The following is a 72089-nucleotide window of genomic DNA, read 5'->3' as shown; positions in this document are numbered from 1 at the left end:
CGGACAGCCCGGTCACAGGCCCGGTCTGACCGGACGCACAACCGGATCCGACAGGAATACCCCACCAAACTGCCTTAACTTATCCATTCGCGTACCTGTTCGCCCTTGCTGGCTGTGCCTGCCTATTTAAGTAGCTGGACCCCCTCCTTTACTGTTTAGACTTGTTTAGAACTCAAACCTAACTTTGAGCTTAGTCTCCCTTGGGTATCATCCCTCTGTAATCAAGGCAACCCTTGTGGATGTATGGATTTGGTAGTGTGAGATTCTAGTGTTTTTACACTCTCTCTCCCACTCCTTGATTCGTCCTTGCCACCGGTCTCTCCTCTCGGAATTCTACCTCGAGTCTCTTCCGGGCGGATTCTATTGGCACGGTCCATCGAGCCGTGAGGGTAAGCATCGATTGTATCGGGTTGGTGTGCGTGGATCTTCGTGTGTTCTTCGTGTTCTTAGTGTTCTTCCACCTCTCCCCCTCTTTCCCCCTTGATTCCTTGGGTCATTCGCGAGATCGGGCCACAATCGGGGTCTCAGACCGCATCAGTGGTGATTCTATTGGCGTGGTCCATCGAGCCACGAGGGTAAGTATCGATTGTATCGGGTTGGTGTGCGTTGTGTTCTTCGCGTTCTTCGTGTTCTTCCGCCTCTCCCTCTCTTTCCCCTTTGGATCTTGGGTCATTCGCGAGATCGGGCCACACACGGGGTCTTAGACCTCATCATATGGTATCAGCAGCCTTTGGTTTCCGCGAATTTGACCCCCGACCCACCCAATTTCGTCTCAAAAAAAAAATTCCCCAAAAATCCCCAAAAAATAGCCCTAATTTGCCTTTGGATGGATCTGCGATTTGGTTGCGTTTTGAGTGGTTTTGGTCCATGGATTTGGTGTTGAGGTGCTTGATCCACTATTTTCCCCACTTTCTAGCCCCCAATTCCATCGTTTTCCTTCGATTTGGGTCGATTTGGACGATTTGGCTCAAGAACACGTGCAGCCGGTTGAGAAATCCGGCCAACCGGGCTGCAGACCGGGCCGGCCGGCGCCAGAGCCGGTCAACCGGTCGCCAACCGGACCAGCCGGTCCACAGTCCGGTCCAACCGGATCCCAGACCGGGCGCCACCACTTCCTCCACCACCGCCGACCACCACCGCCCCGCTCATCCGCCGGCAAGCTCCATCACCCCCGCAGACCACCGGTAAACACCACCGCGGCCCCATAAACACCACCGCATCCGCAAGAGCATCGCAACCACCCACCACCGGCATACCACCGCCACCACCGCCGAGCTACTTTGACCCATCTTATCCGCTAACTTGTGTTTGCTTGTTCCGGTTTGAGTGCCTTGTTTGTGAAACTAACCCGCAGCTCCGACACAAGCGGCGACATCCTCGGCACCCCGGACTTGCAACCGTACTCTTGACATGACCGCCATCATCGCAAGTTGTGTGTTCATCACCGCCTAACATCTTAGGTATAACTTGCATTCCCTTGTAACCCCTCTTCTTTTGCGATCTATCCTATCGAGCATTGCTTATCTAGTGTTGCGAGACATTGCACGTGGCCCCGATTGTGAGGTGTGTGTGTAGTGTGGAGTCAAGCTTCTAAGCAAAACTCGTGTGGCAAGATAGCAAAACCGAGCTAACGCTAACATAGTGCGAGAAAAAGCCGCCAAAACACAAAAAGAGTGCAAGTGCACCATAGAGCAAAAGTGTGCAAGGGCCATCATACATACAAATACACAAAGAGTGATGTGGTCTAAGACCCCGATTGTGGCCCGATCTCGCGAATGACCCAAGGAATCAAGGGGGAAAGAGGGGGAGAGGCGAAAGAACACGAAGAACGCGAAGAACACACGAAGAACAACGCACACCAACCCGATATAATCGATGCTTACCCTCACGGCTCGATGGACCGTGCCAATAGTGATGAGGACATCCCTACTTCACCACTACCTCCGTCATTGACAAATGAAGATGAACCTGCTGTGAAGCTCAAGTCCAATGAAGTTCGGATTGGACCAATTACAAGGGCTCGTGCGAAGCTACTTAAACAACAGGTGAACTTGTTTCTAAACGATACTTTGATTGATGAGAACTTTATACTGCCTAAGTCCTATTACTTGTGTATCATCAGGTATCAAGAGGAGACAAGCATCGCACGAGGAGGAGAGGAGCAGCTGGACGTGAAGATGGACGTGAAGCTGGACATGGAGCTGGACATGAAGATATCTCATGGACGCGCGAGGGAGGAGCGGGAGGCATGCGCGAGAGGAGAAGAAGAAGTCCAGGCCGGTCCAGAACCCGGTCAGACCGGCCCCCGGACCGGCCAGCCCGGTCCCTGGCCCGGTCAACCGGCCGCCAACCGGACGCCAACCGGAGGAAGCCCCTCGTACCGGACGGAAACCGGAAACTTCGCAGTTTTCCGGTCCACAGCCCGGTTGACCGGACCACTGACCGGACAGCCCGGTCCACAGCCCGGTTGACCGGACCACCAACCGGACCGGCCGGTCCATAGCCCGGTCGACCGGATCCCAGACCGGACCAGTCCGAGTCTGTCTCGACCAGATCTATTCTGGGTCGGTTATTCTTGTATCTTTTCGACTGAACTCGTCCCGACGCCTATATAAGTGCCTTGGACGACCCCCTAGCTGCTTTAGACCACGTTTAAGATAAACCCTAGTTCATAGTTGTTTGCTAAGCAAAACTATTGTTCCCCAACTCTCCAATTCGTTGCGATCTGGAGTTTTATGCTACTGAAAGTTTGTGTGATCTGCTGTTCCATTGGGGATTAGAAGATTGCAATCTACCGCTTCGTGGTCGGCGGCTACATGCGCAAGTGTGTGGAGTTGCGAATATCTTGCAGGGTTGAGATCTGTTGCATTGGCTACAGGAATCAATCGAGAGACTTCGTCGGCGTCATACAAGTTATCTACACCATATCATCGATTCCATCCGCTGCATACATCATCGTGTTCATCACCACCGTCGCTTACTGAGAAGATCGGGCAACCCCTTATCATCTTGGTATCAGATTTCCAGTTTTCCTCGGTAAGCCATCCACAATCCACCCCATAGTTGAGTTGTGAGTGTTTCCTATACAGAAAAAGCCATAAATATTAGGGTTAGGGTTTGCCATAGCCATAGCTTGCACTAATTTCGAGTTTTAGTTGCTTTTCGTCGTTGTTTTTGCGTATCTTTATCTTTCATCTAGTAGAATTGTTAGGGTTTGTGTTTTCTCTATCATCTAGTTTATCATAGTGTGTCAGTTTTGTTACTCCGAGTCCACATAGCGTACAGTGTGCTTGTTCCCAACCATAGACACAGCCTATCGATATAAAGTGACTAGGAACTTTCCCAGAAGAGACTAGTTTTACCGCTCGACAGGCTGCTCGTTAGGGTTTTGGTGCTTTGCATATTTTGTTGGCCGTGTTATCCAGGAGTTGTGTCATATATCACAAAAAAAAAAAACTTGAAAAGAAGCAAAAAAGAGCTACATAGTTGTGTGTGTTATACAAAAAGAAAAATCCAAAAAGAAAAGTGAAGTGCTAGTTGAATCAAGTGAAGGCCTAAGTTTACTTTACTGCACCCGTAGTTGAGCAATCTTGTGCCTGTCTCGTTGAGCTTTGCTAGCGTCTCTCTAGTGCATTGCAACTTTTCCCACATATAGTTGCATTGCCCCGTTTATCGCCTTGTGTGAGTATCTTGTGGTTGTCTACGGTCAGCGCTAGAGCTTGTTATTGGTGCAAATAGGTAGCCTACCTACAGCCCCACATATATCCTGCTTAGTCGTGTGATTGTTCTTATACCCTTGATATTCGCTTCGCTACATCCGTGCACTAGTCCGTCAATCCAAGTGGTAAGCAATACTAATTCACTTTGGAGCGGTAAGATTCACCTTTCTTATCAGTTTTGAGTGAGTTGTGAGAGTACCACCAAAGATTTTTGTTTAGTGCACTAACCTACTAATCATGTCTTCTTCTGAGTTTGATGTGATGCAGAAAAAGCCCGACGATACACCAGTTACTTGGCGTGAATATGAGGCTCTGCGTGATCACCTCACACGTCAACTTCGTGTTAATACGGAGACATTTGATACTGAAATTCAGGGTGTCAACTTGAAGGTCGATGAGGCTACTACGGCTATTAACACCGTTCAAACATCGATGACGACTCTTCAAGCATCTATGAATACTTTGACTCAAGCTGTCCAGGATATCCGTACTATGGTACAACAACAACCACAACAACCGCTTGATGAAGATGGCAGTGTCAATGGTGACAATGCGGATGCTGCTGCTGCTCAAGGCATGGGACGTGGTGTTGGTCGTGGTCTTCCACGTGGAGTCAATCGCGGTTTTGTTGACATTGGAGCCCGCCGTGTTCCTCAACAACAAGACGATGGTTTGGGTAAGCCCAAGTTCTCAATTCCCAGATTTGAAGGAGGTGCGATGTTGAAGAATATCTTACATGGGAGCTGAAGATTGAGAGATTATGGCGTTTACATCCTAATTATACTGAAGATAGGAAGATCAAACTTGCTTCCTCTGAATTTGATGGCTACGCATTGCGTTGGTGGGATGCTCTTGTTCAGGATCGAGAAGAAGATGGTGAGCTGCCTATTATCACTTGGCGTACTATGAAGGCGGCGATGAGAGCTCGTTTTGTTCCTACCAATTACTTGCGTTCTGTGTTTGATAAGTTGACCCAATTGAAGCAAGGTGTTATGACAGTTGATGCTTATTATATGGAGATGAAGATGCTTATGCAGCGTGCCCGTGTCCGTGAGTCTTTGGAGATGACACTACAGCGTTTTCTCAATGGGCTCAAGTTTAATATCAAAGGCATTGTGCGTCATCACAAATATGCTACAATGAATGAGTTGCTACATCATGCAAGAGAAGCTGAGTCACAGTTGGCTGAAGAAGCGCAACAGAGGGGCCGTGCTACAGGCGCAGGGCGCTACACGCCTAGGCCGCCACCTTCTACGGCGCCATCTACGCGTCCTACGGATGTTCCTTCTTCGTTTAGCAAGCCGGTATCCAATGTGTCCAACACAAAGAGGCCTGTCCCTGCAGCAAGTGGAGCTGGTTCTAGTATTTCTACAGCGCGCAACCGTGATATGCTTTGTCATACATGTGGTGGCAAGGGTCACTTCAAGAAGGATTGTCCTAACCGCAAAGTTATGATCATTAATGAGGACAATGAATATGAAACTGGAGACGATGTTGATCCGGATGCTCCGGAAGATGATGATTATGACAGCGATAGTTTTGATGCTTATCCTTCAGAGGCTCAAACTATAGTTGTCTCACAGCGTGTTCTCAATGTGCAGCCTAGTGCATCTACGCAACGCTGCAATTTGTTCCAAACAAAGGCACTTGTTGGTCCTGATAAAGCTTGCAAGGTTATTATTGATGGCGGAAGTTGTCGCAATTTAGCAAGCAAAGAGTTATGTGCCAAGCTGAAACTGAAGTATCTACCGCACCCGCATCCATATTATATTCAGTGGTTGAGCAATAATGGTGAGATGAAGGTGAGCCACATGGTGCGTGTTGATTTTGAGATTGGGCCGTATAAGGATTCCATTGACTTTGATGTGGTTCCTATGACGGTTTGTCATCTACTGTTGGCCGGCCATGGCTCTATGACCGTTACGTGCAACACAATGGCCGCGCCAATACATATCACTTGGAGTTCAAGGGCAAGAAAATTAACTTACAGCCTATGTCACCACGGCAAATTGTCAATGAGTCTCGTCGAAGATTGAAGTAAACTTGGAGGATGCATCCATAGATAGGCGAGAGAATTGTAATGCCGTGAGTGATATAACGAAAAGTGAGAGAGTGAATTCCTTAGTCTCATTAGCCACCAAACAAGACATGAGAGAATTTTGTGAGGATCCTACAGCCATGCCTATTGTGCTCATGTACAAGGGTACGGTTTTGGTTTCTAACGACATGACCCCTCTTCCTCTTGGTGTTTCTAATGTTTTGCAGGGAATTGAGTGACGTGTTTCCGGAAGAGGTACCCGCAGGACTTCCACCATTGCGAGGTATTGAGCATCAAATTGACTTGATCCCCGGAGCATCGCTGCCCAATAGGGCGCCATATAGAACGAATCCCGAAGAGACGAAGGAGATACGAGAAGCAAGTACAAGCGCTACTCGACAAAGGTTATATCCGCATAAGCCTTAGTCCTTGTGCTGTTCTGTTATTCTTGTTCCTAAGAAAGATGGTACATGGCGTATGTGCGTAGATTGTAGAGCGATAAACAACATTACTATTCGATATCGTCATCCTATTCCCCGTTTAGAGGATATGCTAGATGAATTGAGTGGTGCTGCTGTTTTCACTAAAATTGATTTGCGTAGTGGTTATCATCAAATTAGGATGAAATAAGGGGATGAGTGGAAAACCGCCTTTAAAACAAAATTTGGTTTATATGAGTGGTTAGTAATGCCTTTTGGTTTGACTAATGCACCTAGCACTTTCATGAGACTGATGAACCATGTTTTGCGTGATTTTATTGGCAAGTTTGTGGTTGTGTATTTTGATGACATATTAATCTACAGCCGCAATGAATCTGATCATATTATACATATTCGACATGTTTTGCAAGTGTTGCGTGATAGTAAACTCTATGGTAATCTTGAGAAGTGCACATTTTGCAAAGATAAGGTCATATTTCTGGGTTATGTTGTCTCTAAGCATGGAGTCGAAGTAGATGTGTCTAAAATTGAAGCTATTCAAAATTGGCCTACTCCCATGAATGTGAGTCAAGTTAGAAGTTTTCATGGTCTAGCTGGGTTTTATCGCCGTTTTGTGCCCAATTTTTCTACTATTGCTGCACCTTTGAATGAATTGACTAAAAAGGGTGTTGCTTTTGAGTGGGGCGTTGCCCAAGATCATGCTTTTGATGAACTGAAACGATTGTTAACTTCTGCACCGTTGCTTGCACTTCCTGATTTCAATAAGCAATTTGAGATTGAATGTGATGCTAGTGGTATTGGAATTGGTGGTGTGTTGATGCAAGAGGGTCGCCCAATTGCATATTTTTCTCGAGAAATTATCTGGTGCTAAGTTGAACTATCCAATATATGATAAAGAATTGTATGCTTTAATTCGAGTTCTTGAGGTTTGGCAACATTACTTGTGGCCAAAAGAATTTATCATACATTCTGATCATGAAGCTTTGAAATATCTGAAAGCGCAATCTACTTTGCATAGGCGTCTTGCTAAGTGGGTTGAGTTCATTGAGTCTTTTCCGTACATTATTAAGCATAAGAAGGGAAAAGATAATATTGTTGCTGATGCTCTATCTAGGAAAACTATGTTGTTAACTCATCTTGATGTTAAAATTCCTGGATTAGAGGTGTTATGTGATTTATATGCGACTGATCATGATTTTGCTGAACCGTACCGCTTGTGTGTTATTGGTAAAGCAAGGGAAAAATATCACATACACGATGGGTTCTTGTTTAGAGCTAACAAACTATGTGTTCCAGAATCGTCTGTGCGTTTGCTCTTATTGCAGGGAATCTCATGCGGAGGTTTAATGGGTCACTTTGGGCGTGAGAAGACGCTACTCATGCTCGATGATCACTTCTATTGGCCAAAGATGAGGCGGGACGTGGACAGGTATGTGAAGAGGTGCATTACTTGCAACAAGTCCAAGTCCAAGCTGAAGCCTCACGGTTTGTATACTCCTTTACCGGCACCTACTACACCTTGGGAGGATATTAGTATGGATTTTGTGTTGGGTTTGCCGCGTACTAAAAGAGGCCATGATTCTATATTTGTGGTAGTGGACAGATTTTCTAAAATGTCACACTTTATTGCCTGCCACAAAAGCGACGATGCGTCGCATATTGCTAACCTGTTTTTCAGGGAGATTGTTCGACTACATGGAGTCCCGAAGACCATTGTTTCTGATCGTGATGTAAAGTTCATGAGCTACTTCTGGAAGACGCTTTGGAGAAAGCTGGGGACAAAGCTACTATTCAGTACTACTTGTCATCCCCAAACTGATGGTCAAACTGAGGTGGTGAATCGAACCTTGTCACAACTGTTGAGATCCATGATCAAGAAGAACCTGAAGGAGTGGGAAGAGTGTTTGCCGCATGTGGAGTTTGCTTACAACAGGGCGGTACACTCTACCACGGAGCTGTGTCCTTTTGAGGTGGTGTATGGTTTCAAACCCATTACTCCACTTGACTTGTTGCCTTTGCCCATACATGAGAGAGTCAATATGGAGGCATCCAAGAGGGCAGATTTTGTGAAGAAAATCCATGTGAAGACTAAAGAGTTGATCGAGAAGAAAGGCAAGAGCAATGCTGCACGGAAGAACAAGAAGCGCAAGGAAATGTTGTTCAAGCCTGGTGATTTGGTCTGGGTACATTTTCGCAAGGATAGGTTCCCAACGCTGAGGAAGTCTAAGTTGAAGCCACGGGGTGCTGGTCCTTACAAAGTGCTTGCCAAGATCAATGACAATGCATACTCGATAGATCTTCCAGAGGATGAGTTTGGTGTCAGTAATTCCTTCAATGTTGCTGATTTGACACCATATGACGGAGAAGACCTTGGAGCGTCGAGGTCGACGCCTTTTGAGGGGGGGGGAGATGATGAGGACATCCCTACTTCACCACTACCTCCGTCATTGACAAATGAAGATGAACCTGCTGTGAAGCTCAAGTCCAATGAAGTTCGGATTGGACCAATTACAAGGGCTCGTGCGAAGCTACTTAAACAACAGGTGAACTTGTTTCTAAACGATACTTTGATTGATGAGAACTTTATACTGCCTAAGTCCTATTACTTGTGTATCATCAGGTATCAAGAGGAGACAAGCATCGCACGAGGAGGAGAGGAGCAGCTGGACGTGAAGATGGACGTGAAGCTGGACATGGAGCTGGACATGAAGATATCTCATGGACGCGCGAGGGAGGAGCGGGAGGCATGCGCTGTAGGATAACGTAGCATAGAAAACAAAAAATTTCCTACGGCGAACACGCAATCCAAGCCAAGATGCAATCTAGAAGACGGTAGCAACGAGGGGATTGTCGAGACTCACCCTTGAAGAGATTCCAAAGCCTACAAGAGGAGGCTCTTGTTGCTGCGGTAGACGTTCACTTGCCGCTTGCAAAAGCGCGTAGAAGATCTTGATCACGATCGGTTCCGGCGCCACGAACGGGCAGCACCTCCGTACTCGGTCACACGTTCGGTTGTTGATGAAGACGACGTCCACCTCTCCGTTCCAGCGGGCAGCGGAAGTAGTAGCTCCTCTTGAATCCGACAGCACGACGGCGTGGTGTCGGTGGCGGTGTAGAAGTCCGGCGGAGCTTCGCTAAGCTATGCGGGCAATATGAAGTGGAGGAGCAAAGCTAGGGTTTGGGAGGGGGTGGCCGGCCACTCTATGGGGGGCGGCCAGCTTGTGGTCTTGGGGTGGCCGGCCCCCTCCCTTGGCCCCTCATTATATAGGTGGATCCCAAGTGTTGGTGTCCAAGTCTTCGAATAAGACCCGAAACCAAAACCTTCCATATGGTGGGAAACTTTCCCTCCCACTAGAGGTGGGAATTCCACCTTCCATGGGGGGGTTGGCCGGCCCCCTAAGGGGGAGTCCACTTGGGACTCCTCCCCCACTAGGGTTGGCCGGCCATGGAGGTGGAGTCCCATGTGGACTCCACCTTCCTTAGTGGTTTCTTCCGGACTTTTCTAGAACCTTCTAGAACCTTCCATAGAACCTTCCGCATCATTTTATTCACATAAAATGACATCCTATATATGAATCTTATTCTCCGGACCATTCCGGAACTCCTCGTGATGTCCGGGATCCCATCCGGGACTCCGAACAAATATTCCAACTTCATTTCATATTCAAGTACTACCATTTCAACATCCAACTTTAAGTGTGTCACCCTACGGTTCGTGAACTATGCGGACATGGTTGAGTACTCACTCCGACCAATAACCAATAGCGGGATCTGGAGATCCATAATGGATCCCACATATTCAACGATGACTTTAGTGATCGAATGAACCATTCACATACGATACCAATTCCCTTTGTCACGCGATATTTTACTTGTCCGAGGTTTGATCATCGGTATCACACTATACCTTGTTCAACCTCGTCTCCTGACAAGTACTCTTTACTCGTACCGTGGTATGTGGTCTCTTATGAACTTATTCATATGCTTGCAAGACATTAGACGACATTCCACCGAGAGGGCCCAGAGTATATCTATCCGTCATCGGGATGGACAAATCCCACTGTTGATCCATATGCCTCAACTCATACTTTCCGGATACTTAATCCCACCTTTATAACCACCCATTTACGCAGTGGCGTTTGATGTAATCAAAGTACCTTTCCGATATAAGTGATTTACATGATCTCATGGTCATAAGGACTAGGTAACTATGTATCGAAAGCTTATAGCAAATAACTTAATGACGTGATCTTATGCTACGCTTAATTGGGTGTGTCCATTACATCATTCATACAATGATATAACCTTGTTATTAATAACATCCAATGTTCATGATTATGAAACTAATCATCTATTAATCAACAAGCTAGTTAAGAGGCTTACTAGGGACTCTTTGTTGTTTACATATCACACATGTATCAATGTTTCAGTTAATACAATTATAGCATGGTATATAAACATTTATCATAAACATAAAGATATATAATAACCACTTTTATTATTGCCTCTTGGGCATATCTCCAACAGTCTCCCACTTGCACTAGAGTCAATAATCTAGATTACATTGTAATATACCTAACACCCATGGCATTCTGGTGTTGGTCATGCTTTGCCCTAGGGAGAGCTTTAGTCAACGGATCTGCTACATTCAGATCAGTGTGTACTTTGCAAATCTTTACTTCTCCATCTTCGATGTACTCGCGAATCGAGTGGTAACGCAGCTTGATATGCTTCACCTCTTGTGTGACCGTGGCACTTGTGCATGGGCGACGGCACCCAAGTGACCACAGGAGATGACAAATGGGTCCAATGCACTAGGAACCACACCGAGCTCTACAATGAACCTCTTCATCCATACCGCTTCTGATGAAGCCTCTGAAGCCGCTATGTATTCCGATTCTGTTGAGGATTTCGCCACCGTGCACTGCTTCGAGCTTGCCCAGCTTACTGCAAAGACCATTCAATATAAACACGTACCCAGATTGTGACTTAGAGTCATCGGGATCAGTTGTTCCAACTTGCATCGGTGTAACTTGTTACAACGAGCTCTTGGTCACCTCCATAACAAAGAAACATATCCTTAGTTCTTTTCAAGTACTTCAGGATATTCTTGACCGCTGTCCGTTGTTCCATTCTGGATCACTTTGATATCTCGCTAGTCAAACTAACGGCATGTGCTATATCCGGTCTTGTACATAGCATGGCATACATGATAGAGCCTATCGCCGAGGCATAGGGGATCTGACTCATCCTTTCTCTTTCTTCTGCCGTAGCCGGTCCTTGAGTCTTACTCAAGACCTTGCCTGGTAACATAGGTAAGAATCCTTTCTTACTTTCGTCCATTCTAAACTTCTTTAGAATCTTGTCCAGGTATGTACTCTGTGATAGCCCTATTAGACGTCTTGATCTATCTCTATAAATCTTGATGCCTAATATGTATGATGCTTCACCAAGGTCTTTCATTGAAAAACTATTATTCAAATAACCCTTTACATGCTTAATAGTTCTATATCATTCCCAATCAATAATATGTCATCTACATATAATATCAGGAATGCTACAGAGCTCCCACTCACTTTCTTGTAAATACAGGCCTCTCCATGACACTGTATAAACCCGAAGTCTTTGATCACCTTATCAAAACGTCGGTTCCAACTTCTCGATGCTTGCTTCAGTCCATAGATTGAACGCTGAAGTTTGCATACTTTGTCAGCATTTTTAGGATCGACAAAACCTTTGGGTTGTACCATATACAACTCTTCCTCAATGTCTCCATTAAGGAACGCCGTTTTGACATCCATCTGCCAAATCTCATAATCGAAAAATGCAGCTATTGCTAACAAAATCCTCACAGATTTTAGCTTCGCTACAGGTGAGAAAGTCTCATCGTAGTCAACACCTTGAATTTGTCGGAAACCCTTTGCGACAAGTCGAGCTTTATAGACAGTAACATTACCATCGACATCTGTTTTTCTTTTGAAGATCCATTTATTCTCGACAGCCTTGCGGCTATCAGGTAAGTCTACCAAAGTCCATACTTTGTTATCATACATGGATCCCATTTCGGATTTCATGGCTTCTTGCCATTTGTTGGAATCTGGGCTCATCATTGCTTCTTCATACGTCGCAGGGTCTTCATCATTGTTATCCACAATCATGACATTTAGACAAGGATCATACCAATCTGGAGTGGCACGATCCCTTGTTGATCTGCGAGGTTCAGTAGCTGTCTCATTTGAAGTTTCATGATCATTATCATTAGCTTCCTCTGTTGCCGGTGTAGGTGGTACAGAAACATTTTAAGATCGCGCTACTCTGATCAACGAGTAGAGATTCTTCAATCTCATCGAGTTCTACTTTTCTTCCAGTCACTTCTTTAGTGAGAAATTCTTTCTCAAGAAAGGTTCCGTTCTTAGCAACAAATATCTTGCCTTCGGATCTGTGATAGAAAGTGTACCCTATAGTTTCCTTAGGGTATCCTATGAAGACGCATTTCTCCGCTTTGGGTTCTAGCTTGTCCGGTTGTAACTTTTTTACATAGGCTTCGCAACCCCAAACTTTTAGGAACGACAGCTTAGGTTTCTTATTAAACCATAATTCATACGGCGTCGTTTCAACGGATTTTGATGGTGCTCTATTTAAAGTGAATGCGGCTGTCTCTAATGCATAACTCCAAAAAGATAACGGCAAATCAGTAAGAGACATCATAGAACGAACCATATCCAAGAGAGTTCGATTACGACGTTCGGACACACCGTTTCGTTGTGGTGTTCCCGGCGGTGTCAATTGTGAAAGTATTCCGCATTTCTTTAAATGCATGCTAAACTCATAACTCAGATATTCACCTCCGCGATCAGATCGTAGAAATTTAATCTTCTTGTTACGTTGATTTTCTACTTCACTTTGGAATTCCTTAAACTTCTCGAAAGTTTCGGATTTATGTTTCATTAAATAGATATACCCATATCTACTTAAATCATCTGTGAAGGTTAGAACATAACGATAACCACCGCGCGATGCTACACTCATTGGTCCACATACATCTGTGTGTATGATTTCCAATAAGTCAGTAGCTCGCTCCATCATACCCGAGAATGGAGTCTTAGTCATTTTTCCCATCAGACATGCTTCGCATCTATCAAGTGACTCAAAGTCAAGTGATTCAAGTAATCCATCAGTATGGAGTTTCTTCATGCGTTTCACTCCAATATGACCAAGACGACAGTGCCACATATAAGTAGAATTATCATTCAATTTAATTCGCTTAGCATCAATGTTATGTATATGCGTATTACTACTATCGAGATCTAACAGAAATAAGCCATTCTTTTGTGGTGCTCGACCATAAAAGATATTATTCATAAAAATAGAACAACCATTATTCTCAGACTTGAATGAATAACCGTCTTGCATTAAACAAGATCCTGATATAATGTTCATGCTCAACGCGGGTACATAATAACAATTATTTAGGCTTAAAACTAATCCCGAAGGTAGATGTAGAGGAAGTGTCCCGACTGCGATCACATTGACCTTGGATCCGTTTCCAACGCGCATCGTCACTTCATCTTTCAGCAGTTGTCGTTTATTCTTTAGTTCCTGTTTCGAGTTACAAATATGAGCAACCGAACCAGTATCAAATACCCAGGTACTAGAACGAGAACTAGTGAGATAAACATCTATAACATGTATATCGGATATACCTTCTTTCTTCTTCTTGACAAGGCCGCTCTTCAGATCCGTCAAATACTTGGAGCAATTACGCTTCCAGTGTCCCTTCTCCTTGCAGTAATAGCACTCAAGATCGGGCTTAGGGCCAGACTTAGGTTTCACAGGAGGCGTGGCAGCTTTCTTGCCACTCTTCTTGTTCTTGCCTTTAGACTTGCCCTGTTTCTTGAAGCTGGTGGTCTTGTTGACCATCAACACTTGGTGCTCTTTCTTGATCTCAATCTCAGCAGCTTTTAGCATGCCAAAGAGTTCAGGAAACTCCTTGTTCATGTTCTGCATATTGTAGTTCATCACAAAGTTCTTATAACTTGGTGGCAGTGATTGAAGGACACGATTAATCCCCAGTCTGTTAGGAATCACTATTCCCAAGTCACTGAGTTTCTTCGCATGCCCGGTCATAACGAGCATGTGCTCACTGATGGAGCTGCCTTCTTCCATCATACAGCTGAAAAAGTGTTTCGATGCTTCATAGCATTCCACGGCCGCATGAGTCTCAAAAATAGTCTTCAACTCTTTTATCAACTCATGAGGATCGTGGTGCTCAAAACGTTTTTGAAGATCGGATTCCAGACTGCATAAGATGGCACACTGAACTTGAGAGTACCGAGTTTTCCGAGTCATGTAAACATTTTTTACTTCATCGGTTTCAGTTTCTGCAGGAGGATCACCTAGCGGTGCATCAAGCACATATTGCAGATTTCCGCCATTGAGGAAGATCCTCACATGACGGAACCAGTCGGTGAAGTTGCTACCGTTGCTCTTAAGCTTTTCTTTCTCTAGGAACTGGTTAAAATTGATTGAGGACGCCATATCTACAACATATTTGCAATAGTTTAGACTAAGTTTATGACAAATTGAGTTCAAATTTTAATTCTACATAATTAAAAATCTAGGTGAACTCCCACTCAAAACAATATCCCTCGCATTGTCTTAGTGATCACACGAACCAAATCCATCACACCTATGCCCGATCATCACGAGACAAGATGTAATTTCAATGGCGAACACTCAAAGTGTTCATCATATCAATCATATGATTCATGCTCTACCTTTCGGTATCACGTGTTCCGAGACCATGTCTTTACATGCTAGGCTCGTCAAGGCCACCTTAGTATCCGCATGTGCAAAACTGTCTTGCACCCGTTATATGTACTTATCGAATCTATCACACCCGATCATCACGAGATGCTTCGAAACGATAAGACTTGATAACGGTGCTACTAAGGATGAACACTTTATTATCTTGAGATTTTAGTGAGAGGGATCATCTTATAATGCTACCGTCGCGATCTAAGCAAAATAAGATGCATAAAAGGATTAACATCACATGCAGTTCATATGTGATATGATATGGCCCTTTTGTCTTTGCGCCTTTGATCTTCATCTCCAAAGCACGGACATGATCTCCATCATCAACAGGCATGATCTCCATCATCGTCGGCGAAGCACCAAGGTCAATGGCGCCGTCTTCATGATCGTCCTCCATGTAGCAACTATTACAACTACTTTGAAATACTACTCAACATGAAATTTAAAGACAACCATAAGGCTCCTGCCGGTTGCCACAATACAATAATGATCATCTCATACATATTCATCATCACATTATGGCCATATCACATCACCAAACCCTGCAAAAACAAGTTAGACGTTCTCTAATTTGGTTTGCATATTTTACGTGGTTTAGGGTTTTCGAGCAAGATCCAATCTACCTACGAACATGAACCACAACGGTGATACTAGTGTTGTCAATAGAAGAGTAAATTGAATCTTCACTATAGTAGGAGAGACAGACACCCGCAAAGCCACTTATGCAATACAAGTTGCATGTCAAGCGTGGAGCAAATCTCATGAACGCGGTCATGTAAAGTTAGCCCGAGCCGCTTCATCCCACTATGCCACAAAGATGCAAAGTACTCAACTAAAGATAACAAGAGCATCAACGCCCACAAACCATTGTGTTCTACTCGTGCAACCATCTATGCATAGACACGGCTCTGATACCACTGTAGGATAACGTAGCATAGAAAACAAAAATTTTCCTACGGCGAACACGCAATCCAAGCCAAGATGCAATCTAGAAGACGGTAGCAACGAGGGGATTGTCGAGACTCACCCTTGAAGAGATTCCAAAGCCTACAAGAGGAGGCTCTTGTTGCTGCGGTAGACGTTCACTTGCCGCTTGCAAAAGCGCGTAGAAGATCTTGATCACGATCGGTTCCGGCGCCACGAACGGGCAGCACCTCCGTACTCGGTCACACGTTCGGTTGTTGATGAAGACGACGTCCACCTCTCCGTTCCAGCGGGCAGCGGAAGTAGTAGCTCCTCTTGAATCCGACAGCACGACGGCGTGGTGTCGGTGGCGGTGTAGAAGTCCGGCGGAGCTTCGCTAAGCTATGCGGGCAATATGAAGTGGAGGAGCAAAGCTAGGGTTTGGGAGGGGGTGGCCGGCCACTCTATGGGGGGCGGCCAGCTTGTGGTCTTGGGGTGGCCGGCCCCCTCCCTTGGCCCCTCATTATATAGGTGGATCCCAAGTGTTGGTGTCCAAGTCTTCGAATAAGACCCGAAACCAAAACCTTCCATATGGTGGGAAACTTTCCCTCCCACTAGAGGTGGGAATTCCACCTTCCATGGGGGGGTTGGCCGGCCCCCTAAGGGGGAGTCCACTTGGGACTCCTCCCCCACTAGGGTTGGCCGGCCATGGAGGTGGAGTCCCATGTGGACTCCACCTTCCTTAGTGGTTTCTTCCGGACTTTTCTAGAACCTTCTAGAACCTTCCATAGAACCTTCCGCATCATTTTATTCACATAAAATGACATCCTATATATGAATCTTATTCTCCGGACCATTCCGGAACTCCTCGTGATGTCCGGGATCCCATCCGGGACTCCGAACAAATATTCCAACTTCATTTCATATTCAAGTACTACCATTTCAACATCCAACTTTAAGTGTGTCACCCTACGGTTCGTGAACTATGCGGACATGGTTGAGTACTCACTCCGACCAATAACCAATAGCGGGATCTGGAGATCCATAATGGATCCCACATATTCAACGATGACTTTAGTGATCGAATGAACCATTCACATACGATACCAATTCCTTTTGTCACGCGATATTTTACTTGTCCGAGGTTTGATCATCGGTATCACACTATACCTTGTTCAACCTCGTCTCCTGACAAGTACTCTTTACTCGTACCGTGGTATGTGGTCTCTTATGAACTTATTCATATGCTTGCAAGACATTAGACGACATTCCACCGAGAGGGCCCAGAGTATATCTATCCGTCATCGGGATGGACAAATCCCACTGTTGATCCATATGCCTCAACTCATACTTTCCGGATACTTAATCCCACCTTTATAACCACCCATTTACGCAGTGGCGTTTGATGTAATCAAAGTACCTTTCCGATATAAGTGATTTACATGATCTCATGGTCATAAGGACTAGGTAACTATGTATCGAAAGCTTATAGCAAATAACTTAATGACGTGATCTTATGCTACGCTTAATTGGGTGTGTCCATTACATCATTCATACAATGATATAACCTTGTTATTAATAACATCCAATGTTCATGATTATGAAACTAATCATCTATTAATCAACAAGCTAGTTAAGAGGCTTACTAGGGACTCTTTGTTGTTTACATATCACACATGTATCAATGTTTCAGTTAATACAATTATAGCATGGTATATAAACATTTATCATAAACATAAAGATATATAATAACCACTTTTATTATTGCCTCTTGGGCATATCTCCAACATGCGCGGGAGGAGAAGAAGAAGTCCAGGCCGGTCCAGAACCCGGTCAGACCGGCCCCCGGACCGGCCAGCCCGGTCCCTGGCCCGGTCAACCGGCCGCCAACCGGACGCCAACCGGAGGAAGCCCCTCGTACCGGACGGAAACCGGAAACTTCGCAGTTTTCCGGTCCACAGCCCGGTTGACCGGACCACTGACCGGACAGCCCGGTCCACAGCCCGGTTGACCGGACCACCAACCGGACCGGCCGGTCCATAGCCCGGTCGACCGGATCCCAGACCGGACCAGTCCGAGTCTGTCTCGACCAGATCTATTCTGGGTCGGTTATTCTTGTATCTTTTTTACCAGAACTCGTCCCGGACGCCTATATAAGTGCCTTGGACGACCCCCTAGCTGCTTTAGACCACGTTTAAGATAAACCCTAGTTCATAGTTGTTTGCTAAGCAAAACTATTGTTCCCCAACTCTCCAATTCGTTGCGATCTGGAGTTTTATGCTACTGAAAGTTTGTGTGATCTGCTGTTCCATTGGGGATTAGAAGATTGCAATCTACCGCTTCGTGGTCGGCGGCTACGTGCGCAAGTGTGTGGAGTTGCGAATATCTTGCAGGGTTGAGATCTGTTGCATTGGCTACAGGAATCAATCGAGAGACTTCGTCGGCGTCATACAAGTTATCTACACCATATCATCGATTCCATCCGCTGCATACATCATCGTGTTCATCACCACCGTCGCTTACTGAGAAGATCGGGCAACCCCTTATCAAATAGAATCCGCCCGGAAGAGACTCGAGGTAGAGTTCCGAGAGGAGAGACCGGTGGGGAGGACGAATCAAGGAGTGGGAGAGAGAGTGTAAACACTAGAATCTCTCACTACCAAATCCATACATCCACAAGGGTTGCCTTGATTACAGAGGGATGATACCCAAGGGAGACTAAGCTCAAAGTTAGGTTTGAGTTCTAAACAAGTCTAAAGAGCTAAAGGGGTACTTGGGGGACTTGTTGGCCTTGATGTAGTGTCGTTGGTGAGCGGGGCTACATCATCTCCCCCCCCCCTTGGGAGAGAGTCGTCCTCGACTCTTGTTCCTCCTCATCTCCATGATGTGGGGAGAGGTCCGAGATGTTGAAAGTGTTGCTCACCAAGTACTTGGATGTTGGTATGTCGATGACGTAGGCGTTGTTGTTGATGCGCTTGAGTACCTTGAAAGGCCCATCTCCTCTTGGCTTGAGCTTGGAGTTGCGTTCTTGAGGGAACCTTTCTTTCCTTAGGTGAACCCAAACTAGGTCTCCTTCTTCAAACACTCGTTCTTTCTTCTTGGCGTTGAGGCGGTTAGCTTGGCGAAGGACATGGTCTTGTATGGTTGCTCTTGTTTCTTCATGTAGTTTCTTCATGGCGGTGGTGCGTTCGTCGAAGTCCATGTTGGTCCTTTGATGAAGAGGGAGTGGAAGGATATCGAGTGCCGTTGGAGGTTCGAATCCATAGACGACCATGAAGGGACTCCGTAATGTTGTGGAGTGTTTGGCTCGATTGTAGGCGAATTCCGCGTGGGGGAGGCAATCTTCCCATGACTTCAAGTTTTTCTTCACAAGTGTGCGGAGGAGTGTGGAGAGGCTTCGATTGACCACTTCGGTTTGTCCATCGGTTTGAGGGTGCGAGGATGATGAGAATAAGAGCTTGACTCCAAACTTGGCCATGAGCGACTTCCATAGATAACTCATGAACTTGACGTCTCGATCCGACACAATGCTTGCCGGTATTCCGTGTAGGCGAACCACTTCCCTGAAAAACAATGAAGCAATGTGTGAAGCATCATCGCTCTTATGACATGGTATGAAATGAGCCATTTTTGAGAACCTATCCACTACCACAAAGATTGAATCATGCCCATGGTTTGTTCTTGGTAAGCCTAACACAAAGTCCATGCTTATATCCGACCAAGGTGCATATGGAATGGGTAAAGGCATGTAAAGACCATGGGGATTGGATGTTGACTTAGCTTGTAAACAAGTGGTGCAACGGTTGCAAAGGCGCTCCACGTCTCGCTTCATGCGTGGCCAATAATAGTGTGTGGATAGCATCGAGAGAGTCTTGTCGCGTCCAAAATGACCCATGAGGCCACCTCCATGTGACTCTTGCAAAAGCAACTTACGAAGAGAAGACTCGGGTATGCAAACTTTGTTAGCTTTAAACAAGTAGCCATCATGCAAGTAGAAATCATCAAAACCTCGGTCAATGGAACACTTTTCAAAGATTGGTCCAAAGAAAGAATCGGAAGGGTAAAGTTCTTTGATCTCCTCAAGACCCAAAATGTGAAACTCCAAGCGGGTGAGTAGAAGAGTAATCTTGCGGGAAAGTGCATCCGCAACCACATTTTCCTTGCCCTTTTTGTATTTGATTACATAAGGGAAGGACTCTATGAACTCAACCCACTTAGCATGTCTCTTGTTCAAATTGTGTTGACTTTTCAAATACTTCAAGGACTCATGATCCGAATGAATAACAAACTCTTTTGGCCAAAGGTAATGTTGCCAAACTTCAAGAACACGAACCAAAGCATAAAGCTCCTTGTCATATATAGGATAGTTGAGGCGTGCGCCATCCAACTTCTCGCTATAGTATGCCACGGGTTTTCCATTTTGCATGAGAACACCACCGATTCCAAGGCCACTCGCGTCGCATTCTATCTCAAATGTTTTTGCAAAATCGGGAAGAGCAAGTAGTGGTGCCTCGGTGAGTCTCTTTTTCAATTCATCAAAAGCTTTTTGTTGTGCTTTGCCCCAAACAAACGGAACATTCTTTTTTGTAAGCTCGTTTAAAGGGCAAGCAATGGTGCTGAAATCTTTCACAAAGCGGCGGTAAAATCCGGCAAGTCCATGGAAGCTTCGAACTTGACCAACATTTGTGGGAGTGGGCCAATTGTGGATGGCCTCAACCTTGGAAGAATCAACTTCAATCCCGTTGGCGGAAACCACAAAACCAAGAAAAACCAATTTGTTTTGAGCAAAATGGCATTTTGGAAGGTTGGCAAAGAGCTTCTCGTGGCGCAAGATGCATAAGACTTCTCTCACATGTTGAACATGGTCCTCGAGATTTTTGCTATAGATGAGAATATCATCAAAGTAGACAACCACGCTCTTGCCAATGAGAGGTCGCAAAATGTGATTCATAAGACGCATGAAAGTGGAAGGAGCATTGGAAAGACCAAATGGCATGACGAGCCATTCATAGAGACCAAGCTTGGTCTTGAATGCCGTCTTCCATTCATCACCAATTGCCATGCGAATTTGGTGGTAGCCACTACGCAAATCAATCTTAGAGAAAATGGTGGCACCACTCAATTCATCAAGCATGTCATCTAAACGCGGAATGGGATGGCGATAACGGACGGTAATGGCATTGATAGGGCGGCAATCCATACACATCCGTTGCGTCTCATCCGGTTTAGGCACAAGAATGACGGGAATGGCACAAGGGCTAAGGCTTTCTCGGACGTACCCTTTAGCGAGGAGGTCTTGAATTTGGCATTGGATCTCCTTGGTATCTTCGGGGTTGGTGCGGTAAGCGGCGCGGTTTGGTAGTGGAGCGCCGGGTATGAGGTCGATGCGATGCTCGATGCCCCGAAGCGGTGGTAGTCCATGAGGTAGCTCATCGGGGAACACGTCTTGGAACTCCTTCAAAAGAGACAACAAAGACGAAGGAATATTGGTTAAGTCGTTAGTCTCCGACGAGAGGCCCTTGCAAATGAGCATGTAGTGTATGGTGGTGGATGGGTTGTCTTTCACTTCTCTCCACTCGCTTTTGGTGGCTAGGAGGACACTCTTTCTCTCACTCATATGTGGGTGGTGGCGCTCACTCTCTTTTTGGTGGGTAGCTCCCTCTCCTCTCAACTCACTATGGTGGATGTGGTGTTGTGCCCTCGCTAAAGCCTTCGCATTGTCGGCGATAATTTGGCTAGGAGTCATTGGGCGAAGCTCGAACTTCTTGTCCTTGACCTTGAAGGTGTATGCATTGGAGTAACCATCATGTATGGCCTTCTTGTCAAATTGCCATGGGCGGCCAAGCAACATGTGGCACACGGTCATAGGCACCACATCACACTCGACGGTGTCTTCATAGGGTCCTATCTTGAAGTTGACGGTGACGGTGTGTTGAATCTTGACATTGCCCTTGTCACTCAACCATTGAACATGGTACGGATGAGGATGCTTGCGAAGCATGAGGTTGAGCTTCTCACATAGCTCGGTGCTTGCCAAGTTGTGGCAACTCCCACCGTCGATGATGACCTTGATTGACTTGCCACCAATGCCGGCACGCGTTTGGAAGATGTTGCATCTTTGGTCTTCCATTGCTTGGGGTTGAGTGGTGAGCACCCGAGTGACCACAAGAGAAGGGCTTGGATCATGTGTGCATAAGAGAGGGTCTTCTCCACTTTCTTCATCATAGTCTTCCTCATTAGCAACGGCGGCTTGCACTAGGGCTTCATATTCACCTTCACTTAGGGTCTCTATGTCACCATTCTCCATAGTGATCATGACCTTGGTGTTCTTGCATTCAAAGGACTTGTGGCCTTGTGTGCCACACTTGAAGCAAGTGACATTGGAGGGTCCCGTAGAGGCCTTGGAGGAGGCGGTGGAGGATACCGTTTGCTTCATGCGACTTTGGATAGAAGGTTGCTTGGAAGGTGTAGAGGATGCGGTTGGCTTGACACTTGTTGTAGGAGTTGATGTGGCAAGCTTGGAGGCGAAGTATTGCTTGGACTTCGAGTACTTGATTTCCTCATTCGCTTGACGCTCGGCTTTGGAAGCTTGGTGAACCAACTCAACCATGTTGGAGTATTGTTGGAACTCCACAATCCTCTTGATGGGGTAGTTGAGGCCATTGAAGAACCTAGCGATGGTTTGGTTCTCGGACTCTTGGATGTTTGCTCGCATCATAGTCAACTCCATCTCCTTGAAGAATTCCTCAACGGTCTTGGTGCCTTGCTTCAACTTTTGTAGCTTGTTGAAGAGATCGGTCTTGTAGTGTTTAGGGACAAAGCGAGCTTCCATCTCCTCCTTCATGTCTTCCCAAGTATCAATTGGAGGATCACCCTTTTCTTCCCTAAGAGTGACAACTTGTTCCCACCAAGTGTTGGCATAATCTTCAAACTCGAGGGAGGCCATGGCTACTTTCTTGGCACCGGAGTAGTTATGGATGCGGAAGATCTTGTCAACCTTGAGTGCCCAAGAGAGGTAGGCCTCGGCGTCGTCTTCACCCTTGAACTTGGGCATGTTGAACTTGAGCTTTCCATACATATTCTCTTCATCTTCCATGTTCCTTCGGCGAGGACGGATGCCTTCATCTCTTGCGACTTGAGGTGGTAGAGGAGGTCTTCCACGACCAACCATAGCATTGGGTTGGCGTTGGAGGTGAACACTAGCTTCACTTGTCTCATGTTGAGGATGTTGTTGCGGATCTTGACGAGGTTGTTGATGTTGTCCAATGTTGGCTCTCTCATCTTGATCATGTTGAGGTTGTCCTCGGCCCCTTTGGTCATGGCGAGGATGATTCCGGAGATCACGCCTTGGTGGATCTTGATGACCTTGGTCTTGAGCATCCACATGGGCTTGACGATGAGGTGCCGGGTCCATGTTGTGGAGGACGTTGTCTTGGGGTTGGTCGTCATGCCCATGGTGGGCATGGCGAGCCGCTTGATGACGGTCTTGGTGAAGAGGTTGGTCTTGTTGCGGACGTTCATGAGGACGAGCATGGCGATGGAACTCTCCGCGCCTTGAGTTGGAGCGAGAATCATCATGACGAGCGTGCGGTCGACGAGAGCGATGATGATCTCCATGCCTTGAGTCGGAGCTTGAGGACGAATGGCGATCATGGGAGTAGTCATCATGTGAGGAGGTCGATGACGATGAGGAAGTAGAGCGATGTCGATGTCGGCGTCCCAAGTTGTTGATGGCGCGCTCGAGGCTATCCATGCGCCGCTCCATGTTTGCATCATTGGCCGTCACTTGGTCATGCAAGTTGTCCGTAGCTTCGCGAAGAAGAATCATATCTTGGTTCACTTGGCCGAAGTTGTGAGCCACTTCTTCATATTGTTCATCGATGCGTGTCTCGAACAAGTTGAGTTGGTCCTTGAACTCTTGACGTTGCACCCATAGGTTGTGTTGGGTGGCCAACCTTTCGGAAGGGTGTAGGACCTCATCCTCCTTTGCTTGGTCTCCGTGCCTATCCATGATCACAAGACAAGAACTATGTTGTGGATGTTAGTGGAAGGAGACTACCTCGCACTCTTACCGTGGTAAGATAGTATTGAGGCAATCAACCAAGCCGAAAGTAAGACCAATTGTATCGGGATACACACAAAGGCACACGCAAAAGCTAGCAAATATGGTGTTAGGAGTGGATGGTGGAAAGCCAAAAGACGAAATCCAAAATCGAGTATGTTGTTAAGAGTGGGTAAGGTCCAAAAATCCAAGTGTCAAAGTGGCGATCACTATAAACACGGAAAAAATGTGGAACTCACACACGGGATGAGCGGGGTTAGTGCAACCAAGGAACGAGCGGAAAAATGAAAAAAAAACCCCAAAGCAAGGGTGCTCAATGTCACACTAACGCAAGAAGAGATCGAAGCTAGGTTGCATAGAGTAGAAACACCAAGATTCGCACGAGGTCTCTCTTCTCTATCTCTCTTGCTTGCTTAAAAGCTTTTCACTCTTTTTGTATCGGTGGCACTTTGCACTTTGCTTTTTTTTTTTCACTAGCACGCTATGCTCCTACTCTTTTGCTGGCCACTCACGAGCTCCACTTATGAGCTTTACTCACACAACGCACACCCTCACGGTCGGGACCTCGTGCGATGTTTCGCAACACTCGAAAGCTTCGCTCGTGGGATAGATCGCAAAAAGAAGAGGGCTACAAGGGTTACTGCAAGGTATACCTGCGATGGTGGAGATGATGGTGGTGGTGGTGGTCGGCGGTGGTGTTAGTCGATGTCGAAGACGTGTGTCCGGTCGGTGGTCCGGTCGGACCGGGTGTGGCGCCGGCTGCTCCGGTCTGTGGGCCGGTCGACCGGCTTCTGGACCGGCTGCTCCGGTTTGCGGCCGGTTGACCAGGTTCTGCGCCGGACGGTCCGGTCTGGGGGCCGGTTGACCGGGTTTGAAACCGGGTTCGTCGATTTGGAGCTTTCTCTCTCCTGTTCTTCCCCAAACCAAAACCAAATCGGCCAAAACGAAGGGAAACGATGGAATTGGAGGCTAAAAGTTGGGGAAATAGTAGATCAAGCACAACAACACCAGATCCACGGAGCAAAACCACTCAAAACTCAACCAAATCACAGACCCGTCCAAAGGCAATTTAGGGCTATTTTTTGGAAAATTTTCTAGAAACGAAATTGGGTGGGTGGAGGGTCAAATCCGCGGAAACCAAAGGCTGCTGATACCATATGATGTGGTCTAAGACCCCGATTGTGGCCCGATCTCGCGAATGACCCAAGGAATCAAGGGGGAAAGAGGGGGAGAGGCGAAAGAACACGAAGAACGCGAAGAACACACGAAGAACAACGCACACCAACCCGATACAATCGATGCTTACCCTCACGGCTCGATGGACCGTGCCAATAGAATCCGCCCGGAAGAGACTCGAGGTAGAATTCCGAGAGGAGAGACCGGTGGGGAGGACGAATCAAGGAGTGGGAGCGAGAGTGTAAACACTAGAATCTCTCACTACCAAATCCATACATCCACAAGGGTTGCCTTGATTACAGAGGGATGATACCCAAGGGAGACTAAGCTCAAAGTTAGGTTTGAGTTCTAAACAAGTCTAAAGAGCTAAAGGGGTACTTGGGGGACTTGTTGGCCTTGATGTAGTGTCGTTGGTGAGCGGGGCTACATCAAAGAGTGTAAGTACCACCAAATACAAAAAGAGGAAAAAGCTTTTAAGCAAAAGAGAGAAAAGAGAAGAGAGGCCGCGTGTGAATCTTGTTGTCTCTCATGTTGCAACCAAAGCTTTGCCTCTCCTTGTGTTAGTGTGACACCGAGCAACCTTGCTTTCGGGCTTCATACACTTTTCCGCTCATTCCTTGGTCGCACTAACCCCGCTTATCCCGTGTGTGAGTTCCATATCTTTTCCGTGTTTATAGTGATCATCGCTTTGACATTTGAGTTTTTGGATTTCACCCACCCTTAACAACAAACTTGATTTCGGATTTCATCTTTTGGCTTTCCACCATACTCACCTAACACCATATTTGCTAGCTTTTGCGTGTGTCTTTGTGTGAGTGCCCGATACAATTGTTCTAACTCTCGGTTTGTTGGATCACCCCAATCTTGTCATACCACGGTAAGATTGCGAGGTAGTGTTCTTCCACTAACATACACCATATAGATACCGTCTTGCTAACATGTATAGCGAAGAAGAAGATACGGAGGAGTACACGGAGCACTTTGAGGAGGATTCCTCTTCAAGCACCGCGGATGTGGAGGAACATGTGGAGCTTTACACCGACTATGGCTCCGCGAGCATCGCCAACATGACCGACATCGAGGAGCTCTACACCGACTATGGCTCCGAGAGCATCGCCAACATGGACGACATCGACGAGCTCTACATCGACACTTGCTCAACAAGCATGGACGACATGGTGGAGCACCACCACGAGGACGACATCGACCCCACCATGCATACCGCCGATGCTCCCACATACCCCTACTTGGCCAATGGAGCTACATATGAAGATCGAGGACCTCCACGATGGCATCATCATGTGGATCATCAAGAGCGCCCCCAACATATTCGGCATCGACACACTTCTCCGAGCTCCACAAGGCGCCATCATGAGAGTGCTTATGCACACGATCATCGACATCACGGACATCACATGGAGCATCAAGAGCGCCCCCAACATGAGCCATCACCTAGGCAAGGCAAGGACCGTCATCAACTAACACCATCTCATGATCGTCATCGACCACCACCACCTCATGGTCTACATTGACATCCTTCCACACATGATCTTCGACGACACCACTCAAGACATGGTGATGAGGCAAGAAGACGAGAGCCTCGACATGAAGACCTTCCTCATAAGGCGACTTCTACCTCTTCGCCACCACCACAATGGCCCCTACCTCGTCATATGCCTATGGACTCCGATGCTACAAGTGCAAGCAACAAGGCCACCCTCCACGGGAATGTCCCAATCTCCTATGTGAGGTGTGCAAGGGCAAGGGTCACATGGTATGGCAATGCACAACGCCAAGCGCCAAGAAGCTCTATTTCGACGAGCTCAACGCACAAGTCTCCAAGATGCCACCACTTGAGGACGACTTAGGAGGCGATGGAGTTGAGCATGGTGAGCATGGGATTCTCCCTTCACCCACGGAGGCGCATGGAGTTGAGATGGTTGAGCATGGGAAGTTCCATTCAACCACGGAGGCGCATGGAGATGAGCAAGTCGAACCTACTCCTACATGCTTGATTGATGAGTTGGTACCAACCCCATGTGAGCATGAGAGCCACTTAGCCCACTTGAGCGAGAGTGATAGTGAGTTGAGTGACTTCCACCCCATATGTGAGTTTGAGTGCTTCCATTTGGAGGACATGAGTGATACACAAAGTGAGTTGAGAGAGGTAGATGATAGGTCCATGGAGGACATCGCATTTGCTAACACATTAACCTCTCCCTCGTTTGTGTCTTCCTATGTTGCACTAGGTTCCACGGAGGACGAGTTCCCGCTCATGGAGAAGATGTACATGGTGCATGAAGATGATGATATCTCACCATGCTTGCTCCAAGATGGACATGTCGACCACATGAATCCTCCTACTTCCGCAACACCTACATCACATGAGTCGGCCTTCAAAGGTAACAACATAGGTGTTGATGATGCCATGATCCCACTAGTGGACATGATGACTTATGAGTGCACGCATGACCTTGATGATATATTTGCTATGTCACATGCTACTTTCATTTTCCCATGCGATACTTTGCTTGATAACATTGTTGATCATGTGGAAGTGAATGCTTGTGATACCATGATCATGCCATGCTATGAGAGCTTCAATTTTTCTACCATTGCTTGCAACATGTCGACCACTTGCTCCTTACCATCTATTGCTTGCAATGATAATGACAAGGATGACATTAGCTTCCAAATGCTTTGTCCCAAATGTTTACACTCTACCATGATCCTTGCATCCAAGATTGCGAACAATTGCTCTTTCTTATGCTTGGTATGCAAGAATGCTTATTTCATTGTCCGCGAGACGGCCCCCATAGCCTTCTCACTTTTTGATGATCATGAGTTACCACATGCCATGAATGCACCTTCTTGCCATATGCACCATGGCCATGCATTTCATAATATCTTGCTTGACACTAATGGTGATGTGCACAAGACATGGAACATCATGATGGATGATGTATTCATCTACCATGCACACACTAATGGTGGTGAGCCACTTCTTCATATTGTTGGTTGATGCGTGTCTCGAACAAGTTGAGTTGGTCCTTGAACTCTTGGCGTTGCACCCATAGGTTGTGTTGGGTGGCCAACCTTTCGGAGGGGTGTAGGACCTGATCCTCCTTTGCTTGGTCTCCGTGCCTATCCATGATCACAAGACAAGAACTATGTTGTGGATGTTAGTGGAAGGAGACTACCTCGCACTCTTACCGTGGTAAGATAGTATTGAGGCAATCAACCAAGCCGAAAGTAAGACCAATTGTATCGGGACACACACAAAGGCACACGCAAAAGCTAGCAAATATGGTGTTAGGAGTGGATGGTGGAAAGCCAAAAGACGAAATCCAAAATCGAGTATGTTGTTAAGAGTGGGTAAGATCCAAAAATCAAGTGTCAAAGTGGAGATCACTATAAACACGGAAAAATGTGGAACTCACACACGGGATGAACGGGGTTAGTGCAACCAAGGAACGAGCGGAAAAATGAAAAACCCCTAAGCAAGGGTGCTCAATGTCACACTAACGCAAGAAGAGATCGAAGCTAGGTTGCATAGAGTAGAAACACCAAGATTCGCACGAGGTCTCTCTTCTCTATCTCTCTTGCTTGCTTAAAAGCTTTTCACTTTTTTTGTATCGGTGGCACTTTGCACTTTGCTTTTTTTTTCACTAGCACACTATGCTCTTACTCTTTTGCTGGTCACTCACGAGCTCCACTTATGAGCTTTACTCACACAACGCACACCCTCACGGTCGGGACCTTGTGCGATGTTTCGCAACACTCGAAAAGCTTCGCTCGTGGGATAGATCGCAAAAAGAAGAGGGCTACAAGGGTTACTGCAAGTTATACCTGCGATGGTGGAGATGATGGTGGTGGTGGTGGTCGGCGGTGGTGTTAGTCGATGTCGAAGACGAGGAGCCGGTCGGTGGTCCGGTTGGACCGGAGTTGGCGCCGGCGTGTCCGGTCTGGGGGCCGGTCGGACCGGTCTCTGGGCCGGCTGTCCGGTTTGCGGCCGGTTGGCCGGGTTCTGCGCCGGACGGTCCGGTCTGGGGGCCGGTTGACCGGGTTCGAAACCGGGCTGCACGATTTGGAGCATTCTCTCTCCTGTTCTTCCCCAAACCAAAACCAAATCGACCAAAACGAAGGGAAACGGTGGAATTGGAGGCTAAAAGTTGGGGAAATAGTAGATCAAGCACAACAACACCAGATCCACGGAGCAAAACCACTCAAAACTCAACCAAATCACAGATCCGTCCAAAGGCAATTTAGGGCTATTTTTTTGGAAAATTTTCTAGAAACGAAATTGGGTGGGTGGAGGGTCAAATTCGCGGAAACCAAAGGCTGCTGATACCATATGATGTGGTCTAAGACCCCGATTGTGGCCCGATCTCGCGAATGACCCAAGGAATCAAGGGGGAAAGAGGGGGAGAGGCGGAAGAACACGAAGAACGTGAAGCACACACGAAGAACCACGCACACCAACCCGATACAATCGATGCTTACCCTCACGGCTCGATGGACCGTGCCAATAGAATCCGCCCGGAAGAGACTCGAGGTAGAATTCCGAGAGGAGAGACCGGTGGGGAGAACGAATCAAGGAGTGGGAGAGAGAGTGTAAACACTAGAATCTCTCACTACCAAATCCATACATCCACAAGGGTTGCCTTGATTACAGAGGGATGATACCCAAGGGAGACTAAGCTCAAAGTTAGGTTTGAGTTCTAAACAAGTCTGAGGGGTAAAAGGGGTGTCCAAGGTGCTTATATAGCAGTACAAGGCGACACGGGCCGAAAAGGTACAAAGGAAAACGTTTCGGGCCGAATAGGCGTCTTCAGTCGTGCAGGCCGGTCAGGAGGCCGGTTGGACCGGACCTGGGACAGGGCAACCCGGTCGGTGACCGGATCCTGGACCGGGCAGTAACCGGGCGAGGTTCTGGAGCCCCGGGAAGGCGTCCGGATGGCACCGGTTGGTGGCCCGGTTGTGGACCGGGTGGCCCGGTCAGGCGTCCGGTCGACCGGATTCTGCGCTGGGCGGCCCGGTCAGGAGGCCGGTCAGACCGGATTCTGGACTGGCCGCTCATCGTCTCTTCCTTGCGTTCTTGGGGCGACTTCGGGTCCAGCTCCGTGTACATCTTCTCGATCAGCTGTTCTTCTCCTTCCCTTGACCATGGCGTATCATCCTCTCCATGGTCTTGATGCTCCACGTACCTAATGACACAAAGGGTTTCGGCATGAGGTAGCATTCCATCCAATGGGGTATCTAGGTCGAGGGAAGTGAGGAGCGAGTTCACCTTGTCGTGTAGAGCTTTAACTCTAGCCCTTGTCATTGGTCCACTTGGGGGACTTGTTGGCCTTGATGTAGTGTCGTTGGTGAGCGGGGCTACATCAGAAACTAACCTCGCTTCATTTCAATGGAACCTTGTAAGCAGATCCCCAAGCAAAGAGAGAGAGAGAGACCATTGTGGTAGCTCATGGCCTCCCTGCTGCTAGATACGTCTACCCTGGCATCGTTGCAGCTGGACCTGCCTGCCTTGAACTGATTTCTGCCTCCTCGTAGATGGAGGATGTGGGGCCTGGAGGGGACGATGGCACAGTGAACCATCTGCCCTGTCTACTTGGATCTCTGAACAAGCGGCGTTGACAACCCCATCAGGTAAGAACTCACTAAATTGCATGAAGTCTACTGCCATTTGGTTATCTTGAAATGAGCATATTATCTCCGTGTGATTGAAAAAATAGCATGCAAGTGTAGGTTGTTTACTCCTGTCTATAAGGGATGGCTCTTTACTAATATAACATCCTAACTTAATTCCTGATTGAGGACACATTAGTCAATTTGAATAACTTCGACATAGTTTCTATTTTATCCTGGTTCCTTTATGTTGCTTCTGTAATTGTCTCTTGTTTTTTTTGTTTCATTCTCCATTGTCAAGAATATCAGAGCATTATCCTGTAGTGAATAACCATTATTATTTCAACAATTGAGGCGTTTCTGTTGTAAACAGTCCTGGTTACTTGTTGCTTCTTCAACATTTGCTAGCAAATTGAAGTAGGGTAACCCATTGAAGTACTCTTCATATGTGTGCTCGAGCTTTATTTGGATGTCCACAAACATGAGCATTTGCACAGCTTACTGCCAACAAGTTTACTGTTATTTGTGCACATTCTTTCTAGAGCTTATTATGACTCGCTTTCTCTTTTGTTGATACCAGGTAATGAGTGTTGTTCCTCTCTCTTACAAGAGCTCTAGGCTGATGTTCAAAGAAGCCAGTAGCCCCACCCAGCAGAAATGATGTACTTTCAGCTCTAGATTTTAGAGCTAGCAGCAGTACTGTGATTGATAAACCAATATAATATAATTTCTTTTTCTGGTATTTGATTTTTTTCATTTGTTTACCTTGTCCATTTGAAATATTGGTTATTTACTGTAAATATTGAAAGAAACTGAAACCAGTCAGCTTTTGATTTATGATAATTTGAAATCTGATGACGGTCTTGTATAAAATAGAATACTGATGTGTGGAACCAGTCCGTAACTGACATTGACAACAAAGATCAATCTGACATGTGAGCCTGCTGTAAATTGAAAAGAAAATAACGAAAATGTAGGGCAAAAAGATGCAATGGCCCAAATATATTGGCTGAAGTTATGGGCTTGGCCCACTAAATTAATGGACTGTAAAAGACAAGGCTGAGATAAGGAAAAGGCTGAATTTTTTTGGCTCGGCCCATGTAGAAGCCAAACCGGACTGGGCTGATTTTGATCCACAACCATTTGGTTTGGTCATAGTTTTGCCACATAGGACTTGCCACGTCGGATCTGATGTGGACAGAGCAGATTGCCCGTGACCAAAAATTTGGTCGTAGAATCTACGACCAACTATTCTGGTCATAGACCTCTATGACCATTCAAAATGAAAGGTCGTTGTGAGCCGTCAGTGACGCTCAACTGGCGACCAACAGTTTTTGGTCATAGCGTGGTCATAAATGACGCACAATGATCTTTCGGTGACCAATATGGAGGGTCGTGAATACACCTTCCATGCCATGAATACACCTTCTTGCCATATGCACCATCACCATGCATTTCATACTATCTTGCTTGACACTAATGGTGATGTGCACAAGACATGGAACATCATGATGGATGATGTATTCATCTACCATGCACACACGCTTTTTGTTTTCTCCATTGTGTGTAGAGGTACCCGAATGACAAAATCCACCGCCACGGAGCATGAGTTGAAGACACGAGCCATCGAGAGCTACCCCACCAAGGACAACCTCCATCACCAAACCAGCGGGATTCAAACCAAAGGGTATGTTTCCCAATGCCTTCGCCATCGTGTGTTTCCGACATTTCTTGTCGAGCTTCCGGTTTGGTCCAATTCCTCGTCACCTCTTTTGCTTCTTATGCAACATGTCTTGAAGGATCTTGTTGGCACAATGGTTGTTGTATGTATTGATGATATCATCATACGCTCCGAGAATCTCAAGGATCATGTCATACATGTGAGAGACACCTTATGCACCTTGTGCCACATGTTACACCAAAAGTTGCTCTCCTTGGGATTTCTCATTTCATCTTTGGCAATTACAATGGATTCTTTAACACTTGAGGATACCCATACTAGGCTCACGCCAACCATACTTGCCCAAGCTAGAAGTCTCTATAGCTTTGCCATTGCACATAACAATTTTGCCTCAAATTTTGCCGCCGATACTTGCCTTCTGATGGTTCCATTTGTGTGGGACAAGGCTACACACAACATTTTTGACACCTTCCAAAGCAAACTTTTACTTGCACAAATTTTTGTCCTACCACATTTTGGATACATCAAAACTCTTTTGATCACCATTTTTGCAAAATGCCTCTTGGAGAAACAACTTGATGCTTCGTATTGGATTGAGAGCATAATTGATACGGGGTGGCCTATGGACACCGCCGCCTCAAGACCGACAAGCCCTCCTCGTGGTCCAATGACACGAGCTCGAGTCAAAGCGCTACATGATAGGGTGAACTCACTCCTCACTACCCTTGATCTCGATACCCCATTGGATGGGCTGCTACCTTAGGCCGATATGCTTTGTGTTATCAGGTATGAACCTCGAGAGAAGGACAGCACAGCAGACCCGAAGATGGACAAGGAAGAAGGAGAAGAAGAGTCCCAGCTGAAGGACGCCCCTGCTCACCCCGGCACTGCCGGCCTCAAGACTCGACGCTGCCGGCCTGCTCACCCGGCAGCTGCCGGCCTCCGGACACCGGCAGCTGCCGGCCTTCCAGTGAAGACGCAACCAGCGGCACTGCCGGCCTGGACCCAGCGGCACTGCCGGCCCTACCGGCACTGCCGACCCTTCCTCACCGGCACTGCCGGCCCCACCCCTGTTGACTTCATCTCAACCGTCGATTTCGCATCCATGGACCAGGATAATTTATGTAATTCCGACTTTACCCCTGTACGAATCTGGGTCTATAAATACCTCACCCCTTCCTCCAGATTAGGGTTAGAGATGAATTAAGAAGAAACTTGAGCTTTGCTCCAACCCATGAGGGAAACCCTAGATCTATGATCTTGTATCGCCACCCGGGCTCCTTATCAACTCGTGAAGATCTCTTTGGCGACTTCTACCGTTTGTTTGATCTTTTGCTTGCACTTCTACCTTGTTTGGTCTTTTTCTTGCACTTCTATCAAACCTTCCGGTCTTTTCGCCCTTCTAGATCTCCCGAGCTTTGATTTGTCGATCTCTTTGCGGGACTTCTACCGGAAGCTCTTTTCTCGCAACCTCTATCGAGTAGGTGTATCGGGCCTACGAGAAAGAACCGGTTTGTGTGTGTGTGTGTGTGTTGTATCTCCACGAGTTCATCCCCGTGTTCATCGTGTTCATCCACCTCCCCCACGAAATCCACCCAAATTCGTGAAGATCGGGCACATCCCCAGGCTTAGCCTCATCATATGGTATCAGCAGCTCTTGGGTTGCCACGGATTTGACCCCCACATCACCAATTTCGCCCAAAAATTTTCCAAAAAATTTTCCCAAAAAATAGCCCCAAATTGGCCTTGGATCGATCTCTCGATTTGTTGAGTTATTTGTGGTTTTGCTCCAATAAAAACTTGTCTTGGGTGTTGATCTACTATTCCCCCAACTTTTCCCACCAGTTTGTGCCAATTTTCCCACGAAATCGAAGATTTTCGGGTCAGTTTTTCCGTCAAATCGACGAAGAGCAGCTGAGGCCGGCACTGCCGCCCCAACATCGCCGGCACTGCCGGTCAGGCCGGCACTGCCGCCCCAACATCGCCGGCACTGCCGCTGGCCCCGAAATTTTTCACACTTTCTTCGTTTTTCGTTTGGCACTAACCCCTTGTGTTTGGACTTCGTTGTGTGTGCCATTTCAGCTACCACTAAGCTTCCGCAACATCAACTACGACGACGGCACCCCGAAGATCCAAGCGGTTCATTTGACACCTCCACCATAGCAAGTTCAAGGTCGTCGGCCACCGTCATCAAGTGGTATAACTTGCCCCCTAACTTGTAGCCCTAGCTTCCTTTGCGTACCTTTCCTATCGAGAGTGGCTTTCTAGTGTTGCGAAGCATTGCGCAAGCGTCCCGACCGTGAGGGTGTGCGTGTGTTGAGCAAAGCTACGAAGCAAGCTCGTGTGAAAAGATAGGCAAAAGAAGTGTGACATACTTACATAGTTAGTGAGAAAAAGAAAGCTTCTAAGCATACAAAAAAAAAGAGAAAAAGAAAAAGAAAAAGGGTGTGAGTGCCACCTATACACAAAAGAGTCCAAAGCTTATAAGCAAAGGAGAGAAAAGAGAAGAGAGGCGTCTTGCGCAAATCTTGTTGCTTCTCAATTTTGCAACCAAGCCACGGTCTCTCTTGCGTTAGCGTGACACCGAGCTAGTAGTCTTCGTTAGGACCAATTTTGTTCGTGCTCATTTTCCGTCGCGCTAACCCCATTTTGTCCCACGCGTGTGTTCCACCTTGTGTATGCCTTTTGTGATCACCGCCTTTGACTTGTGACTTTTGGATCTTACCCACTTTTGACAATAGACTCTTCGTTTGGTTCTTCCATTTGGCTTTCCACACCCATACCTAACACCATATAGAGTTTTTGTTTTGTGTGTGTGCATACATACCGGTTGTTCCTCACCTAGATACATCTTTTCGATTTTGGTTTGCAAGTTTTGACATTCTTGGTAGTTTTTCCTAACCACCCACCACATAGTTCTTGTTTTAGTTGTAACCATGTCTAGTGGAGAAGGGAACCAACTACCGATGACGCGGCACCAACATTGGATAGCTACTCAAGCCGTCCACGCCAAGCTCAATCAATTTGAAGCCATGCTCAAGGATACCAACGTCCGCTATGAAGAAAGAGCTCAAGTGCAAAGGATTGACCTCAACAATCAAGTTCAAGAACTCAATGAGAAGATTGAAACTCAAGGCAATGAGTTGAAGGCAACACTCGCCATGCAAGGTCAAGAAACAAGAGAAATGAAGACGGCGTTGGACAACATCCTCCATACACTCAACCGACAAGAAGATAGAAGACACCATTCAAGGTCTTCACGCTCTCATAGCTCAAGGTCACGAGCTCCTACATCGTCGCATCATGACTCCAATCAAGACCCACGCCACCATAATGTGGATGCTCAAGTGCTTCAACAACAAGCTCAAGAAGCGGAGCAAGCACGACTTCGACTTGTCCAAGAACGTCTACGCCTTGAAGAAGAACGCCTTCACCAAGAACATCTCCATGCTCAATTCCAAGAGGAACAACAACGTCTTCGTCATGATCAAGATCTCCTTCATGCACGTGAGCAAGAAAGGCTCCGCCAAGAGCAAGAGGCACGTCATCATCAAGGGCAACCTCGCCCATCTCAAGTGGCCAATGCTCAAGGGCACCACCATAATGCCGAACAACAAGTGAACCAAGACCGCCGCATCATCAATGTTGATCAACCTCCTCGTGATAGGGCACCACGCCGTCAAGGTCAAGACAACCGTCGTCATCATGATGATCGCCCTCATGGTAGAAGACCACCTCATCAAGCACAAGATGTTGAGATGGAGGAAGACTCAAATCATCACAAAGCATCAAGTGAAGAAAGTGTGAGACCTCATGATGAGGCTAAGCCTGGGGATGTGCCCGATCTTCACGGATTTGGGTGGATTTCGTGGGGGAGGTGGATGAACACGATGAACACGATGAACACGGGGATGAACTCGTGGAGATACAACACACACACACACACACAAACCGGTTCTTTCTCGTAGGCCCGATACACCTACTCGATAGAGGTTGCGAGAAAAGACCTTCCGGTAGAAGTCCCGCAAAGAGATCGACAAATCAAAGCTCGGGAGATCTAGAAGGGCGAAAAGACCGGAAGGTTTGATGGAAGTGCAAGCAAAAGACCAATCAAGGTAGAAGTGCAAGCAAAAGATCAAACAAACGGTAGAAGTCGCCAAAGAGATCTTCACGAGTTGATAAGGAGCCCGGGTGGCGATACAAGATCATAGATCTAGGGTTTCCCTCATGGGTTGGAGCCAAGCTCAGGTTTCTTCTTAGTTCATCTCTAACCCTAATCTGGAGGAAGGGGTGAGGTATTTATAGACCCAGATTCGTACAGGGGTAAAGTCGGAATTACATAAATTATCCTAGTCCATGGATGCGAAATCGACGGTTGAGATTAAGTCAACAGGGTCCAGGCCGGCGATCCGCGAGGAAGGGCCGGCAGTGGGGTGGGGCTTGCCGGCTGGGCCAGGCCGCAGCCGCTGGTGGCGTCTTCAGCTGGAGGGGCCGGCAGTGCCGGTGTCCGGAGGCCGGCAGTGCCGGGGTGAGCAGGCCGGCAGTGCCGGGGTCCTGAGGCCGGCAGTGCCGGGGTGAGCAGGGGCGTCCTTCAGCTCTTCTTCTCCTTCTTCCTTGTCCATCTTCGGGTCTGCTGTGCTGTCCTTCTCTCGAGGTTCATACCTGATAACACAAAGCATTTCGGCCTGAGGTAGCAGCCCATCCAAAGGGGTATCGAGATCAAGGGTAGTGAGGAGTGAGTTCACCTTATCATGTAGCGCTTTGGCGCGAGCCCGTGTCATCGGTCCACTTGGGGGACTTGTTGGTCTTGGTGTAGCATCGTCGGTGAGCGGGGCTACATCATCTCCCCCCCCTTGGGAAAGAGTCGTCCTCGACTCGATGTTCTCCTCATCTCCTTGGTATGGTGAGAGGTCGGACACATTGAATGTGTTGCTCACCAAGTACTTGGATGTTGGTATGTCGACGACGTAGGCGTTGTCGTTGATGCGCTTGAGGACCTTGAAGGGACCATCACCTCGGGGCTTGAGCTTGGAGTTTCTTTCTTGAGGGAAGCGGTCCTTGCGAAGGTGTATCCACACTAGGTCGCCTTCATTGAAGATCCGTGCCTTTTTCTTCAAGTTTAGTCTTGTAGCTTGACGGAGAACTTGTTGCTCGATCGTTGCCCTTGTGTCTTCATGGAGTTTCTTCATGTATTGTGCTCGCTTGTCGATGTCCATGTTCACTTGCTCATGTAGCGGAAGAGGGAGGAGGTCGATTGCCGTAGGTGGTTCAAAACCGTAGACGACCATGAAGGGGCTTCTCATTGTTGTAGAGTGCTTGGCGCGGTTGTAGGCAAACTCCGCATGTGGGATGCAATCTTCCCATGCTTTCAAATTCTTCTTGACAAGGACTCGGAGTAGCGTGGAGAGGCTTCGGTTCACCACTTCGGTTTGCCCATCGGTTTGGGGGTGCGAGGATGATGAGAACAAAAGCTTGACGTTGAACTTGGCCATTAGTGTCTTCCAAAGATAGCTCATGAACTTGACATCTCGGTCGGAGACAATGCTTCTTGGTACACCGTGGAGTCTCACAATTTCCCTAAAAAACAAGGAGGCAATGTGTGAAGCATCAGCCGTTCGGGAACATGGTATAAAGTGAGCCATTTTTGAGAATCTATCAACTACCACAAAGATTGAATCATGACCATATTTAGTTCAAGGTAATCCTAGGACAAAATCCATGCTTATATCGGACCAAGGAGCATAAGGAATAGGCAACGGCGTATAAAGACCATAAGAGTTGGAGGTGGACTTAGCTTGTAAACATGTCGTGCAACGGTTGCATAGGCGCTCCACATCGCGCTTCATTCGTGGCCAATAGTAATGGGTGGAGAGCATAGAGAGCGTCTTGTCACGTCCAAAGTGACCCATGAGACCACCACCATGAGATTCTTGTAATAGCAAAAGGCGAAGCGAAGACATTGGAACACAAAGTTTGTTGCCCTTGAACAAGAAGCCTTGCTGCAAATAGAAATCATCGATGCCCTTTTCAATGGAACACTTTGCAAAAATTGGGCCAAAGAAGGTATCGGAGGCGTATTGTTCTTTGATTTCATCAAGACCCAACACATGGAAATCCAAACGAGTGAGTAAAAGGGTGAGTTTGCGGGAAAGTGCATCCGCTACGACATTGTCCTTGCCCTTCTTGTACTTGATTACATATGGAAAGGACTCAATGAACTCAACCCATTTTGCATGTCTTTTGTTCAAAGTGTGTTGACTTTTCAAATACTTCAAAGATTCATGGTCGGAGTGAATGATGAACTCTTTTGGCCAAAGATAGTGTTGCCAAACTTCAAGAACACGAACCAAAGCGTAAAGTTCCTTGTCATAAATAGGATAGTTGAGGCGTGCGCCATCCAACTTCTCACTATAATATGCCACGGGTTTTCCATTTTGCATGAGGACACCACCGATTCCAATGCCACTCGCGTCACATTCTATCTCAAATGTTTTAGCAAAATCGGGAAGAGCAAGGAGTGGTGCCTCGGTGAGTCTCTTTTTCAATTCATCAAAAGCTTTTTGTTGCGCATTGCCCCAAACAAACGGAACATTCTTTTTAGTAAGCTCGTTTAAAGGGCAAGCGATGGTGCTAAAATCTTTCACAAAGCGGCGGTAAAATCCGGCGAGTCCATGGAAGCTTCGAACTTGACCAACATTTGTGGGAGTGGGCCAATTGTGGATGGCCTCAACTTTGGAAGAATCAACTTCAATCCCGTTGGCGGAAACCACAAAACCAAGAAAAACCAATTTGTTTTGAGCGAAATGGCATTTTGGTAAGTTGGCAAAGAGCTTCTCGTGGCGTAAGATGCATAAGACTTCTCTCACATGTTGAACATGGTCCTCGAGATTTTTGCTATAGATGAGGACATCATCAAAATAGACAACCACGCTCTTGCCAATGAGAGGTCGCAAAATGTGATTCATAAGACGCATGAAAGTGGAAGGAGCATTGGAAAGACCAAATGGCATGACGAGCCATTCATAGAGACCAAGCTTGGTCTTGAATGCCGTCTTCCATTCATCACCGATTGCCATGCGAATTTGGTGGTAGCCACTACGCAAATCAATCTTTGAGAAAATGGTGGCACCACTCAATTCATCAAGCATGTCATCTAAGCGCGGAATGGGATGTCGATAACGGACGGTAATGGCATTGATAGGTCTACAATCCATACACATCCGTTGCGTCTCATCCGGTTTAGGCACAAGAATGACGGGAACGGCACACGGGCTAAGGCTTTCTCGAACGTACCCTTTAGCGAGGAGGTCTTGTATTTGGCGTTGAATCTCCTTCGTGTCTTCGGGGTTGGTGCGGTAGGCGGCTCGGTTTGGAAGGGGAGCGCCGGGTATGAGGTCGATGCGGTGCTCGATGCCCCGAAGCGGTGGTAGTCCATGAGGTAGCTCGTCGGGGAAGACGTCTTGGAAATCCTTCAAAAGAGACAACAAAGACGAAGGAATGTTGGTTAAGTCGTTAGTCTCCTCCGAGGGGCCCTTGCAGATGAGCACGTAGTGTAGAGTGGTGGATGGGTTGTGGTGCACTTCTCTCATCTCACTCTTGGTAGCTAGGAGGACACTCTTCATCTCACTCACATATGGCTTGTGGCGCTCACTCTCTTTTTGGTGGATCACTCTCTCACCTCTCAACTCACTAGTGATAGTGGCTTCCTTCGCCCTCGCTAGAGCCTTTGCATTGTCCGCAATTACTTGGCTAGGAGTCATTGGGCGTAGGATGTAGGTCTTGTCGTTGACCTTGAAGCTATAGGAATTTGTGTAGCCATCATGGTTGGCTTTCTTGTCATATTGCCAAGGGCGACCAAGTAACATGTGGCACACCGTCATAGGCACGACGTCACAATCAATGGTGTCTTCATAAGCGCCAATCTTGAAGGATATCGTGACGGTGTGTTGGATCTTCACATTTCCATTGTCGCTTAGCCATTGCACATGGTAGGGATGGGGGTGTTTCCGGAGCGGGAGGTTGAGCTTGGTGCATAGTTCGGTGCTTGCAAGATTGTGGCAACTCCCTCCATCGATGATAACCTTTATTGACTTGCCATTGATTCCGGCTCTTGTTTGGAAGATATTGCACCTTTGGTCTTCATTTGGAAGTGCATGGGTTGTCAACACTTTGGTCACCACAAGAGAAGGGCTTGCATCATGCACACATAGGACTTGCTCTTGGTCTTCCAAGTCATCTTCTTCATGAGAGGTTGCGGCTTGTACCAAGGCTTCATATTCTCCTTCACTCAAATACTCCACATCTCCATCATCTCGAGTGATCATAACTCTTGTGTTCTTGCATTCAAAGGATTTATGTCCTTGAGCACCACATTTGAAGCAAGTGATGTTACTAGATCCGGTGGAAGCTTTGGAGGACATGGTTGATTGCTCCGGCTTGAAGCTTGTTGTCTTGATGGCGCCACAACAATGATGATCAAGATGAAGGTCATGGAAGTCCACCTCCTCCTCAACAACAAAGAAACAACAATGAAGATGCTCAAGGTCCACAACCTCAACCTCAACAACGTCAAGATCATGGTGAAGCAAGACCACCTCCTCGACGCAATGACCGCAATGAGGAAGAAATCTTTGGGAAGCTCAAATTCACCATGCCCAAGTTCCAAGGAGAGGAAGATCCCGACGCATACTTGTCTTGGGTCCTCAAGGTTGATAAGATATTCCGCATCCACAACTTCTCCGAAGCAAAGAAAGTTGCCATGGCATCACTTGAGTTTGAAGGATATGCAAATGTTTGGTGGGAAGAGGTCAACAAGAAGCGTGAGAAGGAAGACCTAGCACCCATTGACACATGGGAAGAGATGCAAGAAGTCATGCACACCCGCTTTGTACCAACTCACCACAAGCGTGACCTCTTCAACAAGCTCACTCAACTCAAGCAAAGCTACAAGTCCGTTGAGGAATACTACAAGGAGATGCACATGACCATGATGAGTGCAAATGTGGATGAGCGAGAAGAGCAAACTATGGCAAGATTCTTGAATGGCTTGAACATCCCCGTCAAGAGGATAGTGGAATTCTTGCCTTACAAAAACATGGTTGAGCTACTCCACCAAGCAACAAGGGCCGAGCGCCAAGTGCGAGAAGACCTAGCAAGTGCAAAGACAAAGACCTTCTTCGCCGCAAGAAATGCCATGAATACCTCCTCAAGCAGCAAGAATACAAGTGCACTTGCCTCCAAGGATCCCCCAAAGCAAGCAAGAAGTGATATCAAGACAACAAGCTTCAAGCCGGAGCAATCAACCATGTCCTCCAAAGCTTCCACCGGATCTAGTAACATCACTTGCTTCAAGTGTGGTGCCCAAGGACATAAATCTTTTGAGTGCACAAACACAAGAGTTATGATAACTCGGAATGATGGGAATGTGGACTACTTAAGTGAAGATGCATATGAAGCCTTGGTGCAAGCCGCAACAACACTTGAAGATGAGGAGTTGGAAGACCATGGGAATGTCTTATGCGAGCACGATGCAAGCCCATCACTTGTGGTGACCAATGTCTTGACAACCCACGCAATCCCCAATGAAGACCAAAGATGCAACATCTTCCAAACAAGAGCCGGAATCAATGGCAAGTCCATCAAAGTCATCATAGACGGAGGTAGTTGCCACAACCTTGCAAGCACCGAACTATGCTCCAAGCTCAACCTTCCACTACGGAAGCACAACAATCCTTACCATATACAATGGCTTAGTGACAACGGAAATGTGAAGATCCAACACACCGTCACAATATCCTTCAAGATCGGCGCCTATGAAGACACCGTTGATTGTGATGTCGTGCCTATGACGGTGTGCCATATGTTACTTGGTCGCCCTTGGCAATATGACAAGAAAGCCAACCATGATGGTCACACAAATGACTATAGCTTCAAGGTCGACGACAAGTACTTCATCCTACGCCCAATGACTCCTAGCCAAGTAATTGCGGACAATGCAAGGGCTTTAGCGAGGGCTAAGGAAGCTACCATACATAGTGAGATGAGAGGTGAGAGAGTGATCCACCAAAAAGAGAGTGAGCGCCACAAACCATATATGAGTGAGATGAAGAGTGTCCTCCTAGCCACCAAGAGTGAGATGAGAGAAGTGAACCACACCCCATCCACCAAAGTGCCCTCCGTGCTCACTTACAAGGGACCATCTTCGGAGACTAACAACTTAACAACACTTCCTTCGTCTTTGTTGTCTCTTTTGTAGGAGCCTCAAGATGTCTTCCTCAACAATATTCCTCTAGGACTACCACCGCTCCAAGGCATAGAACCCAACATCGACCGCATGCAAGGCGCCACACTACCAACATGTACCGCCTACCGCAACAAACACGACGACCAAGAAGAAGGGCAACGTCAAACTCATGATCGTCAAGCACACGGGTATGTTCATGAAAACCTTAGCCCAAGTGTGGTTTCGACAATTCTTGTCATGCCTTTGGGTTGTTCCATATCCTTGTCACCCTTTTTGCGTTTTATGCAACTTGTTTTGAAACATCGTGTTGACAAGAGTGAGGATACCCTCATGTGTCCCATGAATCTCAAGGATCATATTGATGTAGCCCCGCTCACCAACGACACTACATCAAGGCCAACAAGTCCCCCAAGTGGACCAATGACACGGGCTCGAGCTAAAGCTCTACATGACAAGGTGAACGCGCTCCTCACTACCCTCGACCTTGATACCCCATTGGATGGAATGCTACCTCATGCCGAAACCCTTTGTGTTATTAGGTATGTGGAGCATCAAGACCCCGGAGAAGAGGATACGCCATGGTCGAGGGAAGGAGAGAAGCAGCTGGCCGAGAAGGACGTCGCAGCAGACCTGAAGATGGACCAGGAAGAAGGAGGAGAAGAGTGGCCGCCGAAGGACGCCCCCAGGGCCGGCACTGCCGGCCTCCAGGCACCGGCACTGTCGGCCTGTGCACCCCGGCACTGCCGGCCGGTACACCCCGGCACTGCCGGCCCCCCACGCGGAGAAGACTACGACCGGCACTGCCGGCCCAGGCGCAGCGGCACTGCCGGCCACACCGGCACTGCCGGCCAAACCTCACCGGCACTGCCGGCCCCACCCCTGTTGACTTAATCTCAACCGTTCATTTCACATCTATGGACCAGGATAATTTATGTAGTGCCGATTTTACCCCTGTACGAATCTGGGCCTATAAGTACCTCACCCCTTCCTCCAGATTAGGGTTAGACTTGTTTAGAACTCAAACCTACCTTTGAGCTTAGTCTCCCTTGGGTATCATCCCTCTGTAATCAAGGCACCTTGGTTGTTGACTTTGATCTTGTTGAGTGAGATTCTAGTACTTGTTACTCTCTCTCCCTCACCAAGCTCATCCTCTCCAATCCCAATCTCTCTCCGGGAATTCTGCCTCGTGCCTCTTCCACGGAGATTCTATTGGCGTGGTCCATCGAGCCACGGAGGTAAGCATCGGGTGTATCGGGTTGGTGTGCGTGCGTGAGTCTCGGAGTTCATCGCGTTCTTCGTCCCCCTCGCGTTTTCCCATCTCTCCCGCTTGGTTTCGAAGTCAATCCGCAAGATTGGGCCACACACGGGGTCTTAGACCACATCATATGGTATCAGCAGCCTTTGGTTCCCGCGGATTTGACCCTCCACCCACCCGATTTCGTTTCTAGAAAAATTTTCCAAAAAAATAGCCCTAAATTGCCTTTTGACCGATCTGTGATTTGGTTGCGTTTTGAGTGGTTTTGATCCATGGATTTCGTGCTCCTCTGGTTGATCTACGTTTTCCCCACTTTCTAGACGTCAATTCCATCGATTTTGGTCGTTTTGGTCGATTTTGGTCCGCATCTCGCGAAGAACAGTTCGAGCTGTTCATCAGGGACCGGCACTGCCGCCCCGTCCAGGCCGGCACTACCGCCGAGGTCGGCACTGCCGCCACGTCGAGGCCGGCACTGCCGTCGAGGCCGGCACTGCCGCCAAGTCTAGGCCGGCACTGCCGCCCAGAGCAAACAAGCTCGCCAGCTCCATTTTCGACCAATTTTTACCTTTGTGTTTGCTAGTTCTGGTTTGAGTGCCTTTTGTGTAACACTAACCCGCAGCGACGACGCAAGCGAAGACACTCTCGGCACCCCAACTTGCAAACGTACTCTTGATCCTTCCACCATATTGCAAGTTGCGTGATCATCACCGCCTACGCCACATCTAGGTATAACTTGCAACTCCTCGTTCCTTTTGCGATCCAACCCTCCCGAGCATTGCTTGTTTAGTGTTGCGAGACATTGCACGTGGCCCCGCATTGTGAGGTGTGTGTGTCGTGTTGAGTAAAGCATCCAAGCAAACACTCGTGTGGCAAGATAGCAAAAGCGAGGCTAACGCTAACATAGTGCGTGCAAAAAGCCCCAAAAACACAAAAAGAGTGCGAGTAGCACCATACATCCATACATCCATACATCCATACACCCATACATACAAAAAGTGTCCACGTGCCACCAAAGATACAAACGAGTGCAAGTGCCACCATACACGAAAGAGAAAAAGCTTTTAAGCAAAGAGAGAGACGAGAAGAGAGGCCGCGTGTGAATCTTGTTGTCTCTTCGTTGCAACCAAAGCTTTGGCTCTCCTTGTGTTATTGCGACACCGAGCACTTATACATACACTTTTCCGCTCATTCCTTGGTCGCACTAACCCCGCTTATCTCGTGTGTGTGTTCCACAACTTTTCCGTGTTTTCGTGATCACCATTTGGACATTTAATTTTTGGACCTTACCCACTTTTAACAACATACTCGATCTTGGATTTGTCTTTTGGCTTTCCACAACACTCGCCTAACACCATATTTGCTAGCTTTTGCGTGTGGTTTTGCGTGTGTTCCCGATACACTTGATCTTGCTTTCGGCTTGGTGGATTGCCTCAATACCATCTTACCTTGGTAAGAGTGCGAGGTAGTCTCCTTCCACTAACATACACAACATAGTTCTTGTCTTGCTATCATGGATAGGAACGGAGATGAAACAAGGGATGGAGAAGTCCTCCGGAACACAGAGAGGTTGGCTACTCAACACAACCTATGGACTCAACGCCAAGAGTTCAAGGAGCAACTATCACTCTTCGAGACCCGCATCGACGAACAATATGAAGAAGTGGCTCACAACTTCTCCACGGTGAACCAAGACTTGGCTCTCCTCCGAGAAGCTACGGACAACTTGAATGGCCAAATGGCGGCCAATGATGCGAACATGGAGCGACGCATGGATAACCTCGAGCGCGCCATCACCAACTTGGGTCGTCATCGCCGACACCGCTCTACTTCATCATCATCAAGCTCGTCACAAGATTACTATTCTCATGGCCACCGTTCGTCATCAAGCTCCTCCTCAAGGCATGAAGACCATCCTCGTCCTCATCGACCACATGCTCGTCAAGAAGACTCTCGCTCTAACTCAAGGAGAGGTGAATTCCATCGCCATGCTCGTCCTCATGAACGACCTCCACAAGAACAAGTTCCTCACCAAGATCATCATCAAGCGGCTCGCCATGCCCACCATGGGCGTGACGACCAACCCCACGACAACGTCTTCCACAACATGGCGCCACATGGTGATGCTCCCGCCCAAGGTCGTCAAGAGCAACCAAGGCGTGATCTCCGCAATCATCCTCGCCATGACCAACGTGGAAGGGGAGACCCACAACATGATCAAGATGAGAGGGCCATCCTTGGACATCGCCAACAACCTCGCCAAGACCCTCAACAACATCCTCCACGTGAACCAAGTGAAGCAAGTGTTCAACTCCACCGCCAACCCAATGCTATGGTTGGACGTGAAAGACCTCCTCTACCACCTCAAGCCGCAAGAGATGAAGGCAACCATCCTCGCCGCCGCAACTTGGAAGATGAAGAGAATATGTATGGCAAACTCAAGTTCAACATGCCCAAGTTCAAGGGTGAAGACGATGCCGAGGCCTACCTCTCATGGGCACTCAAGGTGGACAAGATCTTCCGCATCCACAACTACTCCGGAGCCAAGAAAGTGGCCATGGCATCGCTTGAGTTTGAAGACTACGCCAACACTTGGTGGGAGCAAGTCCTCACTCTAAGGGAAGAAAAGGGTGAACCTCCAATTGACACTTGGGAAGAGATGAAGGAAGAGATGCATGCTCGCTTTGTACCAACCCACTATGAGACCGACCTCTTCAACAAGCTCCAAAAGTTGAAGCAAGGCACCAAGACCGTTGAGGAATTCTTCAAGGAGATGGAGTTGACTATGATGCGAGCTAACATACAAGAATCCGAGCAACAAACCATCGCTCGTTTCTTCAATGGCCTCAACTATCCCATCAAGCGAATTGTGGAGTTCCAACCTTATTCCAACATGGTTGAGTTGGTGCACCAAGCCTCCAAGGCCGAGCGCCAAGTGAATGAGGACCTCAAGTACTCCAAGACCAAGTCATACTTCGCCTCCAAGTTCGCGACAACAACACCTCCTTCAACAAGTGTCAAGCCTACCGCATCCTCTACAACATCCAAGCAACCGACTATCCAAAGTCGCATGAAGCAAACGGTGTCCTCCACCGCCTCCTCCAAGGCCTCTACGGGACCCTCCAATGTCACTTGCTTCAAGTGTGGCACCCAAGGCCACAAGTCCTTTGAGTGCAAGAACACCAAGGTCATGATCACTATGGAGAATGGTGACATAGAGACTCTAAGTGAAGGTGAATATGAAGCCCTAGTGCAAGCCGCCGTTGCTAATGAGGAAGACTATGATGAAGAAAGTGGAGAAGACCCTCTCTTATGCACACATGATCCAAGCCCTTCTCTTGTGGTCACTCGAGTGCTCACCACTCAACCCCAAGCTATGGAAGACCAAAGATGCAACATCTTCCAAACGCGTGCCGGCATTGGTGGCAAGTCAATCAAGGTCATCATCGATGGTGGGAGTTGCCACAACTTGGCAAGCACCGAGCTATGTGACAAGCTCAACCTCACGCTTCGCAAACATCCTCATCCATACCATGTCCAATGGTTGAGTGACAAGGGCAATGTCAAGATTCAACACACCGTCACCGTCAACTTCAAGATAGGACCCTATGAAGACACCGTCGAGTGTGATGTAGTGCCTATGACCGTGTGCCACATGTTGCTTGGCCGCCCATGGCAATTTGACAAGAAGGCCATACATGATGGTTTCTCCAATGCATACACCTTCAAGGTCAAGGACAAGAAGTTCGAGCTTCGCCCAATGACTCCTAGCCAAATCATCGCCGACAATGTGAAGGCTTTAGCGAGGGCACAACACCACATCCACCATAGTGAGTTGAGAGGAGAGGGAGCTACCCACCAAAAAGAGAGTGAGCACCACCACCCACATATGAGTGAGAGAAAGAGTGTCCTCCTAGCCACCAAAAGTGAGTGGAGAGAAGTGAAAGACAACCCATCCACCACCATACACTACGTGCTCATTTGCAAGGGCCTCTCGTCAGAGACTAATGACTTAACCAACATTCCTTCGTCTTTGTTGTCTCTTTTGAAGGAGTTTCAAGACGTCTTCCCCGACGAGCTCCCTCATGGACTACCACCGCTTCGGGGCATCGAGCATCGCATCGTCCTCATACCCGGCGCTCCCCTACCAAACCGCGCCGCTTACCGCACCAACCCCGAGGATACCAAGGAGATCCAACGCCAAATTCAAGACCTCCTCGCTAAAGGGTATGTCCGAGAAAGCCTTAGCCCTTGTGCCGTTCCCGTCATTCTTGTGCCTAAACCGGATGAGACGCAACGGATGTGTATGGATTGCCGCCCTATCAATGCCATTACCGTCCGTTATCGACATCCCATTCCGCGTTTAGATGACATGCTTGATGAATTGAGTGGTGCCACCATTTTCTCTAAGATTGATTTGCGTAGTGGCTACCACCAAATTCGCATGGCAATTGGTGATGAATGGAAGACGGCATTCAAGACCAAGCTTGGTCTCTATGAATGGCTCGTCATGTCGTTTGGTCTTTCCAATGCGCCTTCCACTTTCATGCGTCTTATGAATCACATTTTGCGACCTCTCATTGGCAAGAGCGTGGTTGTCTACTTTGATGATATTCTCATCTATAGCAAAAATCTCGAGGACCATGTTCAACATGTGAGAGAAGTCTTATGCATCTTGCGCCACGAGAAGCTCTTTGCCAACCTTCCAAAATGCCATTTCGCTCAAAACAAATTGGTTTTTCTTGGTTTTGTGGTTTCCGCCAACGGGATTGAAGTTGATTCTTCCAAGGTTGAGGCCATCCACAATTGGCCCACTCCCACAAATGTTGGTCAAGTTCGAAGCTTCGATGGTCTTGCCGGATTTTACCGCCGCTTTGTGAAAGATTTCAGCACCATTGCTTGCCCTTTAAACGAGCTTACAAAAAAGAATGTTCCGTTCGTTTGGGGCAAAGCGCAACAAAAAGCTTTTGATGAATTGAAAAAGAGACTCACCGAGGCACCACTACTTGCTCTTCCCGATTTTGCCAAGACATTTGAAATAGAATGTGATGCGAGTGGCCTTGGAATCGGTGGTGTCCTCATGCAAAATGGAAAACCCGTGGCATACTATAGCAAGAAGTTGGATGGCGCACGCCTCAACTATCCTATATATGACAAGGAGCTTTATGCTTTGGTTCGTGTTCTTGAAGTTTGGCAACATTACCTTTGGCCAAAAGAGTTTGTCATCCACTCGGATCATGAGTCCTTGAAGTATTTGAAAAGTCAACACAATTTGAACAAGAGACATGCTAAGTGGGTTGAGTTCATAGAATCCTTCCCTTATGTAATAAAATACAAAAAGGGCAAGGAAAATGTGGTTGCGGATGCACTTTCCCGCAAGATTACTCTCCTACTCACCCGCTTGGAGTTTCACATTTTGGGTCTTGAGGAGATCAAAGAACTTTACCCCTCCGATTCTTTCTTTGGACCAATCTTTGAAAAGTGTTCCATTGACCGAGGTTTAGATGATTTCTACTTGCATGATGGCTACTTGTTTAAAGCTAACAAAGTTTGCATACCCGAGTCTTCTCTTCGTAAGTTGCTTTTGCAAGAGTCACATGGAGGTGGCCTCATGGGTCATTTTGGACGCGACAAGACTCTTTCAATGCTATCCACGCACTATTATTGGCCACGCATGAAGCGAGACGTGGAGCGCCTTTGCAACCGTTGCACCACTTGTTTACAAGCTAAGTCAACATCCAATCCCCATGGTCTTTACATGCCTTTACCCATTCCATATGCACCTTGGTCGGATATAAGCATGGACTTTGTGTTAGGCTTACCAAGAACAAAGCATGGGCATGATTCAATCTTTGTGGTAGTGGGTAGGTTCTCAAAAATGGCACATTTTATACCATGTCATAAGAGCGATGATGCTTCACACATTGCTTCATTGTTTTTCAGGGAAGTGGTTCGCCTACATGGGATACCGGCAAGCATTGTGTCGGATCGAGACGTCAAGTTCATGAGTTATCTATGGAAGTCGCTCATGGCCAAGTTTGGAGTGAAGCTCTTGTTCTCATCGTCCTCGCACCCCCAAACCGATGGACAAACCGAAGTGGTCAATCGAAGCCTCTCCACACTCCTCCGCACACTTGTGAAGAAAAACTTGAAGTCATGGGAAGATTGCCTCCCCCACGCGGAGTTCGCCTACAATCGAGCCAAACACTCCACAACATTACGGAGTCCCTTCATGGTCGTCTATGGATTCGAACCTCCAACGGCACTCGACATCCTTCCACTCCCTCTTCATCAAAGGACCAACATGGACTTCGACGAGCGCACCACCGCCATGAAGAAACTACATGAAGAAACAAGAGCAACCATACAAGACCATGTACTTCGCCAAGCTAACCGCCTCAACGCCAAGAAGAAAGAACGAGTGTTTGAAGAAGGAGACCTAGTTTGGGTTCACCTAAGGAAAGAAAGGTTCCCTCAAGAACGGAACTCCAAGCTCAAGCCAAGAGGAGATGGGCCTTTCAAGGTACTCAAGCGCATCAACAACAACGCCTACGTCATCGACATACTAACATCCAAGTACTTGGTGATCAATACTTTCAACATCTCGGACCTCTCCCAACATCATGGAGATGAGGAGGAACAAGAGTCGAGGACGACTCTCTCCCAAGGGGGGGGGAGATGATGTAGCCCCGCTCACCAACGACACTACATCAAGGCCAACAAGTCCCCCAAGTGGACCAATGACACGGGCTCGAGCTAAAGCTCTACATGACAAGGTGAACGCGCTCCTCACTACCCTCGACCTTGATACCCCATTGGATGGAATGCTACCTCATGCCGAAACCCTTTGTGTTATTAGGTACGTGGAGCATCAAGACCCCGGAGAAGAGGATACGCCATGGTCGAGGGAAGGAGAGAAGCAGCTGGCCGAGAAGGACGTCGCAGCAGACCTGAAGATGGACCAGGAAGAAGGAGGAGAAGAGTGGCCGCCGAAGGACGCCCCCAGGGCCGGCACTGCCGGCCTCCAGGCACCGGCACTGCCGGCCTGTGCACCCCGGCACTGCCGGCCGGTACACCCCGGCACTGCCGGCCCCCCACGCGGAGAAGACTATGACCGGCACTGCCGGCCCAGGCGCAGCGGCACTGCCGGCCACACCGACACTGCCGGCCAAACCTCACCGGCACTGCCGGCCCCACCCCTGTTGACTTAATCTCAACCGTTCATTTCACATCTATGGACCAGGATAATTTATGTAGTGCCGATTTTACCCCTGTACGAATCTGGGCCTATAAGTACCTCACCCCTTCCTCCAGATTAGGGTTAGACTTGTTTAGAACTCAAACCTACCACTACAAGGAAAAGCCTTATTGCCGGCGCACCAAAAACGGCTATTGCCGGCGCACCTGAGCCCGCCGGTAGGAACAGGCCGGTGATAATGAGTTACCGCCGGCGCACCAGCTGGTGCGCCAGCAGTAACATGAATTATCCCCGGCGAACCAGGCCAGGTGCGCCGGCGGTATGATTTTTCAATTTTTTAAAAAAAGGCCGATCTAGATCTAGATCTCGATCTAGATCTAGATCGGGTTCGTCCTCGAAAACCATGAATGTGGGCCTGTCGTTGTTGCGCCGAGGTAGGAGGAGGTGTAGGGGGCCGGAGGTGGTGGTGGAGGAGGAGGTGACCGGAGGTGGAGTATGAGGAGGAGGAGGAGGATATCACCGGAGCTCGATGTCACCGGAGTAGGAGGGAGGTGGAGGAGGTGGAGGAGGAGGAGGAATATGTCACCGGAGGGAGGATGTCACCGGAGTAGGAGGAGGAGGAGGAGGAGGAGGAGGCCCGAGGTTGAGGAGGAGGAGGCCCGAGGTTGAGGTCGCCGGAGGAGGTTGTCGTCGGAGGAGGAGGAGGAGCCCGTCAGGGAGGAGACGAGGAGGAAGGAGAAGAGGAGGAGGAGGAGGAGAGGAGGAGGAGAAGTGGAAGAAGAGGAGGAGGAGGAGGCTAGTCTGCGCCTATATAGTATGGTGCTTACTGCCGGCGCACCTAGTATGGTGGTGCGCCGGGGGTACTTTTTAATTTTTTTCATCCAAATCTAAAACCTCAAAAAACTCTGTTTTCCTTTTCGAATTTTGGGAATCAAAAAAATCGGTAAACGGCCATAGGCCGTTGAATTCGGATAGGAAATTTCGCGTAGATAGATTTTGATATAAAAAAGTTTTTCATCGGAGGTCGTATGCAACCAGAAATCCCGTTTTACCGAAAGATGACGCCATTTTGCATAATATATCGAAAATTATTTTTTCAAATTTTCTTTAATACTAGATTACATAAGTATTGGACATATCAAAGGATTTTATTTTTTGAATTTTCTATCATTTTCTATTATTTTTTCGAAAACTGAAAAGGCGATTCCCGGGGGGGGGGGGGTGGAGAGAAAAATCTAGGCAACTTACCCCCGGCGCACCTCTATGGTGGTGCGCTGGTGGTAAATTGTCTACCACCGGCGCCCCACCATAGAGGTGCGCCGGGGGTAAGGTGCCCATATTTTCTGTTTCCGGCCAGAACTCTTCGAATTTTATTCCCGGCGCACTAAATTTTCTTGTGCGCCGGCAGTATAGGTTCTTCGCCGGCGCGGCCTAACATGGCTCGCCGGCGGTATTTTACCACCAGCGCGCGTCAATGATGGTGCGCCAGCACCCTTCCGTGCAGCTATAGCCCTTTTCCTAGTAGTGTACCTTTGAGCTTAGTCTCCCTTGGGTATCATCCCTCTGTAATCAAGGCACCTTGGTTGTTGACTTTGATCTTGTTGAGTGAGATTCTAGTACTTGTTACTCTCTCTCCCTCACCAAGCTCATCCTCTCCAATCCCAATCTCTCTCCGGGAATTCTGCCTCGTGCCTCTTCCACGGAGATTCTATTGGCGTGGTCCATCGAGCCACGGAGGTAAGCATCGGGTGTATCGGGTTGGTGTGCGTGCGTGAGTCTCGGAGTTCATCGTGTTCTTCGTCCCCCTCGCGTTTTCCCATCTCTCCCGCTTGGTTTCGAAGTCAATCCGCAAGATCGGGCCACACACGGGGTCTTAGACCACATCACATATTATATATGTGAGAGAAGCATTATGCATCTTATGGCCATTTACGCACAAAAAGTTGATTTCCTTTGGATTTGCGGTTCCCTCCATTGGCATTGAAGTGAATTATTCGAACTTTGAGGATATACATAAGTGGCCCACGCCAACCACAAGTGCGCAAGCTCGAAGCTTCCATGCCATTGCCATTTTCCATACTCGCCATACGCACAACATTAGCACCATTGTTTGCCTTTTGGATGTTCCGTTTGTTTGGGACAACACTACACAACATGCTTTTCATGACTTCAAAATGAAACTTCACCATACACCACTCCTTGTCCTACCAAAGGTTGACTACACCGATACAAAATTTGTTCCCATTTTTGCCAAGTGTTCCATTGAAAAAGAATTGGTTGATTTCCTTCCACATGATGATTTTTTATCCAAAGAATACAAAATTGGCATACTCGATTCTTCTTTGCGAAAGTGGTTTTTCTCCAAGTTCTTGTTCGGATGCAACACCCCACCTCCAATTCTTCATGAGAGCACCAACATGGACTTCAACAAGCACACCATCACCATGAAGAAAATACATGAAGGCACAAGAGCAATCATACCAGCTACCCGCCTCAACGCCAAGAAGAAGGGACGAGACAAGACGCTTACCATGCTACCCACACACCACCATGACAACAAGATGATGAGAGACATCAAGCTTCAAGGCATACAACGCCCCGTGTGTTTTCAAGCTAAGTCCATTGACAATCCCTATACCAATGCTCAAACTTTTGATGTGGTAGTTAGAGTCCATCCTTTCGATCAATGCAAGCCATGCTCTCGAACGGTTAATGCTTCACACATGCATACATTGTTGCTTAGGGAGAACATTCGACAACATGGACAACCAACAACAATCACCACGGACCATGACACGTGCTTCATGAACTTCAAGGGTATGACCCTCAGGACCAAGTACGCCATCAACATCAAGGATAGGATACCACGTCAAGGACAAGAAGACACTCTAGAGTCGAGGACGACTCTTTCCCAAGGGGGGGGGGAGATGATACGGGGTGGCCTATGGACACCGCCGCCTCAAGACCGACAAGCCCTCCTCGTGGTCCAATGACACGAGCTCGAGTCAAAGCGCTACATGATAGGGTGAACTCACTCCTCACTACCCTTGATCTCGATACCCCATTGGATGGGCTGCTACCTCAGGCCGATATGCTTTGTGTTATCAGGTATGAACCTCGAGAGAAGGACAGCACAGCAGACCCAAAGATGGACAAGGAAGAAGGAGAAGAAGAGTCCCAGCTGAAGGACGCCCCTGCTCACCCCGGCACTGCCGGCCTCAAGACCCCGGCACTGCCGGCCTGCTCACTCCCGTGCCGCCTTGGCCTCAGGTTACCGGCACTGCCGGCCCTTCCAGCTGAAGACGCAACCAGCGGCACTGCCGGCCTGGACCCAGCGGCACTGCTGGCCCTTCCTCACCGGCACTGCCGGCCCTTCCTCACCGGCACTGCCGGCCCCACCCCTGTTGACTTCATCTCAACCGTCGATTTCGCATCCATGGACCAGGATAATTTATGTAATTCCCACTTTACCCCTGTACGAATCTGGGTCTATAAATACCTCACCCCTTCCTCCAGATTAGGGTTAGAGATGAATTAAGAAGAAACTTGAGCTTTTCTCCAACCCATGAGGGAAACCCTAGATCTATGATCTTGTATCGCCACCCGGGCTCCTTATCAACTCGTGAAGATCTCTTTGGCGACTTCTACCGTTTGTTTGATCGTTTGCTTGCACTTCTACCTTGTTTGGTCTTTTTCTTGCACTTCTATCAAACCTTCCGGTCTTTTCGCCCTTCTAGATCTCCCGAGCTTTGATTTGTCGATCTCTTTGCGGGACTTCTACCGGAAGGTCTTTTCTCGCAACCTCTATCGAGTAGGTGTATCGGGCCTACGAGAAAGAACCGGTTTGTGTGTGTGTGTGTGTTGTATCTCCACGAGTTCATCCCCGTGTTCATCGTGTTCATCGTGTTCATCCACCTCCCCCACGAAATCCACCCAAATCCGTGAAGATCGGGCACATCCCCAGGCTTAGCCTCATCAATAATACAAGTGAGTTCAAGATCGAACCCGACTCTAATACCTTTACCATGCTTTGCATTGAACATGCCGAACAATTTCTCTTTCTTATGGTTCTTTTGCAAGCATGATGATGTGATTCTTACCGTTGGTGTTGCCTCAAACAAGTTGACCAATTTCTCTTTCATTTGGTTTGTTGGCACGCACGGTTGTGTAAATGTTGTTTTGATGAACGTTTTGGAAAATATGTTGTGTGGTGCACCAAATAGGAGGACCAATTTCTCTTTCCAATGGTTTGTGTGCACATATGTTGATGACATTTTGGACACTCTTTCGTATGTGTTTTTGCCAAATTCTCCACTTGTTGCTTCAAGGATGTTGAACAATTTCTCTTTCCGATGCCTTGAGAGCAATAATGAAAATGACTTTCTACATGAGATGGACACCACGGTTGTCTCACAATTGGGAGTTTTTGTGTTTCCACATTTGGAAAATGTTCATAAGGAGTTCTTCCACATTGACCTTGCACATGCCTTATTCTTGATATATTTGTGTTGTGCTAACGGTGTTGTGAACATGATTTGACATGTCGTTAATGATATGCTCCTCTATCACGCACACATATACTTTGCTTGGTCTTTGTTGTGTGAAGGTACAAGTGACTTGTGGATGAGCGTCAACGAATGGGTTCAACCCCACACTTCGACTACACAAGATCTGATGTGGTCTAAGACCCCGATTGTGGCCCGATCTCGCGAATGACCCAAGGAATCAAGGGGGAAAGAGGGGGAGAGGCAAAAGAACACGAAGAACGCGAAGAACACACGAAGAACCACGCACACCAACCCGATACAATCGATGCTTACCCTCACGGCTCGATGGACCGTGCCAATAGAATCCGCCCGGAAGAGACTCGAGGTAGAATTCCGAGAGGAGAGACCGGTGGGGAGGACGAATCAAGGAGTGGGAGAGAGAGTGTAAAACACTAGAATCTCACACTACCAAATCCATACATCCACAAGGGTTGCCTTGATTACAGAGGGATGATACCCAAGGGAGACTAAGCTCAAAGTTAGGTTTGAGTTCTAAACAAGTCTAAGGGGAAAAAGGGGTGTCCAAGGTGCTTATATAGCGGTACAAGGCGACACGGGCCGAAAAGGCACAAAGGAAAACGTTTCGGGCCAAAAAGTAGTCTTCAGTCGTGCAGGCCGGTCAGGAGGCCGGTTGGACCGGACCTGGGACCGGGTCGTCCGGTCGGTGACCGGATCCTGGACCGGGCGGTGACCGGGCGAGGTTCTGGAGCCCCGGGAAGTCATCCGGATGGCACCGGTTGGAGGCCCGGTTGGGGACCGGGTGGCCCGGTCAGGCGGCCGGTCGACCGGATTCTGAGCCGGGTGGCCCGGTCAGGAGTCCGGTCAGACCGGATTCTGGACTGGCCGCTCATCGTCTCTTCCTTGCGTTCTTGGGGCGACTTCGGGTCCAGCTCCGGGTACATCTTCTCGATCAGCTTCTCCTCTCCTTCCCTTGACCATGACGTATTGTCCTCTCCGTGGTCTTGATGCTCCACGTACCTAATGACACAAAGGGTTTCGGCATGAGGTAGCATTCCATCCAATGGGGTATCTAGGTCGAGGGAAGTGAGGAGCGAGTTCACCTTGTCGTGTAGGGCTTTAACTCGAGCCCTTGTCATTGGTCCGCTTGGGGGACTTGTTGGTCTTGGTGGGGAGGTGTCCGAAGGCCACCCCGCATCATCTCCCCCCCCTTGGGAGAGAGTCGTCCTCGACTCTTGTTCATCCTCCTCTCCATGATAGGGTGAGAGATCCGAGATGTTGAAAGTGTTGCTCACCAAGTACTTGGATGTTGGTATGTCGATGACGTAGGCGTTGTTGTTGATGCGCTTGAGGACCTTGAAAGGACCATTTCCTCTTGGCTTGAGCTTGGAGTTGCGTTCTTGCGGAAACCTTTCTTTCCTTTGGTGGATCCAAACGAGGTCTCCCTCTTCAAACACGCGTTCCTTTTTCTTGGCGTTGAGGCGGTTAGCTTGGCGAAGTACATGCTCTTGTATGGTTGCTCTTGTCTCTTCATGTAGTTTCTTCATGGCGGTGGTGCGCTCGTCGAAGTCCATGTTCGTTCTTTCATGAAGAGGTAGTGGGAGGATGTCGAGTGCCGTTGGAGGTTCGAATCCGTAGACGACCATGAAGGGACTCCTTGCGGTTGTGGAGTGCTTGGCTCGATTGTAGGCGAACTCCGCGTGGGGTAGGCAATCTTCCCATGACTTCAAATTTGTCTTCACAAGTGTGCGGAGGAGTGTGGAGAGGCTTCGATTGACCACTTCGGTTTGTCCATCGGTTTGCGGGTGCGAGGACGATGAGAACAAGAGCTTCACTCCAAACTTCGCCATGAGCGACTTCCATAGGTAACTCATGAACTTGACGTCTCGATCCGACACAATGCTTGCCGGTATTCCGTGTAGGCGAACCACTTCCCTGAAAAACAACGAAGCAATGTGTGAAGCATCATCGCTCTTATGACATGGTATGAAATGAGCCATTTTAGAGAACCTATCCACTACCACAAATATTGAGTCATGACCATGTTTTGTGCGTGGTAAGCCAAGTACAAAGTCCATGCTTATGTCCGACCAAGGTGCATATGGAATGGGTAAAGGTATGTAAAGACCATAGGGATTGGAAGTAGACTTAGCTTGTAAGCATGTTGTACACCGGCGGCAAAGGCGTTCCACGTCGCGGTACATTCTTGGCCAATAGTAGTGGGTTGAGAGCATGGCATATGTCTTCTCTCGACCAAAGTGACCCATGAGACCACCTCCATGTGACTCTTGCAAAAGCAACTTACGAAGAGAAGACTCGGGAATGCAAATCTTGTTAGCTTTAAACAAGTAGCCATCATGCAAATAGAAATCATCAAATCCACGGTCGACGGAACACTTGGTAAAAATTGGACCAAAGAAAGCGTCGGAAGGGTAAAGTTCTTTGATCTCCTCAAGACCCAAAATGTGAAACTCCAAGCGGGTGAGTAGAAGAGTAATCTTGCGGGAAAGTGCATCCGCAACCACATTTTCCTTGCCCTTTTTGTATTTGATTACATAAGGGAAGGACTCTATGAACTCAACCCACTTAGCATGTCTCTTGTTCAAATTGTGTTGACTTTTCAAATACTTCAAGGACTCATGATCCGAGTGGATGACAAACTCTTTTGGCCAAAGGTAATGTTGTCAAACTTCAAGAACACGAACCAAAGCATAAAGCTCCTTGTCATATATAGGATAGTTGAGACGTGCGCCATCCAACTTCTCGCTATAGTATGCTACGGGTTTTCCATTTTGCATGAGAACACCACCGATTCCAAGGCCACTCGCGTCACATTCTATCTCAAATGTTTTGGCAAAATCGGGAAGAGCAAGTAGTGGTGCCTCGGTGAGTCTCTTTTTCAATTCATCAAAAGCTTTTTGTTGTGCTTTGCCCCAAACGAACGGAACATTCTTTTTTGTAAGCTCGTTTAAAGGGCAAGCAATGGTGCTGAAATCTTTCACAAAGCGGCGGTAAAATCCGGCAAGTCCATGGAAGCTTCGAACTTGACCAACATTTGTGGGAGTGGGCCAATTGTGGATGGCCTCAACTTTGGAAGAATCAACTTCAATCCCGTTGGCGAAAACCACAAAACCAAGAAAAACCAATTTGTTTTGAGCGAAATGGCATTTTGGTAAGTTGGCAAAGAGCTTCTCGTGGCGCAAGATGCATAAGACTTCTCTCACATGTTGAACATGGTCCTCGAGATTTTTGCTATAGATGAGAATATCATCAAAATAGACAACCACGCTCTTGCCAATGAGAGGTCGCAAAATGTGATTCATAAGACGCATGAAAGTGGAAGGAGCATTGGAAAGACCAAATGGCATGACGAGCCATTCATAGAGACCAAGCTTGGTCTTGAATGCCGTCTTCCATTCATCACCAATTGCCATGCGAATTTGGTGGTAGCCACTACACAAATCAATCTTAGAGAAAATGGTGGCACCACTCAATTCATCAAGCATGTCATCTAAACGCGGAATGGGATGTCGATAACGGACGGTAATGGCATTGATAGGGCGGCAATCCATACACATCCGTTGCGTCTCATCCGGTTTAGGCACAAGAATGACGGGAACGGCACAAGGGCTAAGGCTTTCTCGGACATACCCTTTAGCGAGGAGGTCTTGAATTTGGCGTTGGATCTCCTTGGTATCCTCGGGGTTGGTGCGGTAGGCAGCGCGGTTTGGTAGGGGAGCGCCGGGTATGAGGTCGATGCGATGCTCGATGCCCCGAAGCGGTGGTAGTCCATGAGGTAGCTCGTCGGGGAAGACGTCTTGGAACTCCTTCAAAAGAGACAACAAAGACTAAGGAATGTTGGTTAAGTCGTTAGTCTCCGACGAGAGGCCCTTGCAAATGAGCACGTAGTGTATGGTGGTGGATAGGTTGTCTTTCACTTCTCTCCACTCGCTTTTGGTGGCTAGGAGGACACTCTTTCTCTCACTCATATGTGGGTGGTGGCGCTCACTCTCTTTTTGGTGGGTAGCTCCCTCTCCTCTCAACTCACTATGGTGGATGTGATGTTGTGCCCTCGCTAAAGCCTTCGCATTGTCGGCGATGATTTGGCTAGGAGTCATTGGGCGAAGCTCGAACTTCTTGTCCTTGACCTTGAAGGTATATGCATTGGAGTAACCATCATGTATGGCCTTCTTGTCAAATTGCCATGGACGGCCAAGCAACATGTGGCACACGGTCATAGGCACCACATCGCACTCGACGGTGTCTTCATAGGGTCCTATCTTGAAGTTAACGGTGACGGTGTGTTGAATCTTGACATTGCCCTTGTCGCTCAACCATTGGACATGGTATGGATGAGGATGTTTGCGAAGCGTGAGGTTGAGCTTCTCACATAGCTCGGTGCTTGCCAAGTTGTGGCAACTCCCACCGTCGATGATGACCTAGATTGACTTGCCACCAATGCCGACACGCGTTTGGAAGATGTTGCATCTTTGGTCTTCCATAGCTTGGGGTTGAGTGGTGAGCACTCGAGTGACCACAAGAGAAGGGCTTGGATCATGTGTGCATAAGAGAGGGTCTTCTCCACTTTCTTCATCATAGTCGTCCTCATTAGCAACGGCGGCTTGCACTAGGGCTTCATATTCACCTTCACTTAGCGTCTCTATGTCACCATTCTCCATAGTGATCATGACCTTGGTGTTCTTGCACTCAAAGGACTTGTGGCCTTGAGTACCACACTTGAAGCAAGTGACATTGGAGGGTCCGGTAGAGGCCTTAGAGGAGGCGGTGGAGGATACTGTTTGCTTCATGCGACTTTGTATGGAAGGTTGCTTGGAAGGTGTAGAGGATGCGGTTGGCTTGACACTTGTTGTAGGAGTTGATGTGGCAAGCTTGGAGGCGAAGTATTGCTTGGACTTCGAGTACTTGATGTCCTCATTCACTTGACGCTCGGCCTTAGAAGCTTGGTGAACCAACTCAACCATGTTGGAGTATTGTTGGAACTCCACAATCCTCTTGATGGGGTAGTTGAGGCCATTGAAGAACCTAGCGATGGTTTGGTTCTCGGACTCTTGGATGTTTGCTCGCATCATGGTTAACTCCATCTCCTTGAAGAATTCCTCAACGGTCTTGGTGCCTTGCTTCAACTTTTGTAGCTTGTTGAAGAGATCGGTCTTGTAGTGTTTAGGGACAAAGCGAGCTTCCATCTCCTCCTTCATGTCTTCCCAAGTATCAATTGGAGGATCACCCTTTTCTTCCCTAAGAGTGACAACTTGTTCCCACCAAGTGTTGGCATAATCTTCAAACTCGAGGGAGGCCATGGCTACTTTCTTGGCACCGGAGTAGTTGTGTATGCGGAAGATCTTGTCAACCTTGAGTGCCCATGAGAGGTAGGCCTCGGCATCGTCTTCACCCTTGAACTTGGGCATGTTGAACTTGAGCTTTCCATACATATTCTCTTCATCTTCCATGTTCCTTCGGCGAGGACGGATGCCTTCATCTCTTGCGACTTGAGGTGGTAGAGGAGGTCTTCCACGACCAACCATAGCATTGGGTTGGCGTTGGAGGTGAACACTAGCTTCACTTGGCTCATGTTGAGGATGTTGTTGCGGATCTTGACGAGGTTGTTGACGTTGTCCAATGTTGGCCCTCTCATCTTGATCATGTTGGGGTTGTCCTCGGCCCCTTTGGTCATGGCGAGGATGATTCCGGAGATCACGCCTTGGTGGATCTTGATGACCTTGGTCTTGAGCATCCACATGGGCTTGACGATGAGGTGTCGGGTCCATGTTGTGGAGGACGTTGTCTTGGGGTTGGTCGTCATGCCCATGGTGGGCATGGCGAGCCGCTTGATGACGATCTTGGTGAAGAGCTTGATCTTGTTGCGGACGTTCATGAGGACGAGCATGGCGATGGAACTCTCCGCGCCTTGAGTTGGAGCGAGAATCATCATGACGAGCGTGCGGTCGACGAGAGCGATGATGATCTCCATGCCTTGAGTCGGAGCTTGAGGACGAATGGTGATCACGGGAGTAGTCATCATGTGATGATGTCGATGACGATGAGGAAGTAGAGCGATGTCGATGTCGACGACCCAAGTTGTTGATGGCGCGCTCGAGGCTATCCATGCGCCGCTCCATGTTTGCATCATTGGCCGTCACTTGGTCATGCAAGTTGTCCGTAGCTTCACGAAGAAGGATCATATCTTGGTTCACTTGGCCGAAGTTGTGGGCCACTTCTTCATATTGTTCATCGATGCGTGTCTCGAACAAGTTGAGTTGGTCCTTGAACTCTTGGCGTTGCACCCATAGGTTGTGTTGGGTGGCCAACCTCTCGGAGGGGTGTAGGACCTCATCCTCCTTTGCTTGGTCTCCATGCCTATCCATGATCACAAGACAAGAACTATGCTGTGGATGGTAGTGGAAGGAGACTACCTCTCACTCTTACCGTGGCAAGATAGTATTGAGGCAATCAACCAAGCCGAAAGTAAGACCAATTGTATCGGGACACACACGAAACACACGCAAAAGCTAGCAAATATGGTGTTAGGAATGGATGGTGGAAAGCCAAAAGACGAAATCCAAAATCGGGTATGTTGTTAAGAGTGGGTAAGGTCCAAAAATCCAAGTGTCAAAGTGGCGATCACTATAAACACGGAAAAATGTGGAACTCACACACGGGATGAGCGGGGTTAGTGCAACCAAGGAACGAGCGGAAAAAGGAAAAACCCAAAACGAGGGTGCTCAATGTCACACTAACGCAAGAAGAGATCGAAGCTAGGTTGCATAGAGTAGAAACACCAAGATTCGCACGAGGTCTCTCTTCTCTATCTCTCGTGCTTGCTTAAAAGCTTTTCACTCTTTTTGTATCGGTGGCACTTTGCACTTTGCTTTCTCTCTTTTTTTCACTAGCACACTATGCTCTTACTCTTTTGCTGGCCACTCACGAGCTCCACTTATGAGCTTTACTCACACAACGCACACCCTCACGGTCGGGACCTCGTGCGATGTTTCGCAACACTCGAAAGCTTCGCTCGTGGGATAGATCGCAAAAAGAAGAGGGCTACAAGGGTTACTGCAAGTTATACCTGCGATGGTGGAGATGATGGTGGTGGTGGTGGTCGGCGGTGGTGTTAGACGATGTCGAAGACGAGGAGCCCGGTCGCTGGTCCGGTTGGACCGGAGTTGTCGCCGGCGTGTCCGGTCTGGGGGCCGGTCGGACCGGTCTCTGGGCCGGCTGTCCGGTTTGCGGCCGGTTGGCCGGGATCTGCGCCGGACGGTCCGGTCTGGGGGCCGGTTGACCGGGTTCTCAACCGAGCTGCACGATTTGGAGCTTTCTCTCTCCTGTTCTTCCCCAAACCAAAACCAAATCGGCCAAAACGAAGGGAACCGATGGAATTGGAGGCTAAAAGTTGGGGAAATAGTAGATCAAGCACAACAACATCAGATCCACGGAGCAAAACCACTCAAAACTCAACCAAATCACAGATCCGTCCAAAGGCAATTTAGGGCTATTTTTTGGAAAATTTTCTAGAAACGAAATTGGGTGGGTGAAGGGTCAAATCCGCGGAAACCAAAGGCTGCTGATACCATATGATGTGGTCTAAGACCCCGATTGTGGCCCGATCTCGCGAATGACCCAAGGAATCAAGGGGGAAAGAGGGGGAGAGGCGAAAGAACACGAAGAACGCGAAGAACACACGAAGAACCACGCACACCAACCCGATACAATCGATGCTTACCCTCACGGCTCGATGGACCGTGCCAATAGAATCCGCCCGGAAGAGACTCGAGGTAGAATTCCGAGAGGAGAGACCGGTGGGGAGGACGAATCAAGGAGTGGGAGAGAGAGTGTAAAACACTAGAATCTCACACTACCAAATCCATACATCCACAAGGGTTGCCTTGATTACAGAGGGATGATACCCAAGGGAGACTAAGCTCAAAGTTAGGTTTGAGTTCTAAACAAGTCTAAGGGGAAAAAGGGGTGTCCAAGGTGCTTATATAGCGGTACAAGGCGACACGGGCCGAAAAGGCACAAAGGAAAACGTTTCGGGCCGAAAAGTAGTCTTCAGTCGTGCAGGCCGGTCAGGAGGCCGGTTGGACCGGACCTGGGACCGGGTCGTCCGGTCGGTGACCGGATCCTGGACCGGGCGGTGACCGGGCGAGGTTCTGGAGCCCCGGGAAGTCGTCCGGATGGCACCGGTTGGAGGCCCGGTTGGGGACCGGGTGGCCCGGTCAGGCGGCCGGTCGACCGGATTCTGAGCCGGGTGGCCCGGTCAGGAGTCCGGTCAGACCGGATTCTGGACTGGCCGCTCATCGTCTCTTCCTTGCGTTCTTGGGCGACTTCGGGTCCAGCTCCGGGTACATCTTCTCGATCAGCTTCTCCTCTCCTTCCCTTGACCATGACGTATTGTCCTCTCCGTGGTCTTGATGCTCCACGTACCTAATGACACAAAGGGTTTCGGCATGAGGTAGCATTCCATCCAATGGGGTATCTAGGTCGAGGGAAGTGAGGAGCGAGTTCACCTTGTCGTGTAGGGCTTTAACTCGAGCCCTTGTCATTGGTCCGCTTGGGGGACTTGTTGGTCTTGGTGGGGAGGTGTCCGAAGGCCACCCCGCATCAAGATCTCTCCATGAGAGCACACCGACACTTTGATAAGGTGACCTCCTTCTACATAAGGCCCCTTGCTAAATCCGTTTAACATTGGCTATGCTTTGAGTGTTCTCTTGCTTCTCTTGTGCTATTGATAGGGCTCTTGACAAGTGACGAGACATTCAAGCGTGGTTGTCATCTACCTCCTATACAAGTTTGTGAAGAGCTATCGTCGAGGACGACTCTTTTTCAAGTGGGGGGGGGGGGATGATACGGGGCGACCTTCGGTCTTCACCGCATCATGTGCTTCATCGCCAAGACGGCACGCCAAGGTGAATCTTCTCCTTTACGCGTGCCTCGAATCGCCCATTTGGGACGATATACTACTTCATACTCCGTCATGTTTTGATGATAGGAACTCGACGACAAGTACGGAGGGAAGAGAGGATGCCATGGAGACCCGAGGACGCAAGGCCGATGTCACGGAAGCATGGAAGAGAAGGAGAAAGAGGAGCAGGACGCTCCAGGCCGGAACTTCCGCCCCTGATGGCCGGAACTTCCGCCCCACCGGAACTTCCGCCCCCAAGGACCGGAACTTCCGCCCAGATGCCGCCAAGATGCCTTCCAGCGCCCAGAGAAATGGAGCAGGCCGGAACTTCCGCCCCGAGGGACCGGAACTTCCGCCCACTCGGAACATCCGCCCAAGTTCCGCCCAAGTTCCGAAATTACGCCAAAACGCCCCTGGATGTTACTGCAAGGAAATGGGCCATATTCGGAACTAGGCCGGAACTTGGCCGGAACTTCCGGCCGGACCGGAACTTCCGGCCCCCAAGACCGGAAATTCCGCCCAAGACGGCCGGAACTTCCGCCCTACCGAACTTCAGCACAACAGCACTTTTCAGCGTGTAACTTATCCCTTCGCCCCCACCTATAAATAGGCTAGTTGGCTCAGATCTGAGATTAGACTTGATGTGAAATTAAACCTGAGCATGGCTCACCCTTGTTGGAACCCTACCTAGATCTATGATCTTGTATCCCCACCCGGGCTCCTTATCAACTCGTGAAGATCTCTTTGGCGACTTCTACCGTTTGTTTGATCTTTTGCTTGCACTTCTACCTATTTGGTCTTTTGCTTGCACTTCTATCAAACCTTCCGGTCTTTTCGCCCTTCTAGATCTCCCGAGCTTTGATTTGTCGATCTCTTTGCGGGACTTCTACCGGAAGGTCTTTTCCTGCAATCTCTATCGAGTTGGTGTTTCGAGCCAACGAGGGAAAACTCGAATTGTGTGCGTGTGTGTGTTGTATCCCCGCTGATGTGGTCTGAGACCCCGATTGTGGCCCGATCTCGCGAATGACCCAAGGAATCAAGGGGGAAAGAGGGGGAGAGGCGGAAGAACACGAAGAACGCGAAGAACACACGAAGAACCACGCACACCAACCCGATACAATCGATGCTTACCCTCACGGCTCGATGGACCGTGCCAATAGAATCCGCCCGGAAGAGACTCGAGGTAGAATTCCGAGAGGAGAGACCGGTGGGGAGGACGAATCAAGGAGTGGGAGAGAGAGTGTAAACGCTAGAATCTCTCACTACCAAATCCATACATCCACAAGGGTTGCCTTGATTACAGAGGGATGATACCCAAGGGAGACTAAGCTCAAAGTTAGGTTTGAGTTCTAAACAAGTCTGAAAAGTAAAGGAGGGGGTCCAGCTACTTAAATAGGCAAGCACAGCCAGCAAGGGCGAACAGGTACGCGAATGGATAAGTCAAGGCAGTTTGGTGGGGTATTCCCGTCGGATCCGGTTGGGCGTCCGGTCAGACCGGGCCTGTGACCGGGCTGTCCGGTCAGGGGTCCGGCCTGACCGGGCCTGTGACCGGGCTATCCGGTCATGGGTCCGGTCGACCGGCCGCCAACCGGGATTCTGCGAAGAGTCCGGTCCTGGGTCCGGTCGTCGTCCGGTACGAGGGAGTTGGCCCGGTTTGCGCCCGGTTGACCGGGCCTATGGCCGGGGCGTCCGGTCGTGGCTCCGGTCTGACCGGGTCCTGTACCGGCCAGCGTCCTTCTCTTCCTTGGCGCTCTTCGGGCGACGTCGGCTTCGGCTTCATGTTCGTCTCCAGGTTCTGCTGCTCCTCTCCTTCCCTTGGCCATGTCGTCTCATCCTCTCCGGGGTCTTGGTGCGCCTTGTACCTAATGACACATAGCACGTCGGCATGAGGTAGCAATCCATCCAAAGGGGTACCAAGGTCAAGGGTGGTGAGGAGCGAGTTCACCTTGTCATGTATCGCTTTAGCCCGAGCCCGTGTCATTGGTCCACTTGGGGGACTTGTTGGTCTTGGTGAGGAGGTGTCCGAAGGCCACCCCGCATCATCTCCCCCCCCTTGGGAGAGAGTCGTCCTCGACTCTTGTTCCTCCTCATCTCCATGATAGGGTGAAAGATCCGAGACGTTGAAAGTGTTGCTCACCAAGTACTTGGATGTTGGTATGTCGATGACGTAGGCGTTGTTGTTGATGCGCTTGAGGACCTTGAAAGGACCATCTCCTCTTGGCTTGAGCTTGGAGTTGCGTTCTTGCGGAAACCTTTCTTTCCTTAGGTGGATCCAAACGAGGTCTCCTTCTTCAAACACGCGTTCCTTTTTCTTGGCGTTGAGGCGGGTAGCTTGGAGAAGTACATGCTCTTGTATGGTTGCTCTTGTCTCTTCATGTAGTTTCTTCATGGCGGTGGTGCGTTTGTCGAAGTCCATGTTCGTCCGTTCATGAAGAGGTAGTGGGAGGATGTCGAGTGCCGTTGGAGGTTCGAATCCATAGACGATCATGAAGGGACTCCGTGAAGTTGTGGAGTGCTTGGCTCGATTGTAGGCGAACTCCGCGTGGGGTAGGCAATCTTCCCATGACTTCAAATTTGTCTTCACAAGTGTGCGGAGGAGTGTGGAGAGGCTTCGATTGACCACTTCGGTTTGTCCATCGGTTTGAGGGAGCGAGAACGATGAGAACAAGAGCTTCACTCCAAACTTCGCCATGAGCGACTTCCATAGGTAACTCATAAACTTGACGTCTCGATCCGACACAATGCTTGCCGGTATCCCATGTAGGCGAACCACTTCCCTGAAAAACAATGAAGCAATGTGTGAAGCATCATCGCTCTTATGACATGGTATGAAATGAGCCATTTTTGAGAACCTATCCACTACCACAAAGATTGAATCATGCCCATGCTTTGTTCTTGGTAAGCCTAACACAAAGTCCATGCTTATGTCCGACCAAGGTGCATATGGAATGGGTAAAGGCATGTAAAGACCATAGAGATTGGAAGTAGACTTAGCTTGTAAGCATGTTGTACACCGGAGGCAAAGGCGTTCCACGTCGCGGTACATTCTTGGCCAATAGTAGTGGGTTGAGAGCATGGCATATGTCTTCTCTCATCCAAAGTGACCCATGAGACCACCTCCATGTGACTCTTGCAAAAGCAACTTACGAAGAGAAGACTCGGGAATGCAAATCTTGTTAGCTTTAAACAAGTAGCCATCATGCAAATAGAAATCATCAAATCCGCGGTCAACGGAACACTTGGCAAAGATTGGACCAAAGAAAGCGTCGGAAGGGTAAAGTTCTTTGATCTCCTCAAGACCCAAAATGTGAAACTCCAAGCGGGTGAGTAGAAGAGTAATCTTGCGGGAAAGTGCATCCGCAACCACATTTTCCTTGCCCTTTTTGTATTTGATTACATAAGGGAAGGACTCTATGAACTCAACCCACTTAGCATGTCTCTTGTTCAAATTGTGTTGACTTTTCAAATACTTCAAGGACTCATGATCCGAGTGGATGACAAACTCTTTTGGCCAAAGGTAATGTTGCCAAACTTCAAGAACACGAACCAAAGCATAAAGCTCCTTGTCATATCTAGGATAGTTGAGGCGTGCGCCATCCAACTTCTCGCTATAGTATGCCACGGGTTTTCCATTTTGCATGAGAACACCACCGATTCCAAGGCCACTCGCATCGCATTCTATCTCAAATGTTTTGGCAAAATCGGGAAGAGCAAGTAGTGGTGCCTCGGTGAGTCTCTTTTTTAATTCATCAAAAGCTTTTTGTTGTGCTTTGCCCCAAACGAACGGAACATTCTTTTTTGTAAGCTCGTTTAAAGGGCAAGCAATGGTGCTGAAATCTTTCACAAAGCGGCGGTAAAATCCGGCAAGTCCATGGAAGCTTCGAACTTGACCAACATTTGTGGGAGTGGGCCAATTGTGGATGGCCTCAACTTTGGAAGAATCAACTTCAATCCCGTTGGCGGAAACCACAAAACCAAGAAAAACCAATTTGTTTTGAGCGAAATGGCATTTTGGTAGGTTGGCAAAGAGCTTCTCGTGGCGCAAGATGCATAAGACTTCTCTCACATGTTGAACATGGTCCTCGAGATTTTTGCTATAGATGAGGATATCATCAAAGTAAACAACCACGCTCTTGCCAATGAGAGGTCGCAAAATGTGATTCATAAGACGCATGAAAGTGGAAGGAGCATTGGAAAGACCAAATGGCATGACGAGCCATTCATAGAGACCAAGCTTGGTCTTGAATGCCGTCTTCCATTCATCACCAATTGCCATGCGAATTTGGTGGTAGCCACTACGCAAATCAATCTTAGAGAAAATGGTGGCACCACTCAATTCATCAAGCATGTCATCTAAACGCGGAATGGGATGGCGATAACGGACGGTAATGGCATTGATAGGGCGGCAATCCATACACATCCGTTGCGTCTCATCCGGTTTAGGCACAAGAATGACGGGAACGGCACAAGGGCTAAGGATTTCTCGGACATACCCTTTAGCGAGGAGGTCTTGTATTTGTCGTTGTATCTCCTTGGTATCTTCGGGGTTGGTGCGGTAGGCGGCGCGGTGATAGGGCAAAGGTGGCCGATCTTTCGATGAGACGGGGATAACTTCGATTTGTTGGTGGAGTTCGTGCTTGACGATCCGACTACACGTGCAAAGCTCGTGCGCCAATGCAATCGCTAGGACAATCTCCAGGAGTTACTGATCTTGCAGATGCACGATCAGCCTGACCAGCGAGGGTCTTAATTCCTACCTGAAATCGAGAACAAGTAAGAACTAATATTGCAATCAGAATATTGCGGATATAGATGAAAGCTTTATTGAAAAGGTGGGATTCCGAATAGTCGGTCTTGTTCTGGGCGTTGGCCTCAAAAGAAGTACACGAGAGTTGCAGCAATGGCTAACTTTTAGTCTAATCAAAATCCAAGTTCTAATGACGGCTACGGAGGGATATATATGGGGGAAGTGAAGGGATTTTCGTCCAACCAGCTAGGGTTGGCCAAAAACACCCCTAAATGGGCCTTCCTCCACTTATATGGCCTCTTAAAATCCCCTAAAATACCTAATCCGAAAATACATAGGCCTAGCCCACTAAATAAGGTGACGCAGCACCAAAAATAACTCTTTGGACGAATTTTATGATGGAGTAACTTGTATAATTCATCCAAGCATCATTGCTTCACTATGGTGGCTTCAATGTTCTGAAATCCTCGCTTGCAACGCCATCCTGAATCCTTGCAGGTCTGCTGCCATCTCCATGCACGTTCCAATGCTTGGCGTCCATGCTAGATCCATTCCTAAATAATATAAATACATTTGATTTAGGCAGCATCATATTCTCATATATATCAGGAAGGATTCCTAGTAACGAAGGTACCTGAGATGTGGTTGTAGGAGTATTGGTTGTATCTATCATAGCGATGTCCTCATCATCCTCCCCTACTTGAATTGAAGTCGTCCTCGACGTAGTCTCATCTTTTTCACCAAAATATGCCTTGAAATCGCAGGTAATCATGTCCTCATCATCCTCCCTTTCTTGAAAGAAAAGCCGTCCTCGGCGATGTTTATTCTGTAAACATGCTAACAAAAGAGACAAGGTATATGCATGGTATATGTATATGTCATCCGTTTTAATAGATCTCTCATGTTTCCCATTTAATTTTGTACATATACAAGTATTGTAGTAGCGTAGAAGCTCATTAGTCCCCATTAAATATTTATCACAACTCAGTTTGCAGATATAAGTGAAGCACATATTAACTCCTTTCAAATTATAATGCTCATCATTAAACCATCCCAAAGTTGGTAAACCAAAATGCAAGGTCTCAAATGTACTAGCCACACTATGTTGAATTAAACAATTTTGTAGCAAGTTATTTGGCATAGAATGAATACCAACATTGGAGGTCATATCAAAATGAGAAAGCATATTCACAAATTCAGTTTCATTGGAACTACAAGAATCATCACACATGATGCAAATCCTATGCACCATAAAAATATCTGCTATGTCATACCGCCCAACCAAACTAAAAGTAAAATCAGGGACATAAACACTGTTTAAACATTTTAGTTCAGCAATCTTGTTTCTAGCATGTGACAAGGATAAAGGAGGATCCATCGGAATAGACCATAAACATATATCATTGGAAATTTCAGTTATCACTTCATCATGTCTAACCAGTTTTATGTGAGCCAAATCAGATTCAAAAATTATGTCACATGGTCCATTCTCAGTGTCACTTATCTCAACAAGCTCACTCATATGAAAGCATGAATTAGAATCAACAATAGGTGCACGTAAACCATCATCTATCTCAGTTTTTTGATCACATAAGACATTCAAATTAACAGCACAATCCTCTAATATAGGCGGTGTGACCAAATCATCGACAAACTCAACATGTGGCATAGTTAAATTAACATGACATTGATCAATCTCGAGTGTAGGAACAAACTGAGTACCTTCACCATAACTTTGAACAAATGTTTCAGATGATTGAGGAACTCTTGAAGGTGACTCGTCAACAACTCGAGATGTTTCGACCACGGTTGATGGAGAAGCGAGAACATTCACCTTCTTCTTGCACTTGTTTGTTACACGTCTCTTTATGTCCTGTTCAGCTTTGCAAGCAAGACGAAACATACAATCGATAGAATAAAATTCTTCATGCATAAGTATGTCCTGAATGTCACGGTTTAAACCTCTCCAAAATCTGTCCATAAAATCATCTTCATTTTCTTCTAAAAACGAATGCAGCAAGGTAGTGTCTAACGCATCATAATATTCTTGAACCGTGTAACTACCTTGATTCAGATTTTGCAATTTTTTAACCATATCACGAGTATACCGTGATGGAACAAATCTATACCGCATAGCAAGTTTCAAATCGTGCCAAGTAGTAGGTATATAATCAGGGTATAACCGACAATATTCATTCCACCATAAAGAAGCAAAATCTTTGAATGTATTAATGACAGTTTTTATTTTCTTTCGCTCAGAAAAATTATGGGAAACAAATATATCACTTATCTGACACTCCCATTCAATATAAAAACCAGGATTATATTGTCCATTATAAGATGGCATGGAAACTGTAACCTGGTCATGTGTCTTAATCGCTCGTGGTCGTTGTTGCAGTTTGCTAGGTGGCGGCACATCGTCAACCATAGTCGACGCCCAAGAAATTTTAACTCTAGAAGCTGCCATGATTAGTAGAAAACAAGAAACAAATAACAAGTATATGTTCCTATCAACTACTAGGTGGTAGTGGTGGTATGCCGCTCACAAAATTGCAGATAGAAATTCTTACAAGTTCTTACCATTCAGGAGGCGGCGATCGGCAACCAGCAGTATCAAGTAACTTCGAAGATTGAGCGAAGCGATTGCCAGGCACACGTACAACACACAGTGTAGAAATATGTATAGCTGTAGGTAGGCTCAAAATATGTGGAACTACCACCACAATAATCAATGTAAAGCTGAAAATCTGTTCAAAA

Source organism: Lolium perenne, chromosome 5 (assembly GCF_019359855.2).
Source record: "Lolium perenne isolate Kyuss_39 chromosome 5, Kyuss_2.0, whole genome shotgun sequence".
NCBI classification, from domain to species: Eukaryota; Viridiplantae; Streptophyta; class Magnoliopsida; order Poales; family Poaceae; genus Lolium; species Lolium perenne.
Note: the sequence above shows the minus strand (reverse complement) of the source record.